The 72,089-nt window shown below is 49.7% G+C and overlaps 1 long non-coding RNA gene across 1 annotated transcript; it reads right to left on the bottom strand.

Moving 5' to 3' along the window:
* Positions 1-30,583: 30,583 nt before the first annotated feature.
* Positions 30,584-32,445, bottom strand: LOC146782992 (uncharacterized). The gene is made up of 6 exons (XR_014972404.1): positions 32,302-32,445; positions 32,123-32,165; positions 31,606-31,673; positions 31,422-31,495; positions 31,098-31,181; positions 30,584-30,973 (listed from the first exon to the last, which is right to left on the bottom strand). It is a non-coding gene; the product is annotated as an uncharacterized LOC146782992 (long non-coding RNA).
* Between the last annotated feature and the right edge of the window lie 39,644 nt (positions 32,446-72,089).

Genomic DNA, 72,089 nt, shown 5'->3' with positions numbered 1-72,089 from the left:
GGACGGGCCTCCCCCGCCTCCCCAGGTGGAGGCTCGCCAACTGAGAAGGCACCCCTGCCATTTCACTCGTCTTCCAGCTGAGTAGGCGCCCCTGCACTCACCGGCCAGCTGTAGCAGGGGAACCATGACCGCCCAGGCGCAGGTTCTCTTCTACACCAAGATTGCCATTAGCGTTCGATGCAAGAAGTGGGCCCCCACAGCCAAATGGTCGGAGGGACCCACCCCGGTGGCTGTAACGAAGAGCTGCTGCTGCTGCTGCCACTGGACTCTCAAAATGGCGGTCGGCTCTTCAGATTCAGGCCTGGTCCACTAAAAGATGGCTCTGGGCTACCTTGGAACTCGGAAGCTTGCCTGCTCGGGCATGGGCCACACCCTTGAAAACGCCCTCTCAGCTTTGCAGATTCTGCGGGAGTCATTGACCTTCGACTCCCGAGGACTTCCGGTGGGGGCAACCTCCGCTATTGCTTGATCATTCCACATTAACTTGTCTTTGCCCCGGGCGGCAGCTATCTTGCGTCCCTTTGGTGCCCTGAGAGAGACTGATTCAAGGCGTCGGCAGCGAGACCCGCCTGCTGTCCCGCCCTGAGAATGGATCATGGCATTGCTGCGAGACCGTGGTGACGCCATGCTGACGCAAGCTTCTGTTTAAATTATCAAGAGACACTGTAGCCTAGCCGCTCGGATCAGTTCCGGTGGAACCTCTACATGACCCGGTAGGAACAAAGACTGTGCTTCCCCACCCCCCGAATCACGATTCATGCTGTCTGTTCTTTCCGTTGGCTCTAACGAAAGTTCTCGAACTGCTGAAAGGGATTCTGGTCTGGCAGCTAGTTAGTGGAAGGACTTAGACTGTACGCTGGACCAGCCCGACCTCGCCCCAAAATGGCGCCGATGTAGGGAGGGCCTACAACTCCTTATGGCGTTTCAGTTATTTGACATTTATGTTAAAAGGATATGAACGCGATGTTTTCACACATGATGGGCGGAGGGACGGGGAGGGTACTGATCGAGCATACGAACAACCTTATTCATGCTGGCCTTCCCATTTTTATTGTCATTTTTATTTTAAGGTAGTGTTGCTTATGATACTCAACGCCTCTCACACCGTGGCCGGCCTGTAACGGTTGTAGGCCCGTATTTGTATACTGACATTGTTTTAAATAAAGGGCTTTTTGAAGGAATTACGGAATCAGCGTCATAACAAATCATCTAGGTTGGTAAAGGTTTTTTTTTAATGACTGTTACTCCCAAGCAATAGAAGGCAGATAATGCAGACCCTTTTTTCTTTTTGCCTAAATTTTGAATTAATGAAATTTGTACCCATCACGCCTGTCTTTTTCAGAGTTATTAGAGAATGGTTGACTATAGCTTAAGGTATCTGCCGAATGCAAGGTACGGTACCTTGCCCCATAATATGCGACCGATTGAGGAACAAATGCACGACAAGGGAACCCGAATTTAGGAGACGAATAAAATGGAGCACCTTGTATAGGCGAAAGGAAGGATATAGTAGGTCTATGGTATTACCCGCCCCTGCAGCTAGCCTGGTACGTGGTAAGTAGGACTTTTTCGTGTCTACGCGCGCTAACGTACTTTGAATGCTGCACCCCCCCCCCCTCTTTTTTCCTGTCTATAGGTCACAACGGAGTTCCGACTGAAGAATGGAGTAGACATGGACTGCACCGTGCTCAATATAGGGAAAAACATAGACAAACGTTGTGGGATAGTGCGCGAAGTGCAGACCACCACTGGGAACGTGAAAAACTGTATGGTATGACTGTGCGTGTGTGCGACGATTATACGGTATGAATGTGTATGCATTTCATATGCTTGGGTCGCTGGAAGAGAACGTCATCGTATGACTGAAGTGCTTATCTATCGATCAAAGGGAGGGGAGTAAAAGGTCCGACACCCCCCCCAATGAGTTACGGAAAATACTGAAAATACGCAGCGTGCATAGGAAAGAGGACAGGAAGGGAGAGGTCCCCATACTCAACGTAGCTCTGTATCTTCGTCTTAAGTTTCTGCGCTTGATGTATGTACTGTCACGCCCTATCAGGTATTTGTGTGTACGTGATCACCGAATTTATGTCTTTCCCCCGCTTGTGTTTTCTTACATAGAACTGAACCGTGCTACTCCATGTTGTGTGTGCACCAAGTAGCCTATTATCGTACACATATGTCTCTCTCTCTCTCTCTCTCTCTCTCTCTCTCTCTCTCTCTCTCTCTCCCTCTCCCTCTCTCTCTCCCTCTCCCTCTCCCTCTCCCTCTCCCTCTCCCTCTCCCTCTCCCTCTCCCTCAAGGCTCTCTTGCCCTCTTTCTTTTTGAATAAATTAACAACACTATACCTCCTCAGTATGTGTATAATTGGCCTCAAACACGACAGTGTTCGAACAAATTGACAGAAGCAAAACAACCGTATTTTACCACATTACTACCTCTCCTTTCTGTAAAATGTTGAACTCCACTGGTTGAGAAAGAAAGGACAGGTACAACGACTGATGTCTCCCAATCTGGCCCTCATCACGGGGACTATATGTCAGTGGTTTTCGTTTTAAAGCTCCTAACGACACCCCTCCACCGCTCAGAATCGCCCCGCCCATTGCACAGAAATAGAGCGTCTAAGCACCCCGTCCTTCCAGAATAGTCCCAGTTCTGTACTAGCCGTCCCTAAGATATTTTAAGCAATACAGCTGATGACATTGTTTTTAAAGATACATCGCCTAAAACTGATAAAGGTTAACTATTGTCTCCAGCATGAAAAATGTTTAGCTTGTGTTCCTCCCCGAAAACAGATATTTGTGAACCCATGACAGTAGCACCTCGCACTTTTTCATAAACTTAGCAGTCGTCGGAGAAAAATGTGAATTAACAGAGCTTGTGTTAGAAGAACGAGTTTCTACCTGAGAAGCCGGTTCGAACTTTGATAGACCAGAAAGTTGACAGATGTCAGGTCTCCTGCAACGATTATAAAGTACAGGAATAGACACCTAGCAGGCCAGACGATAGAAATTTGCAGGAACACGCACAAAAACATGCACCACAGCAGTGATTAATAAGTTAGTAACATACACCGATATAAGAGTTAATAGACATCCATCCTAGAGCAACCGATAAAACATTTCCCCGACTACTCGGTGGTTGGGAGAGAGAATGAAGCGCGTAAATGTCTTTCCTGCCAGCTCTCTAAGATTTTGTTTCTTGTACTCATTCAAAGATAACATGCAGTCATCGGAAGAGAGGGGTCGGACGTGACGCACAGCCCGGCTGCGGATCATGGAACACCTATGGCATCAACCAAGGGGAAGCCACGAAGCAAAAGGGCGTGGGACGAAGCACCATTATCAGCATGAAAAGAAGGGCTATCCCGAGGCCCCCTGCTCGCTGACCAGCGTACCTGAAGTCCCAACCCGTCGGGCCCGATTGATGGGCCCAGTGCTGAAGGATTCCGCTCTCCTTGGTCCGCTTTTTGATCCGATCCCACTCCACCCCCTCTTCCCTCGGCATCCCAAAGCACGCCACACCCCTTCTCTCTCTCTCTCTTTTATATGGATTTTGAATTTGACTTAACTACAGAAGAACAAAATGCGGGTACCCCGTCTCAAGATACCTATGATAAGATGAGTTAGGGAACAGGACTGTGATCCGAGAACAACGAATGGTCACACCCTGCTACGTGAAAACTTGGATTTGAGCTGGACCTTAGCTCCACCGCCGGTGCTCAACAGTGCCAACGAAAGAAGAAGAACAATGAGAGCTTACCAGTGATGGCTCGTTATAATAAGACACTGGAAAGAAGAACTCCCTTCCCTGACTGTAACTCATGTTAAGTTGAATTCTCTCCCAACCGCTTTTATATTGACTATCTTCCAATCCAGTTTTCATGATATTGCATCAGTCACTTCCAACTGTACACTGATAGTTAAGAAACTCTAACTTTGTATAATGACACTTGTATACCAGCCGTGCACATGACTATGCTGACTATTTTTGATCCACACGAAGTCTGGGCCTTAAGTAATGAGCGAAATATTCCTTGTCTTGCCAGAAACATTTTTACTTTACGGTATCATGTTTGTGCTCAAGCAAGCTTCCCTCCTCCTATCTCCGGGTCTGACATGTGACGCAGCTGATGTAATTTTGTATACACTGCCTCCTCGCCTATCCCATCAACTACATGTAATTATGTACAAATGTGTCAGATTATTCCTGTCCGCCCTAAAACTCTGAACTTTGAAGCGGAACATATGAAAGCTTTATACAAGGTAGAAGTTCGTGGTATTATGGGGATAGATCCGAACTAAACAAGCTGGCGAGACATGTTAAAAGGGAGGACTGTGGAAATTTAGTTCGTAACTGAACATTATCTGCGCCATCTTGTCTCTCCCCAAGCGCCACACGGGGAAAACGCGCGACGGCCATTTTAGGCACCCTGACCTCGTTACCGATCGCCAGCGCGTCCCTCTGGCGCTGCGAACATCCCCTGCGCGCCTAACCACCCCCGCTCTCTCATATATAGGCCATGAACCCTCTCCTTCTGCGCGACCCTGCCACGAAACCACATCCTGCACCTGGTCAACACCTCCTTTCATCCCTTACATAGTCATACATCCTTTCGGTAACCCCTTCCCCCACGCCTGATCATCCGAACTGATCCCAGGCCATCACCCAACCCTACGGACACAGTTTTATTGCCCCCACTGTAAAGGAAGCACCTCACATCTAAGGGTTTGCAGTGGATCAAGGCCCCCAACCCCTGTGACCCGACCAGTCGCGCTCACCCCCCCCGGGGATTGGCGGAATGCCCAGCTGTGTGATAGCCATCTCCTGCTGTGGGTGGGGTGGGGACTTCCACTGTATATATGTGTGGGAACGAGCTTGAAGTAGGGATTCTGAGGATGTTCTTTCATGTATCAAAGCGATCTCAAGAATGTGCCATGTATGATAAACCTGCAATAAAGTCATAAACCTGTGTATAAGAGGCCAGGCCTCAGAGATGTGGTAAGAGCACCTCGTGACGATACCTTGCTGTCTGATCTGATGTGTTCTCCTCTGGAGAGAATAAACCTTGGTTTCCTGCCTTCCAGTCTCCGGCGCCTGCCTCTTTGTTGGTTAATTATCGAATGGTATAAGAGGCGATTATCGCCGGGCAATACTCGAAAGGTTATCGACCTCAACTGCCGCTACCATTTTCCACACATTCGGAACTGAAAACTGCGATATCGTCTAGATAGGCAGCGCTGAATTTTTCCAGCCCGGCCTGGACTCTATTTACCAGTCGCTGGAAGGTGGCCGGGGCATTTTTCATCCCGAAGGGCATCACGCGAAAGCGATAGTGCCCATCCGGGGTGGAGAAGGCAGACCGCTCCTTGGCTCCTTCTGTGAGCGCAATTTGCCAGTAGCCACAGGTGAGATCGAAGGTGCTGAGGAACCGAGCAGCCCCGAGTCGGTCAATGAGCTCGTCGGCTCGGGGAATGGGGTGGGCATCGGCTCGGGTGACTTCATTGAGTCCCCGGTAGTCCACGCAGAAGCGGAGTTCTGGGGCGACACCGGGGGCAGCTGCTTTCGGGACCAGGACCACGGGGCTGGCCCAGGGACTGTCTGAGGGTTCGATCACTCCTAAGGTCAACATCTTCGAGACCTCAGCTTGAATGCAGGACTGGACCCGATCAGGGACTCGGTAGGCTCGGTGTTTCACCGGCGGGCTGTCTCCGGTGTCCACGTCATGGACACACCAGTCGGTGACTTGGGGGACCAGGGAGAAGAGGTCGGAAAACTGCCCTAGGAGCTGGCGGCAATCCTCACGTTGCTGGGAAGTGAGGGATGGGGAGAGGTTCACTCCCTCTACGGAGCCGTCCTTCTCTTTGGTGCACAGGAGATCAGGGAGGGGGTCCGACTCTTCCTCGGCCCCGTCATCGGTGGCCAGCAGGAGGCTCAGCTCCGTCCGCACAAAGTGGGGCTTGAGGCGGTTCACGTGGAGGACCCGGAGGGGGTCCCGTGGTGACTGGACGTCCACCAAGTACGTGACCTGGCTCTTCCGCTCAATCACTTTGAAGGGCCCGGTCCATTTATCCTGGAGGGCGCAGGGTTTCACGGGGGCCATGACCCATACCTGCTGGCCCGGCTGGAACTCGACCAGAGTGGCGTTCTGGTCGTACCAGCGCTTCATCTCTTCCTGGCTCGCCTCCAGGTTGGCCTCGGCCAGCTCTCGGAACTTCCTAGTCTGGTTTCGGAGGGTCAGGATGTATTGGAACACATCTCGGGGGTGGCCTCGGTGCGCCGCCTCCCACCCTTCCTTGACCAGGCTTAGGGGCCCTCGGACGGGGTGCCCGTAGAGTAACTCAAAGGGGCTGAACCCCAAGAATTTCTGGGGAACTTCTCGGTAGGCGAACAGGAGGCAGGGGAGCAGGACGTCCCACTTACGCCGGAGGGGCTCTTCCAGGCCCGCGATCATCCCTTTCAGAGGCCTGTTAAAGCGCTCTACCAGGCCGTTTCCTTGGGGGTGGTATGGGGTGGTGAACTTATAGGACACTCCGCATTGTTGCCACAAGGACGTCATGTATCTGGAGATGAAGTTCGTACCGCGATCGCTCACGACCTCGCGGGGAAAACCCATACGGGAAAAGATTCCCATCAACGCCCGGCCCACCACGGGGGCTGTGACGGTGCGCAGGGGTATGGCTTCAGGGTATCGGGTGGCATGATCCACCAGGACGAGGATAAAGCGGTGCTCTTGGGAGGTTGGGGGGTCCAGAGGCCCCACGATGTCGATCCCAACCCGTTCAAAAGGGGTACTGACGACAGGGAAGGGTTGGAGGGGAGCCTTGCACTTTCCTCCGCTCTTCCCACTGGCCTGGCACGTGGGACAGGACTTGCAGTGGGCTTCTACATCTGCTTTCATTCTGGGCCAGTAGAAGTGAGTCACGAGGCGACTGTAGATTTTGTCCTGGCCCAAGTGGCCTGCGAGGGGAACGTCGTGGGCCAAGCCCAGGAGGAGGTCTCGGAAGCGTAGGGGTACCACCAGCAGCCGGGCGGATCCTAGCTCCACCGACTTCTGCTCGCTGTACAAAAGGTCATTGTCCCAATACACCCGGTGCGTTCCAGTTTGGTCGCCCGCGGCCTGGGCCTCGGCCTGTTGCCGGGGCCCGACCAGGGAAGGACAGGTAGCCTGCTCTCGGCAGAACTCCTCTCGGGAGGGGCCCCCCTCGTGGCGCCACTGGGCCAACTCGGGCAGATCGCCTAACTCGGTGACCTGTGCGGAGTCGGAAGGTGGGGGTTCGTCACTGGTGACCGACCCTCCTTGTGGGGGGTCGTGGGGAACCTCGGTGGGGACCATTCTGTCTTCAGTGGTCGGGGCGTCGTCGACTTCCCCAAGGGGGGTCAGTCGGGCCGCCATGGATCGGGTGGTGGCGCACACCCACTCAGGGAGACCCATCATCCCTAGGTGGGTCTTGCGCTCGACTTGTTTCCAGGGGGAACTTTCCAGGTCGTTCCCCAGGAGACAGTCGACTGGCTGGGAGGTTCTCACTGCGACTTTCAGTTTACAGACCACCCCTCCCCATTCAAAAGGCACCAGGGCTACCTTACACAGACTTTCCGTATTGTCAGCGGAAATGACCGGGCAAAAGACGTTGGGGAGGACCTGGTCTTCGTTGACCAAATGACTGAGGACACCGGTGATGCTGGCCCCGGTGTCACGAAGGGCTTCTACTTGGTGGCCATTGATTGTTACGAGCTGCCCATATTTCTTCGTGTTGGAGGGCAGGAGGCTTCCAGGGACCATTTCTCTATCTCCTAAGGATACTAGGGCCATGGCTGCGGGTTCCCACTCTACGGTCTCCTCAACCTCCTCCCCCAGTGCTACATTGGCTATCTGTCTAGTGGGGGGTGCTGCCTGGGTGATGTGTGGGGCCATGGGGCACTCAGGGTCATTGGCGTAATGCCCGGGCTTCTGACAACGGAAACAAGTGATGGTCACCCGGTGCCCCCGTCTCAGGGGGGGGCCGGATACAGCTGGTGGGGGTGCCGGGAAAGGCGGAGGTTGGGTTTTCGGGGGACTGGACTGGGACTTTCTCTGCCCTCCCTGGTTCCCCCCCCCTCTCTGGCGGGGTGGTCCCTGACTGACTCGGGGGTACTCTCCTACAGGGCCCCGGGAGACCCGGGTGTTGGTCCAGCGATCCGCCTCAACAGCCAGCTTTCTCGGATCCGTGAGCTTGCTGTCGAGCAGATGCTGGCGCAGTTCCACAAAGCAGTTCGCAGCCAGGTGTTCCCACAACATAAGGTCTGTTAGTTCTTCTAGGGTGGTTACCTTGCTGCCCTTGATCCACCCATCGAATGCGCGGCTGAAGAAATTTACATACTCCACCCAGGTGGTGCCCGGGATCTTCCTGCAGTGCCGGAACCGCTGGCGGTACATCTCCGGGGTGAGGCCGTACCTTGTGAGGAGGGCCTCTTTCATGTGGTCGTAGGAGGTCTGCATGGAGGTTGGTAGGTCGAGCAGGGTGTCTCTCCCCTCGCTCAGGAATCGTCCCCACAACCCGGCCCCCCAATCCTTCTGCGGGACCCGGTGAGAGGTCATGGCGACCTCGTATGCCCTGAACCACTGTTGAATGTCATCGTTTTTGTAATATTCTTTGACCACATCCTTGGGGATGTGGACCTTTTGCTCCACCGGGGAGGCCGCCTCTCGGTTCCCCGGGGGCCGAGCTTCTTCGCTTTTTGCTTTTAGCTCCATTTCCTTCAAGCTGCGTTCGTGCTCCAGTTGAAGTCTCCTTCCTTCGTGTTCCCGTTGGAGTTTCTTCTCTTCTAGTTCTCCTTGCACTCGCATCTGTTCCACTGCTAGCTTTTTCTCGGCTAATTTCAACTCACCCTCGATTTTGAGTTTGGCTAATTCGAGTTCGTGATGGTGACTTCTTTCTCTGTCTGCGAGTTCCTCCGGGGATAGGCCCCCATCTGGTACGAAGCTTCGCACCTGTTTGCTGCTGCGTTCTCCTTGGGAGGGTCCAGCTTCGTCGTGGCGCTCCACCGCTCCTTCTGGGCGGGGGGCTCCAGAATCCACCCAAGCTTTCAGTGCCTTCTGCATATCTTCTTTGGTGTTGAGACCAGTGGTAGCGATTTTGAGTTCTTTGCAGAATTGCTTCAGTTCTCTGTGTGTGTACTCCTCCAGTTGTTCCGCCTGGAACACGGTACTGGTGTCGTTTTCTGTAAGAACCACGGCGTTTCCTTCTGCCATCTTTGTCGGTAGTGCGTCAGCCGTTCACGGTACGATCTCTAGATTATGGGCCCGAATCCCGTCGCTTGCCACCAATGTTAGAAGGCGACCTCAGAGGGGCCCGGAGGGGCACTGACTAGCCTGAGGTCAACCCTCAAGGTATCGTAGTCGGGCACTGGCGGGAGACTCCTCAGGGGAGGAATCTCGTATCTAGGATCGGACACTCGGCACCACACGACAAAGAGACACCACACCGGGAGTTCTTAAGAACAAATCTTTATCAGATCGGAGTTGTAGGATCTTTATGATCAGCAAGGCAAATATATACAAGTGGAGCGCAGGCTCACAGAGTCTCGGAGGGGGTAGGAGGTAGCGGGACAGTCTTTGGGGATATGGATCAAATGCAGGGGCGTACCCGGCGCACAGCTCACAATCCTCGAGCTGGGGGATACGCTTGTCGTCGTCGGGGTCCGGCGGGACCAAGAGAGTCTGTGGGAGCCGCGAGTCACTCAGCAGGGCTCAAGCACAAGTCGGAGGTCTTACGATCTTTTCGGGGAGCCGCGAGTCACTCAGCAGGGCTCAAGCACAGGTTCGGAGGTCTTACGATCTTCAGGGAGCCGCGAGTCACTCAGCAGGGCTCAAGCACAAGTTCGGAGGTCTTACGATCTTCAGGGAGCCGCGAGTCACTCAGCAGGGCTCAGGTGTTTCCAAAGGCGAATCTTTCGGATAGTCCCAGAGCACCCCTTGTTATAGGACGACTCCTCTTTGATGTCCGGAGTCTATGCAGGCAGGGGTCTTGTCACCTGGGGGTCGCTTGTCGGGGTTTCCTGCCATTGTCTTTTGATCCTTTCAGGGCCGGGTCGGGAGGAGTCCCAGACACCCAGCAGACGTGGAGCCAGCCCTCGGGGAGGCCGGCGGGCCGATCGAAACCCACCTTCCCAGGGGAGCTCAGAGGTGCGATGGAAACTGCTCCTCCCTCTCTCATCCCAATGGGAGCGCGATGTCCCCCAGCCGGAGTGGCGCCTCTAGGCCAGGGTCGCGCTGGGGCCGGGCGGCCATCATGGTGCATGAAGTGGGCACGCGGGCCCGGTGTGGCCGAAAGGAGGAAGGCCACGGACGGGGAAGTCCGGGTCGGGTGTGTGTGGGTTCTAGTGGGAAGGATCGGCTAGGCCGTGGGCTCGGGGGCTGCGTGAGGTGCATGGGTCAGGTTATGTGGTGCGGGGACAGGGATGGCTATGCTACGAGGCCGGGTCTAACAATGCATATAGATGTGGCAGCTTAAGTCGAGGTAACTGGCCGGCCCGAGTGAGGACTCTATTAATTTAAATGCAATTGGGGGGCTTATGGATTGACCCAAGTAAGGTGGGGTGTGATACCTTAGAACTGGTGAAGGAACGCTATTTTATGTTCAAGTGGGGAACAAAGGTCGTCACAATAAGACCAGATAGTCTATTGGGCTTTACATTGGACACAGATCAGGCCCAGGCGGGAAGATTGACCTGGAGCAGATCCACCCTGGGCTGAAACGCGCACTAAATATTAAATTTAGATTAGGGATTTCCCCTACTAGGGAATATGTTGTCAGGTGTGGGAGGCGCCAAAGGGGAAGCTAATGATGTGATTGTATGATTGGGGTCTCTTGCATCCAGAGCTCTTTCCATGAAATTTGTTTTTGCACGTAATAGAAGGCTCTTACGCTTACTTTGAAATTCTGGTATTGACTCCACTCTCCAAGCCTTCTGTCTTCGGGCAGATGATGAACTCACTTTTAATTCTGTAGCTTCATATCTGTGGGCAGTCTGGCCACGGGTAAGAGAGATTTTACCCACTGTTAAAGTAATCCTTGGAGTCTTTGAAAATGTCTAGCCGTTCTGGGGTTGCCAGTATTTTCATTAGTTTCAGTTTTTATTAACTGTCTGGTGTCATGCCTAAAAAGGCCATACAAACAGTTCATATACACACATAATTCCCATCATATTAAAAAGAATACTTTTTCAACTAAGACAAAAAATGTTGGTACTAATATACAAACATACTTTACACGCCCACACGCAGGAATTTCAAATTAACAAGTACTCATTTTACCACTGACCTTTCTGTGTATAAAAACATTAAAAAATCATTCAAATCTCACCTAATTCACAGTAAAACACCAGACCGTAATTCCCTATCACGGGAACATTTCTTCCATATTGTTTCCATACAGGGATAAATTTATCTCAGTGTAAAATACAATCGGGTTTGGTGCAAACTAAGCCATATGCCCTTTAATAAAACAGACATTAACATTTTCTATACTGAAAATAATCACTTATGAATGTATAGAAGGTCCTTTTTGTCTTGTGCAAAGTTAGACAACAAAGTGCAAAGGGCTTGTTCTGTTTCTATTAAGAACAATGACCTTTCCTCGCAATACCCATTCTTATATTTGAGAATATGACTGAAACATCACAACCTCTGTAAACCCATTCCATATTCCTAGTACGACAAGCCTTTTTCCTTAATTAACTGACCCAGGACAGCGGGCAAGAAGTTCCCAACTGCATAACGCACGGGTATATTTTTGCATCCTAGAACTGACTGAAGGAGACCCTTTGTACGTCGAATCTGAGTCAATCTAAAGGTCGGTAGCAGCAATGTTCTACTGCTACCTGCAAACTTGGAGCAGATTATAAATAAATGCAAAAAGATCAGTGGTCCACTCAGACAGAAGGGACACATAGCTTTCTCCATCCCGGGTTACTGGACCTGATGTGCACCTTCTATTACAGCTCATACAGGGCCGACTGATGTGCACCTTCTAATACAGCTCATACAGGGCCGAAGAGCGAGACATGGACCCCTGCTGTGTCCTGATGTGCACCTTCTAATACAGCTCATACAGGGCCGAAAGAGCGAGACATGGATCCCGGCTGTGTCCTGATGTGCACCTTCTATTACAGCTCATACGGGGCCGAAGAGCGAGACATGGACCCCTGCTGTGTCCTGATGTGCACCTTCTTTTACAGCTCATACAGGGCTGAAAGAGCGAGACATGGACCCCTGCTGTGTCCTGATGTGCACCTTCTATTACAGCTCACACAGGGCTGAAAGAGCGAGACATGGACCCCTGCTGTGTCCTGATGTGCACCTTCTAATACAGCTCATACAGGGCCGAAGAGCGAGACATGGGCCCCTGCTGTGTCCTGATGTGCACCTTCTATTACAGCTCACACAGGGCCGAAAGAGCGAGACATGGACCCCTGCTGTGTCCTGATGTGCACCTTCTAATACAGCTCAAACAGAGCCGAAGAGCGAGACATGGGCCCCTGCTGTGTCCTGATGTGCACCTTCTATTACAGCTCATACACGGCCGAAGAGCGAGAAATGGACCTCTGCTGTGTCCTGATGTGCACCTTCTAATACAGCTCATACAGGGCCGAAAGAGCGAGACATGGACCCCTGCTGTGTCCTGGTGTGCACCTTCTTTTACAGCTCATACAGGGCCGAAGAGCGAGACATGGACCCCTGCTGTGTCCTGATGTGCACCTTCTTTTACAGCTCATACAGGGCCGAAGAGCGAGACATGGACCCCTGCTGTGTCCTGATGTGCACCTCCTTTTACAGCTCATACAGGGCCGAAAGAGCGGGACATGGACCCCTGCTGGGTCCTGATGTGCACCTTCTTTTACAGCTCATACGGGGCCGAAAGAGCGAGACATGGACCCCTGCTGTGTCCTGATGTGCACATTGTTTTACAGCTCATACGGGGCTGAAAGAGCGAGACATGGACCCCTGCTGTGTCCTGATGTGCACCTTCGATTTCAGCTCATACGGGGCCGAAGAGCGAGGCATGGACCCCTGCTGTGTCCTAATGTGCACCTTCTATTTCAGCTCATACGGGGCTGAAAAGCGAGACATGGACCCCTTCTGTGTCCTGATGTGCACTTTCTATTACAGCTCATACGGGGCCTGTTAGACCTGGCACCTTGGCGTGTGGTCTCCCTTCCACTTTTTGTTGCTGTGCCTCATGTGTTTTTGCTGGTGTTAGCTGCTCAGAGCACTGTGCCACTGCCAACCAGTGCCACAGTGCAAGTGCTCCGTGTATAAAATGTATATGTTGGTTGGATTCCATGATTGACTTATTTGGTTTTCTGTCAGACTCCAGTAAAGTGCACCAGGAGTGCCCAGGGCTTGTAAATACAAATGCTGCTGGTGGGCTTGCAGCACTGGTTGTGCCACCCACAGAAGCGGGCTAGTAAAATGTGTCTAAGGTCTGCCATTGCAGAACCTGCGTGCAGTCTGGTACTGTCATGCTGACTGCGCAAGTGCACCTACTTGCCAGTCCCTAAACCTTCCCTTAACTGCATATTAGTCACCCCTATGGTAGGCCCAAGTGCAGGGTGCATTGTAAGCATAAGGTAGGACAAGCCCTGATGTGTGTGGCATGTCCTAATAGTGAAATACAGCCATTTTCGTTTGTCACTATTGTAAGGCTACCTGTTCTCCATAGACCAGAATGGGCTGTTAGAATTGTTACATTCTATGATCCTTACAGACCCAGGGAACATGGTAGAGATTCAAGTTTAGTATGCCTGAACTCAGAATAATAAAATACATCTGTGAGTAAAGTTTATTTTATTATTCTGTGTTTGCAAATGCCACTTTTAGAAGGTTGGCATTTGCTTGCCTAACCATTTCAGCCCGCCTCTGCGCTGATGTGTATCTGCTGTCTGGTTTGTGTGAGTGACAGGGTTGGGGAATTCCAGGAGACAGTCTGGGCAGCCAGGTGGTGAATAGGAAGATTACACCAGGATGGGTGGGAGGAGTACACCTGGACTCTGAATAGGGCTGTGCTCTGCCACCACAATGCTGGCTCCACCTCCTGTGGAGCGTCTGATGTCTCTGCCCTGCACCCTGAAAGCAGGAGCCTGCATCATGTCAACAAAGTGCTCACAAACCGGACTGAACTAGGCAAAGGCCCCCTGACCGCAAAGAACAAAAGAAATGTAGTATAAATATAGGAGCCCTGCTCCTAAGAAATTGGATCCTGCTGACAAGACGAACCTCTGCCTGAGGAGAAGGAACTGGGAAAGCTGTAGGAGGAGTACTGTCCCTGACCTGGGGGATTGGCCTGCAGTGGTTGCCTTGCTGCTGAAGGAGAGGAGAAAGATTGCTAAGAAACTTTATTTCAACTTGTGCTTTTAAGATCTCCAAGGGCTTGTGACTGAGCTTGCCCCCTGAACGAAGTCCCAGGACCAGGACCAGTGGACTTCACCGCCTTTAGAAACGCCGCTGAGAACCGCCGTTCTCCCCGTATCACCGAAGCCCAGAGAAGTGTGCGTCTCGTAGATCGGCGCGTACACTGGAAAGCTTGTGCCAAGCTGTCCGGCCTGAACAACGCGACTAAGGCCCCCCTACGAGCCGTAGCTCGCACCGTGAAGGAAGGAATTTGTGCCGCACTTTGATTTCCCCACTTCGCATCGTACTGCTCAAGCGTGAAGCGTGCCCCCTACCCCTGTTGTGGGCAGGCTGCGGTGCGTAGAGTGGCTGGGTACGTCGCTCACTATCGGAGCGTACTGCCTGCTTCGCACCGCGCTTAAGGAAAAGGCGCCGCTCTCAAGGTACGGCTCGTATGCCGCAACGAACATCAAGAGCACCGTACCTACGCACCGTCCCCTCAAACAACGTGACTGAAGCCCCCAACGAGCCATAGTTCGCACCGTAACAGGAGGACATCGCACCGTACAACGTGTTTGGTTTCACCGCATCGTCGGTGACGAACTCTCCAAGACAAGGTACTGTGTACGTCTTAAGCACCGCAGGGTGTACGCTCCGCACCGGAGCATCTGCAGTGTTGTGAGACCCGTTCTTAAGCACCGCAGGGTGTATGCTTCGCACCAGACGTCTGCAGCATTGTGAGACCCGTTCTTAAGCACCGCAGGGTGTATGCTTCGCACCAGACGTCTGCAGCATTGTGAGACCCGTTCTTAAGCACCGCAGGGTGCACGCTTCGCACCGGAGCGTCTGCAGCGTTGTGAGACCCGTTCTTAAGCATCTCTTATCCCCGTACGAACCGTACGAAGAGGAACGAACCACACAGAACTTTGAAATTACGCTTGAAACAAGAACTGCTTTTTGCCAATAGTATTGTGGGCCTTTTTATCGTTATTTGGTCTTGTGCTAAGTCTTTCTATATAAAAATACTTATTTTTGATCATCCGAGTGTGGAGTCCATTTGTGGTGTTGTCACTGAGTTACTGTATGTGGTCACAAATGCTTAACCTGTAACGCCCTAGGATAAGCCTTTTCTGCTCGTGCCAAGCTACCTAGAGGGTGAGCAGGGGTTGTGTTAGGAGTCTAACCCCTTACCCTGACTAGAGGAGAGGGTCCCTGCTTGTCACAAGTACCTACCTGTGCCAACCAGAGATCCCCAATTCTAACAGGGCCGAAGAGCGAGACATGGACCCCTGCTGTGTCCTGATGTGCACCTTCTATTACAGCTCATACGGGGCCGAAGAGCGAGACATGGACCCCTGCTGTGTCCTGAGAGTCACCTTCTATTACAGCTTAGGATGTACAGCTGAAAGAGTAAGAGAGGGACACCCTGCTAGGCCCCGCCCTGTGTTCTGAGCGTCACTTTCTATTACAGCTCATACAGGGCCGAAAGAGCGAGACAGAGATCACTACTGTGTCCTGATGTGCACCTTCTATTACAGCTTAGGATGTACAGCTGGAAGAGTAAGGGAGGGACCCCCTGCTGGGCCCCTCCCTGTGTCCCGAGGGTCACCTCCTATACAGCTCATCAGGGCTGAGAGAGTGAGAGTAGCCCACCTTGCCAGGCTGCTGCATGGGTCCACCCTGGCAGCCCCAGCCCTCCTCTCTTGCTTGTCCTGTGAGTGCAGACAAGCAGGGCATTTAGCATCCTGCAGCAGATTACTGTGGGCGGTGGCACAAAGCCGCAGAAAACAGCCCTATAAGCCACCTTACTGTCAATGAGTTCAGGGCGTTACACCATGCCCTCCCTGGAAACTAATCTAAAGGGGGTGGAGGCGGGCATGTTTACTTTCAGAGGCAAGGGCCCAGTTAGGAAAGATCCCAGAAGACTGCTTGACTCTCGCGCCACGGCAAACAGTAGTGGAGAGCAAGCTTTGGACACGCCTGCTACTCACCGCCTTTCCTTACCGCTAGATGGTGCTGTTGTACAACCCAGCCCTGACAATGCCCTTACAGCACGGCGTCTGCAGTTGTCGCTGCTGTTTCACCTCATGTAGGTGACAATCTCGGTATTCCAGAGTAGCTCCGGTGTTCAGCCCTGCCCTACAGGTGGCGGACTCCATTCCAGTGCCTTCCCCTCAGGCCCAGCCAGTTCCAGGGGTGATAGGCTCTCTAGACTTCCTGTGACAGTTCTCTAAACCTTTAAGCCCTGTAGGTGACAGGCTCAGTACCCTTTTACCATTCCCCTGAACAGACCCAATGCTTGATACGACAGGCTCTGTACCCTTGCGCCTTTCCCCTGAGAACACCCAGTGCTTGATATGACAGGCTGTGCACCCTTGTGTCTTTCCCCGAAGCACACCCAATGCTTGATTGTATGGGCTCAGTACCCTTGTGCCTTTCTCTTGAACACACCCAATGCTTGATACAACAGGCTCTGTACCCTTGTGCCATCCCCCTGAGCACACCCAATGCTTGATATCACAGGTTCCATACACTTGTACCATTCTCCTGAGCACAGTGAATGTCTGATAGGACAGGCTGTGCACCCTTGTGCCCGTCCCCTGAGCACACCCAGTGCTGGACATTACAGGCCCCATCAATCTCTGCCAATTCCATGAGCCCATTGTTGGAAATGAAGCTATTTACACTGGGATTCCATAAATTAGGGTCAAGGTGTGGCACAGAAAGATGATGGAGCGACTAGGGGAGGAGGCATGAGACGTGGAATTTGACAGCCAGCATACACATATATATATATTTTAGAACTTTACTTGGGAAAAAAAGTGTCAACAATGAGAAATGGGGCAGTTAATCTGTTTTGGTTACTTAAGTTACGACAAACACACTGCATTTTAAAATATCCCATGAAGTCAAGGCACCTTCTGTAGAGATCTTTGTGCATTCAGCAATTTTCAGGGGACAATATTAATGGTAAGATAACTCTGGTGGCTAATGCACGTGCTGCAGATATCTGTGTTTTGTCTGGGCGCAGTTTGGCTCATCATAAAGTAGCATTGCGGGTTAATCTTCCTGCTGCAAAGCACAGTGTGTATTCTGCAGATCACTGACTTGAATTTCATGTATATAGCTCATAAGTAGCAATCCATCCTTCTAGTATATCACAGTGAGCTATGAACCGACATCGAGGAGCTGCATGCAAGCTTTAAAGGTTTACGTCTATAACCATAATGCTTTTTTCTCAATCTGTCGTTTTTCAAAGGTTGCTGAAAAGAGTTCCTTTTAATAGTAATAAAGGTCCTGATTCAGAGATTGGAGGACGGGTACTCCATCACAAATATGAAGCATATTCTGTCCGTCTTATTGCAAGAGCATTAGGATATAATGGACTCTCAATAAGGCGTACGGTAAATACGTCATGTTTGTGACAGACTGCCTGTCCACCAGTCTCTCAGCTAGGCTCAAAGTCTTATTAGTAAAGGCAAGCTCAACCCCTGTGCTATGTATTTAGGTCGAGCCTGGGCAGTCCATACGCTGGTCTGCGAGGTATTCTGTATTCGAATATAGACTTGAAGCCCCGCCCACTCTCCGCCCGTATTTGTCATTGGCCTTGTCAATGTCTTTGTCAATGCTGGCTTCTAACTCGTTAATAGGCTTCTTAGTCCCTCCCTAGTACCGCCTTGTCTTCATTTGTAACCTCCTACCAGGATTGGCCCTTTAACCTTTGTTATTACACAGTATGTTGCATTTAGTCTGTAAGCACTATTTTCTTTAATGAATTTCTCCTACTGCAGGTATGACATGCGCGCTTTCTCTTTCCAAGCAGCCTGAGACAGTGGCGACCGCTTATGGCGGTACAAAAGGGGGTGGTGATGGACGGAGCATCAGAACCAATCAAACACTCACACCCAGTCAACAGATCTGGGTTTAAGCCCTCACGGTTCTTTAGCCCACTCTGCCACCCCAGTTCAGTTCAGTTCAGTCTGACCCTGTGCCTCAGGGGAACAGTCCAGCCCGAGCTGCCAAGCCATGCCTTCCCTGGACCGGAAACAAGCTTCCTAGGACCGGTTTCTGGCATTTCAGCCGTCTTCAGCCAGGCTTGCTTGAATCCAGTGGCAAAGTGAGCAAGGGACTCACGTCTGAGCATACCCTGCCAACTTATGGCGAACAAAGCGGTACAAAAGGGGATGGTGATGGCCGGAGCATCAGAACCAATCAAACACTCACACCCAGTCAACAGATCTGGGTTTGATCCATCACCGTTCTTTAGCCCATTCTGCCACCCCAGTTCAGACATGGCATATGCAAATCAGTCTGACCCTGTGTCTCATGGGAACAGTCCAGCCCGAACTGCCAAGCCATGCCTTCCCTGGACCGGAAACAAGCTTCCTAGGACCGGTTTCTGGCATTTCAGCCGTCTTCAGCCAGGCTTGCTTGAATCCAGTGGCAAAGTGAGCAAGGGACTCACGTCTGAGCATGCCCTGCCAACTTATGGCGAACAAAGCGGTGCAAAAGAGGGTGGTGATGGACGGAGCATCAGAACCAATCAAACACTCACACCCAGTCAACAGATCCGGGTTTGATCCATCACCGTTCTTTAGCCCATTCTGCCACCCCAGTTCAGACATGGCCATATGCAAATCAGTCTGACCCTGTGCCTCATGGGAACAGTCCTGCCTGAACTGCCAAGCTATGCTATTTTGAAATATGTCTCGCATTTACAAAAGTTTGAGGTGATGGCATTGTAAATGACAATGCCTTTTATTTATGTGTTAATTATCAAAGCTGATAAATAAAAGGCATTGTCATTTGCAATGTCAACAGCTCAAACTGTTTGTTTTGAAGCAAATTGGTTGTGACCAGTGTACAGAGTCCCAGACTTGGGACTTTATGAACGGATAGAGTCCAATGCAGAAAATGGGGAGGATTGGAATGTTGGGGAGGAATCTGCGGTTAGACAGAGTCCCTACAAGACAGAACGCTAGCAAAGATAAGTAACTTGTTTTTCTGATAGACACTTCTAACCACAGACTACTCACTTTTGGATAGATACCAAAGCAGTACGTATTCAGAGTTGGGTCTGTGAATGGACTCAAATCAAAAAGTCCGGTAGGACCGAGCAGGCGAAATGCCCCTCTCAGTGAACCTGGCTGTCTAGACAGTAGTGCTTTGTGACATATGGATTGATGCCCATGGAGCTGCCTGGCAGATGCCCAGGAGGGGAACTCCGCATGTCAACACAGTGATAGCAGCTTTAGCTCTGATGGAATGAGCTCAAAGTCCTTTTAGTGGCTGTTTCACAGCCAATGTGTAGCAGATCTTAATGCTCAGCACGATCCAGCGAGAGATAGTCTGCGTCTGCATGACCTTGACTTTTTTCGCTCCAGCGAACCCCACAAAGAGCTGATCATCCATGTTTTCTGGTACAATCGATGTCAAAGCTCAGTGCTAATTTCAGTCCAAGCCATGGAGTCCCTCCTCCTCCTAAGAGGGGTGAGATGGAGCACAAAATGGCGGCAGAGTGATGGTTTGACAAATTGGGAACAGCAACACAACTTTCGGCAAGACGGAGGCTCGTGGCCACATAACCAGTTTGTCTGAGTAAAAGGTGTTGTAAAGAGGGTTGACACACAGAGCTTGAAGCTCACTTACACAGCGCACGGTTGTAATATTGACGAGGAACACCGTCTTGACAGTGAGAAGCTGCAAGGGAAAGCCGTGGAGCGCCCATCGAATAGGCTGAGATCCCACTGACTGATGACAAAAGGAGAGGGAGGAAACAGATGTTGTAGGCCTTTCAAAAAACACATCACAACCGGTGATTTAAACAATGAAGGATGATCCGACAACCCAAAAAATGCCGTACGAGCCAAAAGATATCCTTTAACTGTGCCCGGAGCAAAGTCTTGCTGGGTGAGGGACAAAACAAACAAAAAAACATCGGGTAACTCTGCCTGGAAAGGGACTATTTGCTGCGAGCCACACCAAGCCACACGTGTGTCCCTACAACGGGAGTATACATTTTCCATCGAGGGACGCCTGGCTGCCAAGAAACCATCAACTAGCTTGGGAGGAGGGGGGAAGGTGTTCAGCTGTCGCCGCTCAATCTCCAAGCATGAAGGTGGAAATTGAGAAGTCTGCCGCGTGGTTGCAACAGCAGATCCTCCTGGAACGGCAGCCTGATCTGAGGACAGATGCTCATGCCCAGGAGCTCGGGATACTATGCACAACCCAGAACCACTAGGATGACTTGGGTCCGGTCGGTCCAGATCTTCTTTAGAACTTGGGGCAGAAGCGGTATCGGAGGCTAAGCCTACAGGAGTTCCGAGTTCCAACCGAGGTGGAATGAGCCTCTAAGCGAGAGACGCCTTGGAAGCTCCAATGTGTAGAACTGGTGAAATGGATTGAACGTGGGTTCAAAATGGAACAAAGGATCAAGCTTGTACACAGGCAGTGCAACTCATAAGAGTAATACTGACCTAGAGCACTCATTCTCTCTTTTGAGAACTGACTAATGTTTCCCCAACATCCACAGCTCAGTACTTGGTAGGTGAAATGACTGATGCCTTAAAAAGGCTTGGATACAAAGATCATTCTGCAACTGGAAGTGAGACTTCTTTGTTGAGTTCTCAGGGTGGGACACAATCCTTCACCTTCAAGAGCCCCAAGCACCTCACCACCCGGCTTTACCCCTTAGGCTCTGCCACAGCGACGCCTACTTGTCCCCACACTGTGCGACAGTGTACCCAGGGCTCTGCCTCAGTGACACCTGCCTCTGCCTTCACTGCGTGACAGTGTACCCAAGGCTCTCTCTTGGTGACAGCGACCTGTGCCCACCCTGTGTGACAGTGTACCGAGGGCTCTGTCGTGGTGACACCTGCCTGTGCCCACACTGCGTGACAGTGTACCCAGGGCTGCGCCATGGCAACACCCGCCTGTGCCCACACTGCGTGACAGTGTACCCAGGGCTGTGCCAGGGCAACACCTGCCTGTGCCCACACTGTGTGACAGTGTACCCAGGGCTCTGCCACAGCGACGCCTGCCTCTGCCCTCACTGCGTCACAGTGTGCCCAGGGCTCTATCGGGGCGACACCTGCATGTGCCCACACTGTGTGACAGTGTACCCAGGGCTCAGCTGCAGCGACACCTACCTGTGTCCACTCTACGTGACAGTGTACCTATGGCTCAGTTGCGGTAACATGTGACAGTGTACCCAGGGCTTAACCACGGCAACAGCTACATGTGCCCACACTGCGTGACAGTTATACCAGGGTTCTGATAACCTCAGCACTATGCTGATATCTTATTCCCATCTTTACCTCACTTATGTCTGTTCACCAGCAAGCATATCTATTCCGTGGAGAAAGCAGCGCAGTGGCTGGCGAGAGTGGCATGCATTAAAGATATCGGACACTCTTCAAACGTTGTTTTCTAGGGTCTTCCTGCTCTGGCAGGCGGCTGCCTCCTCCTAGCAGGGTCTTCCTGCTCTGGCAGGCGGCTGCCTCCTCCTAGCAGGGTCTTCCTGCTCTGGCAGGCGGCTGCCTCCTCCTAGCAGGGTCTTCCTGCTCTGGCAGGCGGCTGCCTCCTCCTAGCAGGGTCTTCCTGCTCTGGCAGGCGGCTGCCTCCTCCTAGCAGGGTCTTCCTGCTCTGGCAGGCGGCTGCCTCCTCCTAGCAGGGTCTTCCTGCTCTGGCAGGCGGCTGCCTCCTCCTAGCAGGGTCTTCCTGCTCTGGCAGGCGGCTGCCTCCTCCTAGGAGGGTCTTCCTGCTCTGGCAGGTGGCTGCCTCCTCCTAGCAGGGTCTTCCTGCTCTGGCAGGAGGCTGCCTCCTCCTAGCAGGGTCTTCCTGCTCTGGCAGGCGGCTGCCTCCTCCTAGCAGGGTCTTCCTGCTCTGGCAGGTGGCTGCCTCCTCCTAGCAGGGTCTTTCTGCTCTGGCAGGTGGCTGCCTCCTCCTAGCAGGGTCTTTCTGCTCTGGCAGGTGGCTGCCTCCTCCTAGCAGGGTCTTCCTGCTCTGGCAGGCGGCTGCCTCCTCCTAGCAGGGTCTTTCTGCTCTGGCAGGCGGCTGCCACCTCCTAGCAGGGTCTTCCTGCTCTGGCAGGTGGCTGCCTCCTCCTAGGAGGGTCTTCCTGCTCTGGCAGGTGGCTGCCTCCTCCTAGCAGGGTCTTCCTGCTCTGGCAGGAGGCTGCCTCCTCCTAGCAGGGTCTTCCTGCTCTGGCAGGCGGCTGCCTCCTCCTAGCAGGGTCTTCCTGCTCTGGCAGGCGGCTGCCTCCTCCTAGCAGGGTCTTCCTGCTATGGCAGGCGGCTGCCTCCTCCTAGGAGGGTCTTCCTGCTCTGGCAGGAGGCTGCCTCCTCCTAGCAGGGTCTTCCTGCTCTGGCAGGCGGCTGCCTCCTCCTAGCAGGGTCTTCCTGCTCTGGCAGGCGGCTGCCTCCTCCTAGGAGGGTCTTCCTGCTCTGGCAGGCGGCTGCCTCCTCCCTGCAGTTTCATTCACAGCCTTCTCAAGACAGCAGGAGGCCTCCAACAGGTCAGTCTTCCGGCAAAACGGCTGTAGCCAACTCTCTATATCAGTAGGCTCAACAAATATGTATGAGAGAAGTAACAATCTCCGAAGTAAGAGAGTAAGAGTAAGACTGTATGAGCAGGTTCACAGACTGACCACTGGCCTTTGAGAGACTCCAGCTGTATGGCTTGATGACCCTCTCAGAGCCGCCTCCCTTCCTGGAAGCTTGCTGACTCCGCTCCTGCTGTGAGAGGGGTGAGGAGTGGTACTTCTGAGGACCACATGCCTGGGTCTGCCTGTCCTGTGGGTTGGTTCCGCCTCTCCGGATCCCTTGCCAAGAATGCACCGCCATCAAAAGGACAACGAATGTCCGGTTCTTTATTTAGCCCATGCTTGCTTATGTCTTAACCCCTAGCCAAAAGACCTGTGTGGTGTCTATGCATCTGTGCATCGGTTCCTATCTTTATGCTTTTCCTCCATAGGACAGCCCCATGTCCAGCAGATCAGAAGGGTTAGAGCTTCGCCCCACCAGCAGCACACTGGAGACCCTGCCCCTGGCACTTGTGGCTAAAACCACAGATATTCCACACAAAGAAAACTTGCAACAAAGCCTTCTCTGGTGTTGCGCCGAAAATGTGGAACTCCATGCCTCTGGAAATTAGACTGATTCCCCCCACTGCATCTTCCAAAGAAGAAGTTAAAACGCCACTAGTGAACACATTTCTGCTGCAGGTCACACGTTTTGACTCTTGATCTCCTTTCATGGTCATCACTCGTTAGTTGGATCAGGTCGATTGTCCTCTTGTCTTGTCCAATGGAGGTTACTTTCCTCAATTTGTGAACTTACACAGTGTATCCTTTCTTGATTAGGTTGTGGCTGTTCTCTTGTTTATTTTATTATTTCATTTCATCTGTAAAGCACCATGACACCTTGATGGGTCATGTTCGCGCTATATAAAAAAAATTATTAAAATGAAATCTTTAAAAAAAAATCGATGCCAAGGCAACCTCTGGGTGTTTGCCAACTCAACAGCACATCCAGATCAAGCCATACTTGCATATTGCATACAACAACCCATTAGACACAGCTCCGGCACCATCATGTGATTTACATGCTACACGCCATATGCTTGGCTAAGCATCTGCCACTTCAATTGTACATACATTCAAGTGACATTGGCACATCTGAAGCCTATCACACATCCATGTATAAGCCATCGTAAAGAAGTTAACTTAAACCCACACATTGTTACAATGTCATCAATGCCCTATCTATGACAGTATCTTGCTGGCCTCCAACCAGTGTAACCCATCATGACTATACATAAGTCTACTGCACATGGCACACACACTGAATGTGTACAGACAGTGCCACAAGAGTCCTCATGTCAGCACCTGGACAAAGTGGGGACAGTAAGAGGGTGCCTCAAGAATTTGGCTGCCCAGATTTAGGGGTGGGTGAAAGAATTCCGCTCCACCAGCAGAGTTCGTGGAGCCCACTCTGCATTCCGCTTTGAGTGAGGAGTACTGGCAAAACTCTGCCAACTACCACGTGGCAAAGTTTTTTCTTGTGCGCAGCTGGCCACCTTAAGTTGGCGAGTGCAAATGAGAATTTGCGTCGCCTAGCGTGATTTTCGGTGAGATTTCTCAGCGGGGGCGGTTGCGGCAGGTCACGACCACTCGCGTTGAGAAAGCTGCAGATTTAGTAGACAATCTACTCGAGCATCAGAAAGAAACAGAGCACTCTGGTGTGCCGCATGGTGCTCTTCGCGCTGATTTTACAGCATGGAACAAGCTCTTGTTGCTACAAATCTGAGCGTACAGTGCAGTGTGCTGAATTCTGTCCTCTCATGGAACTCCGCGACATCTCACAGAGCTTAAATGTAACTCTGCAGAATTCTACGTAGTGAAACTCCGGGAGTTACGCCCACCCCTAACCTGAATTTGCCTTCTTCCATCTCACTACCAGCGCTGACTGTTATCACACCACGCCAGTTACTCAGACGCAGGATAGTAGTCAAGCATCCTATCCTTAGCATATAGCTGCTGGTGGTCTTTCCCTGTAAAAGCATTCGGACTAATTTCCTCCAGCCCTGGCTTCTTAGCTCACATCCTTTTATTTTTCATTGTTACAGACTTTGTTCCTATTGTCTCTAAATATGGTTGAAAAATCTGTAACTTCAGGTCCCAGAATGCAAAGTGGTGGTGGCCTAAAAGTAAGCCTTGGTGGAGTTCGAAGTGCGAAAAAAACTCTGCCGTGCTACGCAGAGCTACGCGAGCAGCGGAGTGCGTTAGATAATTGCCGTTCACGGTGGTTTTCAGTGCGAAGTGCTTGTCCACACCGTGCAATCATCGCGAACGGCACCATGCACAACGCAAGCAGACGCTGCTTCTGGCTCAGACTAAAGAATGGAAGCAAATGAGCTGCACATCTGGGACAGGATCTCATCCAGTGCTTAACTTGTAAAATAAATTAGTGCCGAGGCCCTTCTCAGGAGGCCACTGCAGCCTGCGCTACCAATTCCCCCTGCCAGGGCTGCCAATGACAGTACCAACACAACTACTAACCATCACACTCCCACCACTGTGACAGTTCTGACTATTCCAGGCGCCCAACACTCGAAGAATGGCATGAGCAGCAGGCATTTTTCTTTTTGAATGGATATTGACTTCTTAAACACTGTTGTGGTGCTCATCTCATAATTGGACAGATAGCTCCACCATGTGGTAGACAATCTCTAGAGCCAGTACTGACAATTAAGTGCTTGCTCGAATTAAGTGCTTATCTCATCGCTTTCTTTCACCATGTCTGCCCCTCCCACAACTCTCTGGCACAATCCTCTCAGCTTTGCAGCTCAGATCTTGTTATCTCCTTCCTCTGAGCTCACCTCTTCCTCTGTCACACCCCTCTCTGTCTCTTTCTTATTTCACTTCTCTCTCCTGTCTTTCAGTCTCCTTTTAACCACACAGCTATCACCTGCTTCATCCAACTTATTCAGCTTTTAATTCATTTGAAAATGTCCCTCTCTTCTTCTCACATCTCTACTACATGTTCCCTTCCTCCGCCAACTCTCATTTCCTCAGTCCCTTCGCTCACATCTCTGCTAACACTTTTACCTGTCATTCTCACAACTCTGTGTCGGGCAGTCTTATTCGTGCCTCTGTTTCTCCTGGTTACTTTATGACTCAGCCTCTCTCATGTGTTCTCTCTTTCTTCCCTATTCAGCCTTTTCTCTCCAAGTCCATCACTATCATTCTCTCATCTTCATCTGTGTGTCTGCTCCAGCGGAAAGGGGCAAATTTACATAACCTCCTTGCGCCACAGACCCGTCATCACGCTAACTCATTCACACACGCATTTATTGGTGGGGCCCATAACACCAACACTCACACGTCTACACGCAGGAGGAATGAGGAATCCGCTGGACATGTGGGGGTACCTTATTACCTATAAGGAAGAAAATGTGTTACAAAATATACATATTTACATCAATACCTATAGGATCCTAACCTTAACATCAAGGTACTCCACCACTTGGTCGATGGACCAATTAGTAGGACTGGTTGATGGTGATCTAGAACCAGCTAAAACACATTAAAGCTTCGGAATCCTTATTTAGTGTTCTACTCAAAGAATCACAAACTCTTTTTTTTTTTAATCAATGTTTAGTTTATCTAATTTCTTGCTTGCAGTTGTATAATTAACATTTTGGTCAACCAAGTTTGAATTTAATCAATCAACACAATTTAGCATGACATTTATATTTACCTATTCCTGCTATCGGGGACTTTTCCCTAATTCAGTTTGCTCTGCTTAACCCAAATCCTTTTGGAAAATCGTCCCAATCGAATGCAGGCAAAAACTCAATGAGTCCGAAAAGTTCTTTCGCTCAGCACGGCACAGTCCCAAAGCTATCCAAAGGACCAAGCAATCGTGCAAGCAAATCGATCACGCAAATTCAGGACACCCCTCTGGAACGCACTCTCTCCTCCAGGGCGCACTAGCTCCTCCCTTTTTCTACTATCCTTTTATAATAAATTCTGGGGAACATGTAACTTTTATTGAATTAAGAACGCTTTTGGATTGGCTGGACCCCTTAAAGGTGCAATCTAACTCTTCCTTTCACATAACCCGGGGTTCTCATAAGATTTGCTATGTCATCCACTGAGCTCATACAGTTCTCATGCGAAAATGTCCAATGTATCAACAATGTTGATTCTTTCGTTATAGGTGACTATTGTTTCTTAAGGTAATTTTCACTGACTGAAATCTGGCAGTCCTCCATGTTCCTATCCTTGACCAGGAACACTGTGCTCTGAATTGAGGATGCCTGGAGATCTTCGGAGCCATCCGAGTATGTGCAGTAGACATCACGCTCCCGAGACGGTGGCCACTTCCGAACTCCATTTTGAATGTCATGGCTTGGTAGGCCCGAATGCCAACTTAAGCAAAACAAACATAAAACATAAATAATATATGGAAATGAAGATTCTAATGTTTAAACCCACACTAATCCCATTACTTATTGTTGGACCCGGCCTCGTAGCATGGCTCTACTGGTCCCCGCACCACCTCACCTGGTACCTGCAGCCCCGAGCTCACGGCCTAACCGATCCTTTCCACCAGAACACACGCACCCGACCCGGACATCCTCGTCCATGGCCTCTCCCCCTTCGGCCACCCTGGGCCCGCGTGCCCACTTCATGCACCAAGATGGCCGCCCGGCCCCAGCGCGACCCGGGCCTAGAGGCGCCACTCCGGCTGGAGTACATCACGCTTCCAGGGGATGAGAGGGAGAGGAGCAGTTTCTATCGCACCTCTGAACTCCCTTGGGACGATGGGTTTCGATCGGCCCTCCGGCCTCCCTGAGAGCTGGCTCCACGCCTGCTGGGTGTCTGGGACTCCTCCCGACCCGGCCCTGAAAAGATCACAAGACAATGGCAGGAAACCCCGACAAGCGACCCCCAGGTGACAAGACCCCTGCCTGCACAGACTCCGGACATCAAAGAGGGGTCGACCTATAACAAGGGGTGCTCTGGGACTGTCCGGCAGATTCGACGCTGGAACAACGAGAGCCTGCTGACGCGGTCGCGGCTCCTGGAACTTAGAACCACCTGAGCCCTGCTGAGTGACTCGCGGCTCCCTGAAGATCGTAAGACCTCCGAACTGTACCTGAGCCCTGCTGAGTGACTCGCGGCTCCCTGAAGATCGTAAGACCTCCGAACTCGTACCTGAGCCCTGCTGAGTGACTCGCGGCTCCCCGAAGATCGTAAGACCTCCGAACTTGTACCTGCGCCCTGCTGAGTGACTTGCGGCTCCCCGAAGATCGTAAGACCTCCGAACTTGTGCTTGAGCCCTGCTGAGTGACTCGCGGCTCCCTGAAGATCGTAAGACCTCCGAACTAGTACCTGAGCCCGCTGAGTGACTCGCGGCTTCCACTGACTCCACCGGTCCCGCCGGACCCCACGACAACCAGCCTACCCCCCAGCTCGAGGATTGTGAGCTGTGCGCCGGGTACGTCCTTGCCTTGAACCTTTTACCAGAGACTGTCCCGCTACCCCCTATCCCTTCCGAGACTCATTGAGCCCGTGCTCTCCTTGTACATATTTGCAGTGCTAACCTGTTTGATAAAGATTGATTCCTAAGGACACACGGTGTGGTGTTTCTGTGTCGTGTGGTGCCAGAAGTACAATCCTCGATACGAGATTTCTCCTCCTGAGGAGTCTCCCGCCAGTGCCCGGCTACGATACTTTGAGGGTGGGTCTCAGGGTAGTCAGGACCCCCTTTCCGGGCTCCTCTGAGGTCGCCGTCTAACACTTATTAATATTTTCCTAGCTTATAGCGACATTTAAAGCAATAATACTCACCATTTGGTCCCAACAGGAATGCAAACGTCACCAAAGCAACATAAATCATGCAATTTTCTATTACCACACCTTCTATTGTTAATAGGCGTACCACAGTTAGTCATTAAAGTTATTCTGCCATGCAAATAGCAATTAGTCCCGCGTGAAATTCGTGTTTCACAAAGGTGCATTTTGTTGATTAGTAAATCACAGCACACAGTTAATACAGGTTAATATATAAACTGATTACGTCATTAGTATTTTCATGCAAAATAGAGAAGGTATACAAAATTTAGTTTTACCTGCTCCATCATGTCTGTTATTCAGCTATAGTTCACCAAGTGTCTATCCACTACCATCTCTCTCTTCTCTACTCACCACTCCACCTTCTTCTGCAGAGGCTGAATTTTCTCAGCTCCGTTTGATCCAATCACAGGTCATCTTCACCCATCTCTTTGAAAACTATCTCATCAGTTCCTATCAGCTCCATTTTTAGCCCCAGCAAGCAAGTACCAGTGCAAGCCTCGTCCAAGCATGATTTAGAGCATAGTCTGCAGCTGCAAGACCTAACTCCCAAATCAAATACACTGCAGGTGACAATGTAGGGCTTAGTGTGCACAGGGCTGTGAAGTCCTGACCCCTTGATATATTCCTGTGAAATATTGCTGTCCAGAGATTTTCATTTTTGATTTGTGTTTTTATATCATTAGAAATATGGCAAGATGAAGGTCACAAAAGATTGAAACTGATGGGTGAAGAGGATCAAATATTTTATCATTGCAGCAACAAGTGCTTCAAATCGTACACAATGAAAAAAATATGGAAAAAATGTGTCAAAAAATAGCAGCAACCAGTGAATCACAACAAGGATCCGAGTCCTCTGAGAAAGCGACAACAACCAAACCCAATGCCCATCCACTTAGAAGATCGATGGCTGCCCTCGTCCACCTCCAACAACTGATCACAAAGCAGAGGATCGTCAATGTGTTAGCTGCGGTTTAACCAGAACAAGGGCCAAAGGGATTGATGAAAGAACAAAGTAACCAGAGGCATTAGAACCCTCGCGGAAGCCGGACCGTTTTTATCTGTTTGCTGCTATTGGGTTTTAAAAATATCTGCTGCCATTGATTTTTTAAAATTGTTTTATTCTGTTGGGTACTGGGTGAGCTCTGTTAAATGTAATATATTACAGAGAAAGGTAGCGGAGGAAAGCAGGGCAGCTCATCAGTTAAGCAATAGTCTAACAGAGACTGATCTCTTTCTCTCAAAAGCACAAACTAGTATTGGTGCCACTCGAGGTAAAATGATACATCCCGCTATCATAAATGTAAATACATAGAGGTCCCATTGACTCCTATATGAGTTGCCACAATACAATATTTACCTCGGCACTCTAAAAGTGTATAGCATTTACATTCAATAATACAGCTGGTCCGTTTGACTTCCTATTTAGCAGTCCACAGGCAAAATAACCCAATTTAGTCAGTATAGACTGAAAAAAACTTTTGCTTTAATATATCAATGTTATTTCAATATCATATTGTGGTGATTTTATATTTTACAATAACATCTAAATATACAGTGTGAGACAATAAAAGTGTCAGTCCCAATTTCACGGAGATTCTGTTCTTTTAATCTCTACGTTGTCTTTGATCGAATACAGCCGACACGTGTTTTATTACCCAAAGTAACTTCTTCAAGGCTGTGAACAGTGTGAACAATAACAATAGAAAATGACATTTACATATGGAAAAGGTAAAAGAATATTCTAATTAATATTCATACATTTACTTCCTACTACATGATTTGTCTGTTGTCTCATCCAGTTTTAGGAAGAGTGAAACAGCAAGTTTAAGTTATTCTAGTGCCACCCATCACCACGATCAAACCAATCACTTAGTTTGTTCAGAAAGACCAATTAAAGAGACCCATGTGCAAAAGTACACCTTATCCTAAGAGGGGTGAGGTGTGTGAATCATAATTAGTGCCAAGCAGAAACAGTTAAATTCTTCATCAAAGGAATACATTCTAGACTCAGATGATAGCCTAATTTTAGATAAGAATCTCCAAAGTACTAGGGGCAAATTAAGCACATCCTGTCAACATGCAAGATTTTAATTTACTGAATGAGCAGATCTACCTTAAGGAAAGTCCAAAAAAAGGTATGAAGGTATGAGAGTATGAATCTCTAATAGATGTTTCCAAATATAGAAAAGGCACTCGTAACTTGTATGTCGTTCAAAGCCAAGGCAAAAGTCAAGGACCTTATAATAAAAGAAAGAAGAAAGAAAGAAGAAAACGAAAAATGAACATATAAATTAGGATTTATATGAGTTTAGGATCACAATACACTCTTGGTGGCTTATATTTTCTACTTGTGCCACTTACATGTTTTTTATGTCAATATCAAAGGAATGGTGACGGTATCTAGAGTAGAAAATCTTCTTGTCTGGTATTTCCCCAATTTTGGTCCTTAAGTAAAGATAAGTTGGAGGTCAATATCTTTAAGGGACAAACAGTAATTTGTGCAGTTTTCATGTATGAAATATATGTCCAATATAATATATGATTGGACAAGAGAAGCTGAAAAGTCTTATGAACCATTAGTCTCTTCAATAATTTTAACCTATTCTATTCTTGTTTACAAATCATTTATAGCACCTCATATAACCAGGCTTTTTTTTTTTAGATAAATTGAAAGTATTGACTCACAAGTACATAGCATCACTTCATGTACATCGCATTAATTTTCGGTGCAATTGACATTTACCAGGAGTCCTGTATATCTGATAAAAGAGATAGAAGATCAATAACGCTGTATCCCTAATTCCTTTTTAATATATATGTAATCCTCAGTGCGTCATACCAGACATAAATTAAGAGCAATTAAACTTACATTTCTCTATCAGTCCCACTTTATATGTTAGGCGTAAGTATTAGGGGTGTATGGTTCCAGACAAGATCCTAAATATCAAACATAAGAAGAAAGAAACAAGTCGACTGATATTTAACTATCAGTGATAACAACACAGTTATATATGCTTCATTGCCATTTCTATTCAAAAGGTCCCTCACCAAGTAAACTTGTTGAAAAAGTCCTTGACTAGGGGCTATTACGGAAAGGAGAGACTTTCATATGTTAGATAAGTAATATAGGTTTATTATCTGAAGATGCCAGAAGCAAAGTAGTTCAAAAGATAAAAATATGAAAAGTCGAAGATAAGAAGAATCTATTAATATTATACAGGGAAATTCAAAATACACTTATATTTGGCGACTTGTTAGTACAAAATCCATTTGTCATTGTCTAAAGTCACAGCCGAAAGGTTTTATCAGTTCGTTTTGCGAGCAGTCAATCATACCCCAAAAGCCGAAAGTTTACGCCCGGTACGATATATATGATTAAAACTTACTTGGCTGTTGTCAGACAAGTATCCGGGGCTATGATAAGCCCTCCTAAAAATAAATAGAGAACCAATGTAAATCTAGATACGGCATTAAAACGACCTAATGCTCAAACTGCAAATGTGTAATCTCCCTGTTTTTTTTTTAACAATTCAAAATCAGTGAAAAAGCTGTCCCTTTAATTTACCTATTTCTTGGCGCAGCCCGCCATATGTCTGTCGAGGTGTCCTTTGTTTAGTATAAAGGAATTTTTGTCTTTGATTTCTGCTTTTTAAAAGCCACCCTTCCGCTTTATTGGTTCAAGGTGGAAAAAATACATAGTTTTCGGGTATCACGTTGCCGCCAATTTCGGAAGTGTTGGTAATTGAAGGTCCCAGCAAAATAGAGAAAGGACCAAGACGGGTTGAAGCTGTACTAGTATGGCAGCCATCTTTAAACAGAATAAGAATGCGTGAGTTTCTTTTATGTTGTTCAAGGCTGAAAGTCTAATATGCCTCAGCAAACTCAGATATCATTATAAATCAAAAAAAGAAACTCACAGGGGTTAGTTTAAATTCAAGTCATACTCGCGTACTATCCATCTTTAAGAGTGAATATAAATATCTGAGTTATATTAATGAAGCAAAAATTAAAGTGTGCCACTTGACTATAGGTCGTTTTCCGCAATTTTGCTTAATAGAAATAGTGGACCTTTGAAGTTTAAATAATTTCTTCTTTGTCAGATGCACAGTAAAATACTAAGGACAGATATTACAAAATTTGGCGACCATGTTGTTACAACATAGTTTGACATGCCGGGGGCATAGTGAACTTTCTAATTACAGATTTTTAAAAAGCCAAAGTTGGAAAAAGAGTCAGAGAGAGAGATATGTTTATGCACCATCACCCCTCTTATATAAAGTACACATGCATATCAAGGATAGATTGCTTTGTCGTTCATTTGGGTAAACCACTAATTATTTAAAAAGCCATAAGAACATATGATATACAGAGCTGCAGTTTACTTAATTAGAAACCAGTCTATCATATCAATATTTTGCTTAATACAACAGTACATGAGGAATTTCAGAAAGTACATGATGTATCATAAAACAGTCACATGCAGTCAAGTAAGATATGCTATTATTAATTTGTTTTCATTACAGCATGTGAAATACATTATTAGTCTGTAAGGAAAACATGCAGTTCCCTGTCAATGTTAAGACCTAGCTCCACTGCTCGAAGACGGAGAATCCATTGTGATTCAGCTTTTCTAAGTATCTTTGTTCTATCTCCGCCCCTTGGATTGTTTTGGATCAGGGCAATGCCATGAAAGCTGATATTTGCTAAGTTTGCATTTGGGTGGCATGTATTGAAATGGGTCGCAAGCGGATAACTCGTATCATTGTTGTGTATTGCTCTCATGTGTTCCTGAATTCTTTCCTTAAGAGGACGTATTGTGCTCCCAAGGCAGATTAGTCCACATTGACATCGAATACAGTAAACTGTATATTTGGAATTGCAGTTTATAAACTATCGAATGTGATACACAGTGGTGGTGTTGCATTTGAATTCTTTGATTTTATTGCATGCAAAGGGGCACATGTTGCCCCGAGTGCAGCTGTAAAATCCTTTTGGTTTTTCTGGTAGCCATGTGTGTCCCTGAGGCTTTGGTGGAAGATAGCTGGAACACAAGATGTCTCTGAGGGTTCTACCCCTTCTATGGACTACTGTAGGTTTTTCTGTAATATATTTTGCCAAGGATTTGTCTAAGGTGAGTAGATGCCAATGTTAAATGCTCAGGAGTAGTGGGGCATCCTTTCTCTCTTCCGTACACGCACTTGCAGGCGCAGGGTCAGCGCTCTAGTAGCTGGAACCCTACGCACGGCTGACACCATACAGGCGCCAGCAGACGCGTAAAGTGGGCGCGCGACAAGCAAGTCTGCACCCGTCCGTGCCCGAATGGGCCCAGAGGCCAGAACCCTTGTTTCTCCTCCCCCAGAGTGTTACCGCTACAGTAGTTCACAGCTTAAACAGCCAAATAGAATCCCAGGGCCAAAATGTGCCCACTCGATCTCGAGCGAGGGGCTTCATGACAGGTGTTTAGACTGTCGGTTTGAATTTTCCTCACTCACTGTTTCCCCCTCACCCCCTGGGAAACTATATAACTTATTTTTACTTAACTACAGATTTCTGCCCAAACATACGGCAGAGATCTCGATGTTCTTAAAAGACTCAGACCCAGAAGTTCTGTTTATCACAGAAACCTGGCTAAATTCCAGCTTAGAGCCGGATATCATCCAAGCACTTCCCCCGGGATATTTAATTCAGAGGGTGGACAGAACGACAGGCAAAGGTGGTGGTATCGCTATGATTTATAAAGACCATATGACTTGTCGCCTGCTAGGCAGCCCGTTATTAGACTGCGAGAATACCCACTTTTCAATAGAATTCACCCCCACCCTCTCACTCACAGGTATTCTCATCTATCGCCCACCTGGAATGATGGGCTAATTCTGTAAATCCATGTTAGAAACAGTTGTCAATCTCGTTAGTGCTGCTGTTGATTTGACTCTCCTAAGAGATTTCAATTTGCATTTTGATGATCCCTCAGCACTGACTGCAACCGAACTAGCTTGAGACCTCATGGTCTTTCAACTGCTACAGAAGGTCCTGCAAGCAACCCATTTTAAAGGCCACCTCCTTGACCCCTTTTTTTCTAATTTGGGGGACCTAAAGGGGAAAGATCCTATCCCCCTCCCATGGTCAGAGCATTTTCTGATCTCCTTTCTATGGTCCCCACTAATCACTGCATCACATACCCAGTCGACACGAACCCGAATTCGTCCTTGACCCAAACTCCCCCTGGAGAGGTGGACTGAAGAACTTGAAAAGACCAAGCCGAACCCTGAGTCTAATCCAGTTGCAGCTAATGAAAGCTTTGTCAACTGGATTGAGGGATCACTCAATGTGGTGCTCCCAAAAAATCAATCAAGAAGAAAGCTGGACCTCACAAGTCCGCCTGGTTTTCCCCCAAAATTACGTATCCTAAAACAGCATTGTTAAAAATTGGAAAGGATTTGGAGGAAAGATTTCTCACCTAACAATAAATTGGAATACAGGGCGCCTATTGGAACTTACAAGGCAGAAATAAAAAAAATCCCAGGCCTCCTATTACGAGGAAAAGATCTCACTAGCTGCTAATTCCCCTAGAGAAACCTTCCTCATTGCTAAAAAGTTACTCAAAGTCCCTTCCCTTCTGGTGGTTCCAGACTTCTCGGGCCACCGTTGCAATGAACAAGTAGAATATTTCTCTACCAAAGCACAAAATATCCTTAAGCATCTTCCTCAAAAAGACAGTGATATTATAATCGAGCATAATATTATAATCGAGCATACGGACTTGGGTCGACATAAAACTGAACATTATTTGGAGACCTAGCTTCCGCTGACTCAGGAATCACTTCTAGCCATCCTGTCTTCGGTCAAAAGTGGGTCGACACTAGACCCTTCACCACCTAACATCCTGAAACTGGTAGCATCAACAGGTGCCCCCACTATCACTGGCCTGATTAATGCCTCATTTACCACGGGTATGGCCCCCCCCGAGTTGAAAAGTGCAATGGTAAAAGTGCTGCTATAAAAAACCAATCTGGACCCTGCCGACTTGGGCTACTATCGCCCTATATCGCTCCTTCCGGGAATCAGTAAGATCGCGGAAAAATATGTTAACCACTCACTCTCCGCGTTCCTCGAGTGCCAAGATCTGCTCCACACCTCTCAAACGGGCTTTCACCCCCAACAAGGCACTGAAAATGCCTTGTTAGCGCTCGTGAAAGTATCGAGAAAGATTCTTGATTCAGAAGGATCATCAGCCATAATCCTCCTTGACTTGAGTGCGGCCTTCGACACAGTGAACCATTGAATTTTGGTTCACCATCTCAGGAATGTAGGAGTGACCGGCACAGCCTTACTATGGCTGCAATCTTTTCTAGAAGAAATATTTTTCCAGTTTTTTGAAGGTGAAACCATATCAAAACCTATCCCCTTACAGTGTGGAGTTCCTCAGGGTTCATCCTTGAGCCCCACTCTTTTTAATGTCTATATGGCCCCGTTGGTGGATATTGTATACCCCTTCGGGATCCATATAGTAATATACGCCGACGACACACAGCTGGTTGTAGCATTGAACCATGCGGACCAGACGTCCAATGACCTCCACTCCTGTCTAGAGGAAGTTGCCAAGTGGATGAGTCTGTCTCATCTAAAACTTAATGGCGAACCGAGCTTATGATTCTTGGCAAACCTCTAGGGTGGCCAGCTTGTATGGACCCGGTACCAGCCCCAAAAACCGAGATAAAAAGTCTGGGCATTTGGCTAGACCAAGACATCACCTTTAAAGCCCAGGCTAGGAAGACTGCTGCCTTGTGTTATGGCCTGCTTAGAATGATTCGCAAAGTGTTCCCCCTTCTTCCCTTTCAAACAAAAAACTGCTGATCCAGGCACTAATCCTTTCAAGGATAGACTATGGCAACGCCCTATATCTAGGTGCCCTGAACTCAGTGGTCATGAAACTGCAGATTGTACAAAATTGTGCAGCAAGACTGCTTACGGGGACCCCCAATCGTTGTTCAGCAAGGCCTGCGCTATGCCCCCTCCACTGGCTCCTAGTGCAGGAGAGAATCAACTTTAAGGCCCTCTGCGTTGCCCATAAGTCCCTCGAAGGGAGTGGACCACCTATTAATAAAGCCATGATGCGCCCCTATAGGGCGAACAGAAGACTCTGCTCTTTTTCATATAACGCCGCCAGACTCTTGAACACCCTACCGCTGTAGCTTCGTAGGGAATGCAACCATCTTACCTTCTGGAAACAGCTAAAAACCAGGCTCTTTCCTTAGGGTGTCTGTCTGCTCTAGTTTCTGTTTCGGTACAAAAGGGGATGGTGATGGCCGGAGCATCAGAACCAATCAAACACTCACACCCAGTCAACAGATCTGGGTTTGATCCATCACCGTTCTTTAGCCCACTCTGCCACCCCAGTTCAGACATGGCCATATGCAAATCAGTCTGACCCTGTGCCTCATGGGAACAGTCCAGCCCGAACTGCCAAGCCATGCCTTCCCTGGACCGGAAACAAGCTTCCTAGGACCGGTTTCTGGCATTTCAGCCGTCTTCAGCCAGGCTTGCTTGAATCCAGTGGCAAAGTGAGCAAGGGACTCACGTCTGAGCATACCCTGCCAACTTATGGCGAACAAAGCGGTACAAAAGGGGATGGTGATGGCCGGAGCATCAGAACCAATCAAACACTCACACCCAGTCAACAGATCTGGGTTTGATCCATCACCGTTCTTTAGCCCACTCTGCCACCCCAGTTCAGACATGGCCATATGCAAATCAGTCTGACCCTGTGCCTCATGGGAACAGTCCAGCCCGAACTGCCAAGCCATGCCTTCCCTGGACCGGAAACAAGCTTCCTAGGACCGGTTTCTGGCATTTCAGCCGTCTTCAGCCAGGCTTGCTTGAATCCAGTGGCAAAGTGAGCAAGGGACTCACGTCTGAGCATACCCTGCCAACTTATGGCGAACAAAGCGGTACAAAAGGGGATGGTGATGGCCGGAGCATCAGAACCAATCAAACACTCACACCCAGTCAACAGATCTGGGTTTGATCCATCACCGTTCTTTAGCCCACTCTGCCACCCCAGTTCAGACATGGCCATATGCAAATCAGTCTGACCCTGTGCCTCATGGGAACAGTCCAGCCCGAACTGCCAAGCCATGCCTTCCCTGGACCGGAAACAAGCTTCCTAGGACCGGTTTCTGGCATTTCAGCCGTCTTCAGCCAGGCTTGCTTGAATCCAGTGGCAAAGTGAGCAAGGGACTCACGTCTGAGCATACCCTGCCAACTTATGGCGAACAAAGCGGTACAAAAGGGGATGGTGATGGCCGGAGCATCAGAACCAATCAAACACTCACACCCAGTCAACAGATCTGGGTTTGATCCATCACCGTTCTTTAGCCCACTCTGCCACCCCAGTTCAGACATGGCCATATGCAAATCAGTCTGACCCTGTGCCTCATGGGAACAGTCCAGCCCGAACTGCCAAGCCATGCCTTCCCTGGACCGGAAACAAGCTTCCTAGGACCGGTTTCTGGCATTTCAGCCGTCTTCAGCCAGGCTTGCTTGAATCCAGTGGCAAAGTGAGCAAGGGACTCACGTCTGAGCATACCCTGCCAACTTATGGCGAACAAAGCGGTACAAAAGGGGATGGTGATGGCCGGAGCATCAGAACCAATCAAACACTCACACCCAGTCAACAGATCTGGGTTTGATCCATCACCGTTCTTTAGCCCACTCTGCCACCCCAGTTCAGACATGGCCATATGCAAATCAGTCTGACCCTGTGCCTCATGGGAACAGTCCAGCCCGAACTGCCAAGCCATGCCTTCCCTGGACCGGAAACAAGCTTCCTAGGACCGGTTTCTGGCATTTCAGCCGTCTTCAGCCAGGCTTGCTTGAATCCAGTGGCAAAGTGAGCAAGGGACTCACGTCTGAGCATACCCTGCCAACTTATGGCGAACAAAGCGGTACAAAAGGGGATGGTGATGGCCGGAGCATCAGAACCAATCAAACACTCACACCCAGTCAACAGATCTGGGTTTGATCCATCACCGTTCTTTAGCCCACTCTGCCACCCCAGTTCAGACATGGCCATATGCAAATCAGTCTGACCCTGTGCCTCATGGGAACAGTCCAGCCCGAACTGCCAAGCCATGCCTTCCCTGGACCGGAAACAAGCTTCCTAGGACCGGTTTCTGGCATTTCAGCCGTCTTCAGCCAGGCTTGCTTGAATCCAGTGGCAAAGTGAGCAAGGGACTCACGTCTGAGCATACCCTGCCAACTTATGGCGAACAAAGCGGTACAAAAGGGGATGGTGATGGCCGGAGCATCAGAACCAATCAAACACTCACACCCAGTCAACAGATCTGGGTTTGATCCATCACCGTTCTTTAGCCCACTCTGCCACCCCAGTTCAGACATGGCCATATGCAAATCAGTCTGACCCTGTGCCTCATGGGAACAGTCCAGCCCGAACTGCCAAGCCATGCCTTCCCTGGACCGGAAACAAGCTTCCTAGGACCGGTTTCTGGCATTTCAGCCGTCTTCAGCCAGGCTTGCTTGAATCCAGTGGCAAAGTGAGCAAGGGACTCACGTCTGAGCATACCCTGCCAACTTATGGCGAACAAAGCGGTACAAAAGGGGATGGTGATGGCCGGAGCATCAGAACCAATCAAACACTCACACCCAGTCAACAGATCTGGGTTTGATCCATCACCGTTCTTTAGCCCACTCTGCCACCCCAGTTCAGACATGGCCATATGCAAATCAGTCTGACCCTGTGCCTCATGGGAACAGTCCAGCCCGAACTGCCAAGCCATGCCTTCCCTGGACCGGAAACAAGCTTCCTAGGACCGGTTTCTGGCATTTCAGCCGTCTTCAGCCAGGCTTGCTTGAATCCAGTGGCAAAGTGAGCAAGGGACTCACGTCTGAGCATACCCTGCCAACTTATGGCGAACAAAGCGGTACAAAAGGGGATGGTGATGGCCGGAGCATCAGAACCAATCAAACACTCACACCCAGTCAACAGATCTGGGTTTGATCCATCACCGTTCTTTAGCCCACTCTGCCACCCCAGTTCAGACATGGCCATATGCAAATCAGTCTGACCCTGTGCCTCATGGGAACAGTCCAGCCCGAACTGCCAAGCCATGCCTTCCCTGGACCGGAAACAAGCTTCCTAGGACCGGTTTCTGGCATTTCAGCCGTCTTCAGCCAGGCTTGCTTGAATCCAGTGGCAAAGTGAGCAAGGGACTCACGTCTGAGCATACCCTGCCAACTTATGGCGAACAAAGCGGTACAAAAGGGGATGGTGATGGCCGGAGCATCAGAACCAATCAAACACTCACACCCAGTCAACAGATCTGGGTTTGATCCATCACCGTTCTTTAGCCCACTCTGCCACCCCAGTTCAGACATGGCCATATGCAAATCAGTCTGACCCTGTGCCTCATGGGAACAGTCCAGCCCGAACTGCCAAGCCATGCCTTCCCTGGACCGGAAACAAGCTTCCTAGGACCGGTTTCTGGCATTTCAGCCGTCTTCAGCCAGGCTTGCTTGAATCCAGTGGCAAAGTGAGCAAGGGACTCACGTCTGAGCATACCCTGCCAACTTATGGCGAACAAAGCGGTACAAAAGGGGATGGTGATGGCCGGAGCATCAGAACCAATCAAACACTCACACCCAGTCAACAGATCTGGGTTTGATCCATCACCGTTCTTTAGCCCACTCTGCCACCCCAGTTCAGACATGGCCATATGCAAATCAGTCTGACCCTGTGCCTCATGGGAACAGTCCAGCCCGAACTGCCAAGCCATGCCTTCCCTGGACCGGAAACAAGCTTCCTAGGACCGGTTTCTGGCATTTCAGCCGTCTTCAGCCAGGCTTGCTTGAATCCAGTGGCAAAGTGAGCAAGGGACTCACGTCTGAGCATACCCTGCCAACTTATGGCGAACAAAGCGGTACAAAAGGGGATGGTGATGGCCGGAGCATCAGAACCAATCAAACACTCACACCCAGTCAACAGATCTGGGTTTGATCCATCACCGTTCTTTAGCCCACTCTGCCACCCCAGTTCAGACATGGCCATATGCAAATCAGTCTGACCCTGTGCCTCATGGGAACAGTCCAGCCCGAACTGCCAAGCCATGCCTTCCCTGGACCGGAAACAAGCTTCCTAGGACCGGTTTCTGGCATTTCAGCCGTCTTCAGCCAGGCTTGCTTGAATCCAGTGGCAAAGTGAGCAAGGGACTCACGTCTGAGCATACCCTGCCAACTTATGGCGAACAAAGCGGTACAAAAGGGGATGGTGATGGCCGGAGCATCAGAACCAATCAAACACTCACACCCAGTCAACAGATCTGGGTTTGATCCATCACCGTTCTTTAGCCCACTCTGCCACCCCAGTTCAGACATGGCCATATGCAAATCAGTCTGACCCTGTGCCTCATGGGAACAGTCCAGCCCGAACTGCCAAGCCATGCCTTCCCTGGACCGAAAACAAGCTTCCTAGGACCGGTTTCTGGCATTTCAGCCGTCTTCAGCCAGGCTTGCTTGAATCCAGTGGCAAAGTGAGCAAGGGACTCACGTCTGAGCATACCCTGCCAACTTATGGCGAACAAAGCGGTACAAAAGGGGATGGTGATGGCCGGAGCATCAGAACCAATCAAACACTCACACCCAGTCAACAGATCTGGGTTTGATCCATCACCGTTCTTTAGCCCACTCTGCCACCCCAGTTCAGACATGGCCATATGCAAATCAGTCTGACCCTGTGCCTCATGGGAACAGTCCAGCCCGAACTGCCAAGCCATGCCTTCCCTGGACCGGAAACAAGCTTCCTAGGACCGGTTTCTGGCATTTCAGCCGTCTTCAGCCAGGCTTGCTTGAATCCAGTGGCAAAGTGAGCAAGGGACTCACGTCTGAGCATACCCTGCCAACTTATGGCGAACAAAGCGGTACAAAAGGGGATGGTGATGGCCGGAGCATCAGAACCAATCAAACACTCACACCCAGTCAACAGATCTGGGTTTGATCCATCACCGTTCTTTAGCCCACTCTGCCACCCCAGTTCAGACATGGCCATATGCAAATCAGTCTGACCCTGTGCCTCATGGGAACAGTCCAGCCCGAACTGCCAAGCCATGCCTTCCCTGGACCGGAAACAAGCTTCCTAGGACCGGTTTCTGGCATTTCAGCCGTCTTCAGCCAGGCTTGCTTGAATCCAGTGGCAAAGTGAGCAAGGGACTCACGTCTGAGCATACCCTGCCAACTTATGGCGAACAAAGCGGTACAAAAGGGGATGGTGATGGCCGGAGCATCAGAACCAATCAAACACTCACACCCAGTCAACAGATCTGGGTTTGATCCATCACCGTTCTTTAGCCCACTCTGCCACCCCAGTTCAGACATGGCCATATGCAAATCAGTCTGACCCTGTGCCTCATGGGAACAGTCCAGCCCGAACTGCCAAGCCATGCCTTCCCTGGACCGGAAACAAGCTTCCTAGGACCGGTTTCTGGCATTTCAGCCGTCTTCAGCCAGGCTTGCTTGAATCCAGTGGCAAAGTGAGCAAGGGACTCACGACTGAGCATACCCTGCCAACTTATGGCGAACAAAGCGGTACAAAAGGGGATGGTGATGGCCGGAGCATCAGAACCAATCAAACACTCACACCCAGTCAACAGATCTGGGTTTGATCCATCACCGTTCTTTAGCCCACTCTGCCACCCCAGTTCAGACATGGCCATATGCAAATCAGTCTGACCCTGTGCCTCATGGGAACAGTCCAGCCCGAACTGCCAAGCCATGCCTTCCCTGGACCGGAAACAAGCTTCCTAGGACCGGTTTCTGGCATTTCAGCCGTCTTCAGCCAGGCTTGCTTGAATCCAGTGGCAAAGTGAGCAAGGGACTCACGTCTGAGCATACCCTGCCAACTTATGGCGAACAAAGCGGTACAAAAGGGGATGGTGATGGCCGGAGCATCAGAACCAATCAAACACTCACACCCAGTCAACAGATCTGGGTTTGATCCATCACCGTTCTTTAGCCCACTCTGCCACCCCAGTTCAGACATGGCCATATGCAAATCAGTCTGACCCTGTGCCTCATGGGAACAGTCCAGCCCGAACTGCCAAGCCATGCCTTCCCTGGACCGGAAACAAGCTTCCTAGGACCGGTTTCTGGCATTTCAGCCGTCTTCAGCCAGGCTTGCTTGAATCCAGTGGCAAAGTGAGCAAGGGACTCACGTCTGAGCATACCCTGCCAACTTATGGCGAACAAAGCGGTACAAAAGGGGATGGTGATGGCCGGAGCATCAGAACCAATCAAACACTCACACCCAGTCAACAGATCTGGGTTTGATCCATCACCGTTCTTTAGCCCACTCTGCCACCCCAGTTCAGACATGGCCATATGCAAATCAGTCTGACCCTGTGCCTCATGGGAACAGTCCAGCCCGAACTGCCAAGCCATGCCTTCCCTGGACCGGAAACAAGCTTCCTAGGACCGGTTTCTGGCATTTCAGCCGTCTTCAGCCAGGCTTGCTTGAATCCAGTGGCAAAGTGAGCAAGGGACTCACGTCTGAGCATACCCTGCCAACTTATGGCGAACAAAGCGGTACAAAAGGGGATGGTGATGGCCGGAGCATCAGAACCAATCAAACACTCACACCCAGTCAACAGATCTGGGTTTGATCCATCACCGTTCTTTAGCCCACTCTGCCACCCCAGTTCAGACATGGCCATATGCAAATCAGTCTGACCCTGTGCCTCATGGGAACAGTCCAGCCCGAACTGCCAAGCCATGCCTTCCCTGGACCGGAAACAAGCTTCCTAGGACCGGTTTCTGGCATTTCAGCCGTCTTCAGCCAGGCTTGCTTGAATCCAGTGGCAAAGTGAGCAAGGGACTCACGTCTGAGCATACCCTGCCAACTTATGGCGAACAAAGCGGTACAAAAGGGGATGGTGATGGCCGGAGCATCAGAACCAATCAAACACTCACACCCAGTCAACAGATCTGGGTTTGATCCATCACCGTTCTTTAGCCCACTCTGCCACCCCAGTTCAGACATGGCCATATGCAAATCAGTCTGACCCTGTGCCTCATGGGAACAGTCCAGCCCGAACTGCCAAGCCATGCCTTCCCTGGACCGGAAACAAGCTTCCTAGGACCGGTTTCTGGCATTTCAGCCGTCTTCAGCCAGGCTTGCTTGAATCCAGTGGCAAAGTGAGCAAGGGACTCACGTCTGAGCATACCCTGCCAACTTATGGCGAACAAAGCGGTACAAAAGGGGATGGTGATGGCCGGAGCATCAGAACCAATCAAACACTCACACCCAGTCAACAGATCTGGGTTTGATCCATCACCGTTCTTTAGCCCACTCTGCCACCCCAGTTCAGACATGGCCATATGCAAATCAGTCTGACCCTGTGCCTCATGGGAACAGTCCAGCCCGAACTGCCAAGCCATGCCTTCCCTGGACCGGAAACAAGCTTCCTAGGACCGGTTTCTGGCATTTCAGCCGTCTTCAGCCAGGCTTGCTTGAATCCAGTGGCAAAGTGAGCAAGGGACTCACGTCTGAGCATACCCTGCCAACTTATGGCGAACAAAGCGGTACAAAAGGGGATGGTGATGGCCGGAGCATCAGAACCAATCAAACACTCACACCCAGTCAACAGATCTGGGTTTGATCCATCACCGTTCTTTAGCCCACTCTGCCACCCCAGTTCAGACATGGCCATATGCAAATCAGTCTGACCCTGTGCCTCATGGGAACAGTCCAGCCCGAACTGCCAAGCCATGCCTTCCCTGGACCGGAAACAAGCTTCCTAGGACCGGTTTCTGGCATTTCAGCCGTCTTCAGCCAGGCTTGCTTGAATCCAGTGGCAAAGTGAGCAAGGGACTCACGTCTGAGCATACCCTGCCAACTTATGGCGAACAAAGCGGTACAAAAGGGGATGGTGATGGCCGGAGCATCAGAACCAATCAAACACTCACACCCAGTCAACAGATCTGGGTTTGATCCATCACCGTTCTTTAGCCCACTCTGCCACCCCAGTTCAGACATGGCCATATGCAAATCAGTCTGACCCTGTGCCTCATGGGAACAGTCCAGCCCGAACTGCCAAGCCATGCCTTCCCTGGACCGGAAACAAGCTTCCTAGGACCGGTTTCTGGCATTTCAGCCGTCTTCAGCCAGGCTTGCTTGAATCCAGTGGCAAAGTGAGCAAGGGACTCACGTCTGAGCATACCCTGCCAACTTATGGCGAACAAAGCGGTACAAAAGGGGATGGTGATGGCCGGAGCATCAGAACCAATCAAACACTCACACCCAGTCAACAGATCTGGGTTTGATCCATCACCGTTCTTTAGCCCACTCTGCCACCCCAGTTCAGACATGGCCATATGCAAATCAGTCTGACCCTGTGCCTCATGGGAACAGTCCAGCCCGAACTGCCAAGCCATGCCTTCCCTGGACCGGAAACAAGCTTCCTAGGACCGGTTTCTGGCATTTCAGCCGTCTTCAGCCAGGCTTGCTTGAATCCAGTGGCAAAGTGAGCAAGGGACTCACGTCTGAGCATACCCTGCCAACTTATGGCGAACAAAGCGGTACAAAAGGGGATGGTGATGGCCGGAGCATCAGAACCAATCAAACACTCACACCCAGTCAACAGATCTGGGTTTGATCCATCACCGTTCTTTAGCCCACTCTGCCACCCCAGTTCAGACATGGCCATATGCAAATCAGTCTGACCCTGTGCCTCATGGGAACAGTCCAGCCCGAACTGCCAAGCCATGCCTTCCCTGGACCGGAAACAAGCTTCCTAGGACCGGTTTCTGGCATTTCAGCCGTCTTCAGCCAGGCTTGCTTGAATCCAGTGGCAAAGTGAGCAAGGGACTCACGTCTGAGCATACCCTGCCAACTTATGGCGAACAAAGCGGTACAAAAGGGGATGGTGATGGCCGGAGCATCAGAACCAATCAAACACTCACACCCAGTCAACAGATCTGGGTTTGATCCATCACCGTTCTTTAGCCCACTCTGCCACCCCAGTTCAGACATGGCCATATGCAAATCAGTCTGACCCTGTGCCTCATGGGAACAGTCCAGCCCGAACTGCCAAGCCATGCCTTCCCTGGACCGGAAACAAGCTTCCTAGGACCGGTTTCTGGCATTTCAGCCGTCTTCAGCCAGGCTTGCTTGAATCCAGTGGCAAAGTGAGCAAGGGACTCACGTCTGAGCATACCCAGCCAACTTATGGCGAACAAAGCGGTACAAAAGGGGATGGTGATGGCCGGAGCATCAGAACCAATCAAACACTCACACCCAGTCAACAGATCTGGGTTTGATCCATCACCGTTCTTTAGCCCACTCTGCCACCCCAGTTCAGACATGGCCATATGCAAATCAGTCTGACCCTGTGCCTCATGGGAACAGTCCAGCCCGAACTGCCAAGCCATGCCTTCCCTGGACCGGAAACAAGCTTCCTAGGACCGGTTTCTGGCATTTCAGCCGTCTTCAGCCAGGCTTGCTTGAATCCAGTGGCAAAGTGAGCAAGGGACTCACGTCTGAGCATACCCTGCCAACTTATGGCGAACAAAGCGGTACAAAAGGGGATGGTGATGGCCGGAGCATCAGAACCAATCAAACACTCACACCCAGTCAACAGATCTGGGTTTGATCCATCACCGTTCTTTAGCCCACTCTGCCACCCCAGTTCAGACATGGCCATATGCAAATCAGTCTGACCCTGTGCCTCATGGGAACAGTCCAGCCCGAACTGCCAAGCCATGCCTTCCCTGGACCGGAAACAAGCTTCCTAGGACCGGTTTCTGGCATTTCAGCCGTCTTCAGCCAGGCTTGCTTGAATCCAGTGGCAAAGTGAGCAAGGGACTCACGTCTGAGCATACCCTGCCAACTTATGGCGAACAAAGCGGTACAAAAGGGGATGGTGATGGCCGGAGCATCAGAACCAATCAAACACTCACACCCAGTCAACAGATCTGGGTTTGATCCATCACCGTTCTTTAGCCCACTCTGCCACCCCAGTTCAGACATGGCCATATGCAAATCAGTCTGACCCTGTGCCTCATGGGAACAGTCCAGCCCGAACTGCCAAGCCATGCCTTCCCTGGACCGGAAACAAGCTTCCTAGGACCGGTTTCTGGCATTTCAGCCGTCTTCAGCCAGGCTTGCTTGAATCCAGTGGCAAAGTGAGCAAGGGACTCACGTCTGAGCATACCCTGCCAACTTATGGCGAACAAAGCGGTACAAAAGGGGATGGTGATGGCCGGAGCATCAGAACCAATCAAACACTCACACCCAGTCAACAGATCTGGGTTTGATCCATCACCGTTCTTTAGCCCACTCTGCCACCCCAGTTCAGACATGGCCATATGCAAATCAGTCTGACCCTGTGCCTCATGGGAACAGTCCAGCCCGAACTGCCAAGCCATGCCTTCCCTGGACCGGAAACAAGCTTCCTAGGACCGGTTTCTGGCATTTCAGCCGTCTTCAGCCAGGCTTGCTTGAATCCAGTGGCAAAGTGAGCAAGGGACTCACGTCTGAGCATACCCTGCCAACTTATGGCGAACAAAGCGGTACAAAAGGGGATGGTGATGGCCGGAGCATCAGAACCAATCAAACACTCACACCCAGTCAACAGATCTGGGTTTGATCCATCACCGTTCTTTAGCCCACTCTGCCACCCCAGTTCAGACATGGCCATATGCAAATCAGTCTGACCCTGTGCCTCATGGGAACAGTCCAGCCCGAACTGCCAAGCCATGCCTTCCCTGGACCGAAAACAAGCTTCCTAGGACCGGTTTCTGGCATTTCAGCCGTCTTCAGCCAGGCTTGCTTGAATCCAGTGGCAAAGTGAGCAAGGGACTCACGTCTGAGCATACCCTGCCAACTTATGGCGAACAAAGCGGTACAAAAGGGGATGGTGATGGCCGGAGCATCAGAACCAATCAAACACTCACACCCAGTCAACAGATCTGGGTTTGATCCATCACCGTTCTTTAGCCCACTCTGCCACCCCAGTTCAGACATGGCCATATGCAAATCAGTCTGACCCTGTGCCTCATGGGAACAGTCCAGCCCGAACTGCCAAGCCATGCCTTCCCTGGACCGGAAACAAGCTTCCTAGGACCGGTTTCTGGCATTTCAGCCGTCTTCAGCCAGGCTTGCTTGAATCCAGTGGCAAAGTGAGCAAGGGACTCACGTCTGAGCATACCCTGCCAACTTATGGCGAACAAAGCGGTACAAAAGGGGATGGTGATGGCCGGAGCATCAGAACCAATCAAACACTCACACCCAGTCAACAGATCTGGGTTTGATCCATCACCGTTCTTTAGCCCACTCTGCCACCCCAGTTCAGACATGGCCATATGCAAATCAGTCTGACCCTGTGCCTCATGGGAACAGTCCAGCCCGAACTGCCAAGCCATGCCTTCCCTGGACCGGAAACAAGCTTCCTAGGACCGGTTTCTGGCATTTCAGCCGTCTTCAGCCAGGCTTGCTTGAATCCAGTGGCAAAGTGAGCAAGGGACTCACGTCTGAGCATACCCTGCCAACTTATGGCGAACAAAGCGGTACAAAAGGGGATGGTGATGGCCGGAGCATCAGAACCAATCAAACACTCACACCCAGTCAACAGATCTGGGTTTGATCCATCACCGTTCTTTAGCCCACTCTGCCACCCCAGTTCAGACATGGCCATATGCAAATCAGTCTGACCCTGTGCCTCATGGGAACAGTCCAGCCCGAACTGCCAAGCCATGCCTTCCCTGGACCGGAAACAAGCTTCCTAGGACCGGTTTCTGGCATTTCAGCCGTCTTCAGCCAGGCTTGCTTGAATCCAGTGGCAAAGTGAGCAAGGGACTCACGTCTGAGCATACCCTGCCAACTTATGGCGAACAAAGCGGTACAAAAGGGGATGGTGATGGCCGGAGCATCAGAACCAATCAAACACTCACACCCAGTCAACAGATCTGGGTTTGATCCATCACCGTTCTTTAGCCCACTCTGCCACCCCAGTTCAGACATGGCCATATGCAAATCAGTCTGACCCTGTGCCTCATGGGAACAGTCCAGCCCGAACTGCCAAGCCATGCCTTCCCTGGACCGGAAACAAGCTTCCTAGGACCGGTTTCTGGCATTTCAGCCGTCTTCAGCCAGGCTTGCTTGAATCCAGTGGCAAAGTGAGCAAGGGACTCACGTCTGAGCATACCCTGCCAACTTATGGCGAACAAAGCGGTACAAAAGGGGATGGTGATGGCCGGAGCATCAGAACCAATCAAACACTCACACCCAGTCAACAGATCTGGGTTTGATCCATCACCGTTCTTTAGCCCACTCTGCCACCCCAGTTCAGACATGGCCATATGCAAATCAGTCTGACACTGTGCCTCATGGGAACAGTCCAGCCCGAACTGCCAAGCCATGCCTTCCCTGGACCAGAAACAAGCTTCCTAGGACCGGTTTCTGGCATTTCAGCCGTCTTCAGCCAGGCTTGCTTGAATCCAGTGGCAAAGTGAGCAAGGGACTCACGTCTGAGCATACCCTGCCAACTTATGGCGAACAAAGCGGTACAAAAGGGGATGGTGATGGCCGGAGCATCAGAACCAATCAAACACTCACACCCAGTCAACAGATCTGGGTTTGATCCATCACCGTTCTTTAGCCCACTCTGCCACCCCAGTTCAGACATGGCCATATGCAAATCAGTCTGACCCTGTGCCTCATGGGAACAGTCCAGCCCGAACTGCCAAGCCATGCCTTCCCTGGACCGGAAACAAGCTTCCTAGGACCGGTTTCTGGCATTTCAGCCGTCTTCAGCCAGGCTTGCTTGAATCCAGTGGCAAAGTGAGCAAGGGACTCACGTCTGAGCATACCCTGCCAACTTATGGCGAACAAAGCGGTACAAAAGGGGATGGTGATGGCCGGAGCATCAGAACCAATCAAACACTCACACCCAGTCAACAGATCTGGGTTTGATCCATCACCGTTCTTTAGCCCACTCTGCCACCCCAGTTCAGACATGGCCATATGCAAATCAGTCTGACCCTGTGCCTCATGGGAACAGTCCAGCCCGAACTGCCAAGCCATGCCTTCCCTGGACCGGAAACAAGCTTCCTAGGACCGGTTTCTGGCATTTCAGCCGTCTTCAGCCAGGCTTGCTTGAATCCAGTGGCAAAGTGAGCAAGGGACTCACGTCTGAGCATACCCTGCCAACTTATGGCGAACAAAGCGGTACAAAAGGGGATGGTGATGGCCGGAGCATCAGAACCAATCAAACACTCACACCCAGTCAACAGATCTGGGTTTGATCCATCACCGTTCTTTAGCCCACTCTGCCACCCCAGTTCAGACATGGCCATATGCAAATCAGTCTGACCCTGTGCCTCATGGGAACAGTCCAGCCCGAACTGCCAAGCCATGCCTTCCCTGGACCGGAAACAAGCTTCCTAGGACCGGTTTCTGGCATTTCAGCCGTCTTCAGCCAGGCTTGCTTGAATCCAGTGGCAAAGTGAGCAAGGGACTCATGTCTGAGCATACCCTGCCAACTTATGGCGAACAAAGCGGTACAAAAGGGGATGGTGATGGCCGGAGCATCAGAACCAATCAAACACTCACACCCAGTCAACAGATCTGGGTTTGATCCATCACCGTTCTTTAGCCCACTCTGCCACCCCAGTTCAGACATGGCCATATGCAAATCAGTCTGACCCTGTGCCTCATGGGAACAGTCCAGCCCGAACTGCCAAGCCATGCCTTCCCTGGACCGGAAACAAGCTTCCTAGGACCGGTTTCTGGCATTTCAGCCGTCTTCAGCCAGGCTTGCTTGAATCCAGTGGCAAAGTGAGCAAGGGACTCACGTCTGAGCATACCCTGCCAACTTTGCCACTGGATTCAAGCAAGCCTGGCTGAAGACGGCTGAAATGCCAGAAACCGGTCCTAGGAAGCTTGTTTCCGGTCCAGGGAAGGCATGGCTTGGCAGTTCGGGCTGGACTGTTCCCATGAGGCACAGGGTCAGACTGATTTGCATATGGCCATGTCTGAACCGGGGTGGCAGAGTGGGCTAAAGAACGGTGATGGATCAAGCCCAGATCTGTTGACTGGGTGTGAGTGTTTGATTGGTTCTGATGCTCCGTACATCACCACCCCCTTTTGTACCGCTTTGTTCGCCATAAGTTGGCAGGGTATGCTCAGACGTGAGTCCCTTGCTCACTTTGCCACTGGATTCAAGCAAGCCTGGCTGAAGACGGCTGAAATGCCAGAAACCGGTCCTAGGAAGCTTGTTTCCGGTCCAGGGAAGGCATGGCTTGGCAGTTCGGGCTGGACTGTTCCCATGAGGCACAGGGTCAGACTGATTTGCATATGGCCATGTCTGAACCGGGGTGGCAGAGTGGGCTAAAGAACGGTGATGGATCAAGCCCAGATCTGTTGACTGGGTGTGAGTGTTTGATTGGTTCTGATGCTCCGTACATCACCACCCCCTTTTGTACCGCTTTGTTCGCCATAAGTTGGCAGGGTATGCTCAGACGTGAGTCCCTTGCTCACTTTGCCACTGGATTCAAGCAAGCCTGGCTGAAGACGGCTGAAATGCCAGAAACCGGTCCTAGGAAGCTTGTTTCCGGTCCAGGGAAGGCATGGCTTGGCAGTTCGGGCTGGACTGTTCCCATGAGGCACAGGGTCAGACTGATTTGCATATGGCCATGTCTGAACCGGGGTGGCAGAGTGGGCTAAAGAACGGTGATGGATCAAGCCCAGATCTGTTGACTGGGTGTGAGTGTTTGATTGGTTCTGATGCTCCGTACATCACCATCCCCTTTTGTACCGTTTCTGTTTCAGCGCTTGGATGCCCCCAGGTAGCCATGCGCTATACAAAAGCCATTTCATTCATTCATTTCATTCAAGTACAGAGTATGTAAGACTCAAAAGGCAAACATGTTTTATCTGCAGCTAGTTTCTTACAAGATGAAGTTTTCAGTTGAGTAGCTGATCTAAACAGCAAGATGAATGTACCTGCAGCCTATTTGCATGCCCACCCGAACTGCATGTGTGCATACATTTGAAAATATGAATGTACGGTCAACTTCCACTAGAAACATAACCACGAGCCTTTATTTAAGTCTGCACTCTTTGAAAAAGCAAATGAAGTTTTAAAGTCACTCTTGAGTGCTGGCTACTGGTTCACGTTCAGTGAGATCAGAGAAATAATGGTCAACATTGATGAAACTGTATTGATCCATAATATTGAAAATACGTTTTTTCTGGTGAGAATGTACATTGACAGAATTAATTTTTGTGTATTATTAGCTGGTTTGACTGCTGCCAAAATAAGATCAAAGGATGCAGTAAAATCAGCAGGTAATATTTTGAGAAATGTCCTGAAAGACTTAGATTTTGGACTTAATGGCACATTTTCTGATGCCCCAGAGCTCTGCAAAGCATGGGAGTCGACAAGAATGCCTGATGTCTCTTCATTTTCACATCATTGTTTAATATCAGCAAAGCAAAACTGACAAAAACTAAAGTTTTTGAGTTCGGAACTGAAGCCAACAACACTGATGATAGCTTTGAAGATATAAACGATGAAGTGGAAGACAAGTGCATGAACCGACAGGCTTAAACTGTGCAAATGCACTCTCTTTTCCAAATCATGTTTTATGAATTACATCATGGCAAACAGAAAACTGAGCTACACATTATGACTGCCCTCGCAATCTATGGCAAGTGCAAAAGTAGAGAGCTAATCACTTCAATAAATGGGATTGGTGTATCAACAAGTTATAATGACATAGTCCGGAACAGGAACTTGTTAGCAGCTCATGCAGTAACATCTTGTGAATCCGACATGCACACCACTTCCAAGTCACTTTACCCGGAAAGTATTTACAATGAGAATTTTGATTTTGAAGACTGCTCTTCTTTGTCTGGAATATCCAGTGCACATGATGCTGCCATGGTGCTTTCTCGAGACTGTACCAACGAAGTAGCTGCCGGAAAACAATCAGTGTCAGCTGTAGGCATAAACAAAAGAGGTTGCAAACTTATAACTCAACTGCCTTGTCAACGTGTGTAAAATCACTACAAGCCGTCAACACATCCCAGTCTACCAGAACATTTCAAAGTGGCTGAGGACATAAATCTTTTAACTGATGCTGCGATCTGCAAAGCTGATTTAACTGAATTAATCATATCACTTATTCGGTGCGGACTGAAGGATGAAGAAAAGCCAGTTTCTCCTAGCACTGGAATTCATGCTCTGATCCCCCAGAATACTTTCCCACTGAAGGAGGTTGGGTTTTTACAAGTAATACCATCTCCAGTCACAAACTATGCAACAGTTACACAGCTCTTAAAAATATCCAAAATGTGCGTGCTTCACTTGAAGACCAGCCTACCCTGCCAATTTTCTGCGATGTAGGTGTTTTCCGTATTGTAGATGACATTTTATGAGCAATCTAGTAGAATTTGATCATCTTTTTCCAATGATGGGTGTTTTCCACATGACAAAAGTTGTGTTGTGAAGTACAGGAAGTTATCTCAGTAGATGTGGCACAGACCAGGCACTTATTGAGGCTGAAATCTTTGGAAGCAAAACCTTCCAGTCCGTATTGAGCAGAACTCATTATGTTTGTTTGCTACAAAGACTGCTCGTCCTATCTGGAACAAGAGTGACAAATTAGGTTTTACATATCTTATCCCAGAAGTGAACAAGGCACAGGGTGCACTTCATTCAAAAGACATAATGCAAAGCCTGGCAATGTTCGATGCACTCTGTTCAAAATCAGAAAACCAAGGGCCTCATTTATGAGGCCCCTTGCGGCACCAGAGCGCCACTTTTTTGATGTTCCGGTGGCGCAATGTGCCCTGTCATATTTACTTGGCCACATCAAACCACTTTACGTGGCTTTTCACAGCCTTGTAAATATGTACCCCTTTCACTCAGAACACTGCGTGAAAGGGGCTTTCCTTGGGTGTTGTGGGTGTTCCCACGCAACACCCGTGGAATCTGAAGCATTCCCAGAATTCGTAAACCTGGGAATGCATCAGAATCTAATCCCACCTCAGGAGTGGCGTTAGGGCGGCTCAGCGAGGCGGAATGTTTTAATTTCTCCTAGGTTTTCCCTTTTCTATGTGTGCTGTACTCTGCAGCACACATAGAAATCACCTGAATTGATTGATTTTGTGCAGGAAGGTGTCCCTTCCTGCACAAAATCAATCAGCCCGCAATGCATCGGTTGGCGCATGGCAGCCCATTGTGCGCCGGCGCTGGGGAAAAGAACAGGAATGCGCCGTATCACATACATATGGCACAGTCCTGCCCTTTTTTTTTTATGTAGGGCCGCGCAGCAAGATTCCTTGCAGCATTGCCCTACGCCAAAACCTCCTAAATGAAGCCCGAGTTGCTAGAGTTTGTCAAATAATGTGAAGAAAAATGTGAACTTTGCAAGTACTGGGTAAATGTTTTCCACATGATAGCTCTAGTGAAAAACTGTGTACATGCTGATCGGGGAGGTGATTGGGAGCTGCACTTGAAGACTGTGGAGTCACTGATTACGGTGCTTCGTGAATTCGATTGCATAAACTATCTGCGATATGGGTCCTGGTATTTGGAAAGAATGAAGAAGCAAGAGGTGGATAAACCATACCTCTACAGAAAATTCATCCAAAGACATTTTTGTGGTGAAAGACAGAGAGGGAAGGTTCAATGCTGTGGCTCCAGGTATGAAACTGGAACAGACGATCCAGAGATCACAGAAAAGCTCCGAGGGAATTGTTGGCCAGACACGTAAAAGTGAATATGTTGCTCAATGGCAGATAATTTACCATGAAGTCCTTTCTATTTGCAATGATTTCGAAGAGATGACAAATTCAAAATTCATGGACCATTGTGAAACTGTTCCTCACCACAAACTTGTGGGAAAGAGAGGGGAACGTTTTAATTAACATATTGATAGCCTTCTTAATTTCATGCAATAGCAAACAAAGCCTTTCGAAATTACTAAGGCTGTGCGACTACACAACTTCGTGACCAAACAATTTGTGGATAACGATATAAAGACACAGCTACTAGATGTCCTGGAACGTGGATAGAAACTATACGCAGAACTGAGGTAGGAGAGGTCGTAGAGGTGGCTGGATCTGTATCGTAGTGTTAATCTGATCCCACCAGGACTGAGGGGTGGCAGGGTCTGTATCCTCGTTCCTACACACATCTCTCTGCCAGGTTTCAAAGTTGCAGTGCTTGAACACATCACATGCCCTGCAGTAATTTGGTGATGGAGGCGTTTAGCATTTCCCACCTCTCACCTGAGTCTGCTACTTTATATTAAATCTCTGTCTACTGCAAACAGCAGGCAGCACATGAGACACTACAGATTAACGGGTGAACTAAGGTGAGATGTGACCTCAGGCTGCGTGAATACAAACATACTTTTCCGGTGAGAGCTTTCCGAGGCTGCCAACAGGATCAGGGTGCCCTAATGCAGTAGGCGGCCATTTTCTGGATCTCGCCCACAGGTGTTTTATAGTCATCTGTTGTCCAAGTCATATTTTGTACAATACTAATACATTGATCTCTGGGTCAACCCATTCATTAGCTTCCTTGTCAATCTCATTTGCTTGCTTCTTTTTCATTGGGTTTCCTTCCTCTTCTTGTGTCTGTTCCTCCCTAGAGCATAGTTTCTTGACCATTCTTACGTTCAGTGACTTGCGCCCATCCACTGCTTACATTCAGGGAAGTATTTTCTGTATTTTGCTTTCAGTACTACAATAGAGAGCATGTGCTTGTTTTCTTGCCCTCTCTCTTGTGTGCTGTCACTCTGTCTACCAAGCTTGTCCATTGCTTTCCCCATACCGCTTAGCTTCTTTTTTTTTGTCTTTTTTTCCTCCCACCTATCTCCTTCATTGTTCTCCCTGACCCTTCCTGTTCTAAATTCCTACCACCCCTCCAGCTCCCCTGTTGTCATAGTGCACATTATGTAAGCGTGGCACACTGATCCTGTTGCATGTTATAGTGAACACTCTGTAAGCGAGGCATACCGATCCTGTCGCATGTCATAGTGCACATTGTGTAAGCGTGGCACACTGCTCTATTGCATGTCATAGTGCACACTGTGTACATGTGGCACACTGATCCTGTCGCATGTCATAGTGCACATTGTGTAAGCATGGCACACTGCTCTATTGCATGTCATAGTGCACACTGTGTAAGCATGGCACACTGATCCTGTCGCATGTCATAGTACACATTGTGTAAGCATGGCACACTGATCCTCTTGCATGTCGTAGTGCACATTGTATAAGCGTGGCACACTGCTCTATCGCATGTCATAGTGCACACTGTGTAAGCGTGGCACACTTGTCCTGTTGCATGTTCTAGTGAACGCTGTGTACGCGAGGCATACCGATCCTGTTGCATGTCATAGTGCACATTGTGTAAGTGAGGCACACTGATCCTCTTGCATGTCATAGTGCACATTGTGTAAGCGTGGCACACTGATCCTGTCGCATGTTGTTCTGCACATTGTGTAAGTGAGGCACACTGATCCTCTTGCATGTCATAGTGCACACTGTTTAAGCGTGGCACACCGATCCTGCCGCATGTCATAGTGCACATTGTGTAAGCGTGGCACACTGCTCTATCGCATGTCATAGTGCACACTGTGTAAGCGTGGCACACTGATCCTGTCGCATGTCATAGTGCACATTGTGTAAGCATGGCACACTGATCCTCTTGCATGTCATAGTACACATTGTTTAGGCATGGCACACTGCTCTATCGCATGTCATAGTGCACACTGTGTAAGTGTGACACACTGATCCTGTCGCATGTCATAGTGCACATTGTGTAAGCGTGGCACACTGATCCTCTTGCATGTCGTAGTGCACATTGTGTAAGCGTGGCACACTGCTCTATCGCATGTCATAGTGCACACTGTGTAAGCATGGCACATGGATCCTGTTGCATGTTATAGTGAACACTCTGTAAGCGAGGCATACCGATCCTGTCGCACGTCACAGTGCACATTGTGTAAGCGTGGCACACTGCTCTATTGCATGTCATAGTGCACACTGTGTACGCGTGGCACACTGATCCTGTCGCATGTCATAGTGCACATTGTGTAAGCGTGGCACACTGCTCTATCGCATGTCATAGTGCACACTGTGTAAGCGTGGCACACTGATCCTGTCGCATGTCATAGTGCACATTGTGTAAGCATGGCACACTGATCCTCTTGAATGTCGTAGTGCACATTGTATACGCGTGGCACACTGCTCTATCGCATGTCATAGTGCACACTGTGTAAGCATGGCACACTTGTCCTGTTGCATGTTCTAGTGAACGCTGTGTAAGCGAGGCATACCGATCCTGTTGCATGTTATAGTGCACATTGTGTAAGTGAGGCACACTGATCCTCTTGCATGTCATAGTGCACATTGTGTAAGCATGGCACACCGATCCTATCGCATGTCATAGTGCACATTGTGTAAGTGAGGCACACTGATCCTCTTGCATGTCATAGTGCACATTGTGTAAGAGTGGCACACTGATCCTGTCGCATGTCGTAGTGCGCATTGTGTAAGTGAGGCACACTGATCCTCTTGCATGTCATAGTGCACACTGTTTAAGCGTGGCATACCGATCCTGTTGCATGTCATAGTGCACATTGTGTAAGTGAGGCACACTGATCCTCTTGTATGTCATAGTGCACATTGTGTAAGCATGGCACACCGATCCTATCGCATGTCATAGTGCACATTGTGTAAGTGAGGCACACTGATCCTCTTGCATGTCATAGTGCACAGTGTGTAAGTGTGGCACACTGATCCTGTCGCATGTCATAGTGCACATTGTGTAAGCGTGGCACACTGATCCTCTTGCATGTCGTAGTGTACATTGTGTAAGCGTGGCACACTGCTCTATCGCATGTCATAGTGCACACTGTGTAAGCATGGCACACTTGTCCTGTCGCATGTTCTAGTGAACGCTGTGTAAGCGAGGCATACCGATCCTGTCGCATGTCATAGTGCACATTGTGTAAGTGAGGCACACTGATCCTCTTGCATGTCATAGTGCACATTGTGTAAGCGTTGCACACCGATCCTATCGCATGTCATAGTGCACATTGTGTAAGTGAGGCACACTGATCCTCTTGCATGTCATAGCGCACATTGTGTAAGTGTGGCACACTGATCCTCTTGCATGTCATAGTGCACATTGTGTAAGCGTGGCACACTACTCTATCGCCGCATGTCATAGTGCACACTGTGTATGCGTGGCACATTTGTCCTGTTGCATGTTCTAGTGCACACTGTAAGCGAGGCACACCGATATTATCGCATGTCATAGTGCACATTGTGTAAGCATGGCACACTGATCCTCTTGCATGTCACAGTGCACATTGTGTAAGCGTGGCACACCGATCCTGTCGCATGTCATAGTGCACATTGTGTAAGTGAGGCACACTGATCCTCTTGCATGTCATAGTGCACACTGTTTAAGCGTGGCACACCAATCCTGTCGCATGTCATAGTGCACATTGTGTAAGCATGGCACACTGCTCTATCGCATGTCATAGTGCACACTGTGTAAGCGTGGCACACTGATCCTGTCGCATGTCATAGTGCACATTGTGTAAGCATGGCACACTGATCCTCTTGCATGTCATAGTGCACATTGTGTAAGCGTGGCACACTGCTCTATCGCATGTCATAGTGCACACTGTGTAAGCGTGGCACAATGATCCTGTTGCATGCTATTGTAAACACTCTGTAACCGAGGCATACCGATCCTGCCGCATGTCATAGTGCACATTGTGTAAGCATGGCACACTGCTCTATCGCATGTCATAGTGCACATTGTGTAAGCGTGGCACACTGCTCTATCGCATGTCATAGTGCACATTGTGTAAGCATGGCACACCAATCCTGTTGCATGTCAGTGCACAGTGTGTAAGTGTGGCACACTGATCCTCTTGCGTGTCGTAGTGCACATTGTGTAAGCGTGGCACACTGATCCTGTCGCATGTCATAGTGCGCATTGTGTAAGTGTGTCACACTGATCCTCTTGCATATCATAGTGCACATTGTGGAAGCGCGGCACACTGATCCTGTCGCATGTCATAGTGTGCATTGTGTAAGTGTGTCACACTGATCCTCTTGCATATCATAGTGCACATTGTGTAAGCATGGCACACTGATCCTGTTGCATGTCATAGTGCACATTGTGTAAGCATGGCACACTGATCCTCTTGCATGTCGTAGTGCACATTGTGTAAGCGTGGCACACTGCTCTATCACATGTCATAGTGCACACTGTGTAAGCATGGCACACTGATCCTGTTGCATGCTATAGTGAACACTCTGTAACCGAGGCATACCGATCCTGGTGCATGTCAGTGCACAGTGTGTAAGTGTGGCACACTGATCCTCTTGCATGTCGTAGTGCACATTGTGTAAGTGTGGCACACTGATCCTGTTGCATGTCATAGTGTGCATTGTGTAAGTGTGTCACACTGATCCTCTTGCATATCATAGTGCACATTGTGTAAGCATGGCACACCGATCCTGTCTCATGTCATAGTGCACATTGTGTAAGTGTGGCATACTGATCCTCTTGCATGTCGTAGTGCACATTGTGTAAGCGTGGCACACTGATCCTGTCGCATGTTCTAGTGTAAGTAGAATTTCTTTTTTTTATTAGTTATTTTTCAGAAAAATCACAGCAAAAGACAGTAATCTGGAAGAAATCATGGTTACGCATCTGTTCATGTGCATAAGTAAACAACAACAAACAGTACATATGGAACAGCAGCTCCCCAGTATCAAGGCAATCATACGGGAGTGTTGTCTCGGGTTCACACAGAGTAAAGTTGAGTGAGGATCCTCTGCTAAATGTAATAGATATGTTCAAGAGCACCCGGAAGTTCCTGAAGACAGGCTCTAAGATGACCATTTGCAGTACAGATTTTTGATTACAATAGCGGGACGACCGCCAGCATCAGCCCGTCGGTGGTAGTACCCCTTCCAATCGTAAGGGCCGATCGGATCGGTGGTGGTCTGAAAATCCGACTGCCGCGGTTCCAACAGTTGGATTGAATCCGACCACCAGTCGTACCGCCCGCATTGCCCGGAATAGCAGCGGTGCCTGCTAGGCACCGCCAGTCGGATCAGGATGTCAATCTATGCCAGCATTTCCATGGCGGTTCAACCGCCATGAAAAGGCTGGCAGGGATGGGCATTTGGGACCCGTAGTGGGCCCCTTTTAACCCCCGAACCTTTTCTTTGGGTTTTGGGGGGCACCTATGGTGCCCCTTATATATCCCTGTACCTATGGTGCCCCCTTATTTATCCCTGTACCAAGTGACAGGCCCCCCATAGTGCCTCTCATGTAGTACAGGGATGTGTACAACATCCCTTTTAAGGTCTCGCCTGAGCCAGCGCATGCGAGAAATTTAGTGAGTGGGCTTTAAAAAGCCTACCACAGCTTTTTGTGTGGCATACTGCGTGCGGTTACGCGCACAGGCACGAGCAGAGGCGCCATCTGGCTTTCCTCTTGCTCTCCCAAGCGAGCGCGCCTCTCACACAATCTTTTCATTTTCCGCCTGTCTCTCCGCCCCTTCACCGTCCCCTAGCGTCCTCTTCGCCACCTACTCATCTGGCTTTCCTCTCACAGCCTGCGAGCGATCGCAATCACTTTCACGGCCGCGTCACTTTCAGGGCTGCGCGGCCAATGCTTGTTCGATCGTGCGTGGCATCAGTAGTGCCTGCCAGTGTGAGACCAACTGTCGCTTCCGGCTAGAGTTTCCATCCGGGCCTAACTTTTAGACCTACTTATCAGCAAACTGGTGAACGTACACCAACCAGCAGAGCACCAATCAAGACGGTTTGGAGACCGATAATGTTTATATACTACAAAGGCACGTGCTGACTTCACAGCCAATCAGCACTTTTTGAATGCTCTGAAGCGTAATAGAGGCTGCTGAGATGCCGACCGCTCTCCAATCCTATGTCATTTTACATGTTACGAGTCCTTCCCACTCTCAGACAGCTCCCGGGATATTTCCATTCATGGGATTGGCTGACATGCGACCCGGAAGCACTGGCGTTACGGACAAATGTCGTCTGTTAAATTATCAATAACGGACAACGATCATAAGACTGAATTCACCTTCGGTGCGTGTAAGTAGTGAACAAGTGCTTCGGACGCCTTGCGTGTTTGTTTAAAGAAACTTTAACAATATAGTTGTCGACATAACCCCTTTAATTAAACTTATCAGCATTATTATATTGAACTATTGTCGGTTGTTCAACTCAGTAAAAGCAAATGCCCTTCCCAATTCATTTCATGGCATTTAATGTGCTGCAGTGAAGATGGGTGGTGAAGGTGATGGCAGGAAATAATTAAGCGAGAAATTGGGATGTTAAAACGTTAATTCGGGATTCCCTGTACTAAGAATGTTTGGATCTTGGGTGGGGAATTGGATTGGGTGGGCGTGAAGCCAGTAGAGTTTCTACACAGGGCTGGGAGAACAGCTTTCGTTGGAGACCCAAGATTATTTACCTTGATAGGAACTTCTGGGTACTGAGAATGGTGTATCCTTGCAAATAGCAGGGTCGGTGTCTGCGGAACATTGTGTGTGGTAATGGTAAACTGGGCTGAGAGGAGTCAAGTCAAGTCAAGTCAGAGAATTTATATAGCGCACTACATACCCAGAGGGTCTCAAGGCGCTTAGGGAGGGGTGGGGGATTACTTGTCAAATATCCACGTTTTAAGTTGCTTTCTGAATGCTAGGTGGTTCTGGGTAAGGCGAAGGTAAGTGGGAAGTGAGTTCCAGGTTTTAGCTGCTAGGTAGGAGAAGGATCTACCTCCCATGGTGGTTTTGTTGATGCGAGGTACAGTGGCGAGGGCTTGGTTGGAAGATCGTAGTTGCCGGGGGGGGGTGTAGAAGGACAGTCGTGTGTTGAGGCATTCTGGTCCGATTTCGTAGAGTGCTTTGTGTGCGTGGGTTAGGAGCCGGAAAGTGATCCTCTTATTGACGGGAAGCCAGTGGAGGTTTTTCAGGTGACCAGAGATGTGTTCTTTACGTGGGATGTCTAATATGATCCTGGCTGAGGCGTTTTGGATTCGTTGGAGTTTTTTCTGGAGTTTAGCGGTAGTACCGGCGTAGAGGGTGTTTCCATAGTCCAGTCGGCTCGTGACCAGAGCGTGGGTGACCGTTTTCCTAGTTTCGATGGGGATCCAACTAAATGTTTTTTTGAGCATGCGCAGAATGTTGAAGCAGGATGAGGAGACGGCGTTGACTTGTCTGTTCATTGAAAGTGAGGAATCCAGGATGACGCCTAGGTTCCGTGCGTGGTCTGTCGGGATGGGTGCTTTTCCAAGGGCTTCTGGCCACCAAGAGTCGTCCCATGCGGAGGGGGATGTACCTAAAATGAGGACTTCTGTTTTATCTGAGTTCAGTTTCAGACGGCTGTGCTTCATCCATTCGGCAACTTCTTTCATTCCTTCGTGAAGGTTAGTTTTGGCGGTGCTAGGGTCATTGGTGAGTGATAGGATCAGTTGAGTGTCATCCGCGTAGGAGATGATGTTGAGGTTGTGTTGGCGGGCGATGGCCGCGAGGGGGCTCATGTATACGTTGAAGAGGGTGGGGCTGAGTGAGGATCCTTGTGGTACACCGCAGATGACTTCAGTGGCCTTTGATTTGAAAGGTGGAAGGCGGACTCTCTGGGTTCTTCCGGTGAGGAACGAGATGATCCATTCTAGTGCTTTGCCTTGGATTCCGATATTTCTGAGGCGCTGTAGAAGGGTGCTATGGCAGACTGTGTCAAAGGCTGTGGAGAGGTCGAGGAGGATGAGGGCGACTGTGTCTCCATTGTCCAGTAGAGTTCTAATGTCGTCTGTTGCTGCGATGAGGGAGGTCTCAGTGCTGTGTTTTGCTCGGAAGCCGGACTGTGAGGAGTCGAGGGATTTGTTGGCTTCGAGGAAGGCGGCGAGCTGGTTGTTGACAGCTTTCTCGATGACTTTGGCCGGGAATGGAAGGAGCGAGATGGGGCGGTAATTTTTGAGTTCGGTGGGGTCCGCTGTGGGTTTTTTCAGAAGGGCGCTGAGTTCAGCGTGTTTCCAGCTTTCCGGGAAGGTGGCGGAGTTGAAGGAGCAGTTGATGACGTCTCGGAGGTGCGGTGCTATGATGGAGTCTGCTTTGTTGAAGATGTGGTGAGGGCATGGGTCTGTGGGGGATCCTGAGTGGATGGAGTTCATCAGGCGGATGGTGTCCTCAGTGGAGATTGGGTTCCAGTCATTAAGGATGTTCATGTTTAAGGGGGGTGAAGGTTCAGCAGATGGTTGGGTGGGTTGGTCTCCGGGTTGGTTGTCGAAGCTGTTGTGGATGTCTGCAATTTTGTTGTGGAAGAATGAAGCTAGGGAGTCGCAGAGGGCTTGAGAGGGGGTGATGTCGTTGGAGTTGGCCGAGGGATTGGTAAATTCCTTGACGATGTTGAATAGTTCCTTGCTGTTGTGGGCGTTGTTATCTAGTCGATCCTTGAAGGCGGTTTTCTTGGCCTTTCGGATTAGTTGGTGGTGACTGCGGGTGGCGTTTTTGAAGGCGTCCTTGGTGCTGGTGGTTGGGACTTTTTTCCAGGCCTTCTCAAGGGAGCGGCAGAGTTTCTTGGACTTCTTGAGATCATCGTTGAACCATGAGGCCTTCTTGCTGCCAAGTTTGCTTTGTCGTTTTTTCAGTGGTGCTAGGATGTCGGCGCTGTTGGATAACCATAGGGTGAGGTTGGTGGCGGCTTGGTCGGGGTTTGAAGAGTGGGCTGGGGTGTTTAGAAGGAGCGATGAGGAGATCTGGTCGATGGTGATTTTGTTCCAGTTTCTTTGCAGAGTTGGTTGGGGGTGGTTGATGGGTTTGGGCTTGTTGTAGGTAAAGTGAACGCAGCTGTGGTCAGTCCAGAGGAGAGCCGTAGTGTGGCTGAAGGAGACATGATTGCTGGAGGTGAAGATAGGGTCGAGTGTGTGACCTGCGATGTGGGTGGGGGAGGTGACCAGTTGTTTAAGTCCGAGGTTGGCGAGGTTGTCCAAGAGGGTGGTGGAGTTGCGGTCGTTGTTCTTTTCAAGGTGAAAATTGAGGTCTCCCAGAAGGATGTAATCTTTGGAGGGGAGCGCGTGTGGGGTGATGAAGTCCGTGATGTCTTCACTGAATTGTGCGCGGGGTCCTGGTGGCCTGTAAAGGAGGGTGCCTCTGAGTGTGGTCTTGGGGTCGATGTGGATCTGGAAGTGAAGGTGTTCAGAGTTGGCGAGATTGACGTCAGAGCTGGTTGAGATGTGGATGGATTTTTTATGGACGATAGCGATTCCTCCTCCTGTGTGGCCGGTACGGTCCTTGCGTATGATCTTATAATTTTCTGGGATGGCGATGGTGATGTCTGGGGCGGAGGAAGCGTTCATCCATGTTTCTGTTAGGAAGGCGACGTCCGGAGAGATGGTGTCTAGTAGATTCCATAGGTCGATGGCGTGTCTGTGGACCGATCGGGTGTTGAGCAGGATGCATTGTAGGTGGTTGGGGTCGGGAATCTGGGGTGTGATCGTAGCGGAGTTGGTGACGGTACCGATGAATTTGCAGGAGTAGCATGAGAAAGGTCCATGGGTGTGTCCAGGAGCGGCTTGGACGCAGTTGGTGGAGCGGCCGGGGTTAAGGGCTAGGAGGGTGGTGGCATCGTAGGTAATGCGGGAGGGGTGGACTTTACGAGGACCAGGGGCTATGGCGCTGGGCGCGGTCCAGGCGCGGACGGGCGTAGACGGGCTTACCTTTGGCGCACCTTCGGCGCGAATGGGGTGCAATCGCTGCGCGTGAACGCTGCGCGCGGGAGCAACTGTCATATATGGATAGTGGAGGGGAGGGGCGAGGGCGGCTCAGCTGGGAGGCGGGGCGGGCTCACGAGGACGACAACAACAAACAAAATGGAGACGGAGGGGGGAGCACAGCGGAGCGCTAGGGGCAAACGCGCAAACAGAGTAAAAACACAGTATTAAATGATAAAAGTGCAAATGAAGCAAAGCGGCAACCAGGCAGATAGCAGGCAATACTAATTGGCAATTTTAGGTAGCAATGCAGCACAACGATACCAAATGTCTCCAAGGGACACTGGGAGCGACCACTCAGCCCGAGAGAGAGGAGCGAGTCACGGCGCTTTCAGGTAGGGGAGCGCTGTTTCTAGTCAGTGGGAGGGCGGCTCAGCTGGGAGGCGGGGCGGGCTCACGAGGACGACAACAACAAACAAAATGGAGACGGAGGGGGGAGCACAGCGGAGCGCTAGGGGCAAACGCGCAAACAGAGTAAAAACACAGTATTAAATGATAAAAGTGCAAATGAAGCAAAGCGGCAACCAGGCAGATAGCAGGCAATACTAATTGGCAATTTTAGGTAGCAATGCAGCACAACGATACCAAATGTCTCCAAGGGACACTGGGAGCGACCACTCAGCCCGAGAGAGAGGAGCGAGTCAACCGTCCATTTGTGTTAGGTCTCGTCTCTTAGGCTACACATTCATTTCATTTTATATGGCATTAGGGATTTCATAAGTCGTCTTCTTTGTTGGTTTATTTATAAAGGGAAGCAAGTAAACTTGTATCTCATTCCTTGTGAATTTATTGCATATGGCTATTCTTGTTTGTTCGTCTCCTAGACACCACCAGCAGAGGTCATTAATTTACCTGCGAGGCTTCTTGTTTATTTTTATATCCGGGGGCGGGGGGGGGGGTTTCACGCAAGCATGCTCAGCGTCTGCACTTGTGGCACAAATTCTGCTGCTTGGCCGGCTTCACAGATGAATTTACGTGCTCTTTCTGCCATCTTGTGGCTATATGCGGAACAGTACCTGTAACCTTTAAAGAAATAGCTCCTCATAGTAACAGTCGTATTGCGGGACCAGGTAGTAAGGAATACTTTTCTTCTGCAGAATGGACATTTAGAATGCCTCTGTTCGTGCTGGCTGCGGGAGGGTGTTGTTTTGTACTTACATTGGTTTCACTAGTTGTAGCCTGGACTCGGGACTATTTATTTTGCTCAAAACGCAAACATTACTGGTTGGGAAACATAAATAATGATGTAATGTAGTCTTTAAAGTCATTCTTATCCAGCTTCCTAGTGTCCTCACTATCTGTGACGACGCAAAGCTGGTATGTCTGGCTGTTAGCTGGCTCTCTGTTCTGCTGCTCTGGTGCATGTATTGAGTTTCAAACGAATTTGTGTAATAGTCAGAAACACAGTTCCTATAAATTCTCTCCGGGTGGTGAATAGCATTAAATGATCCTAGGGTAGACTAAAGAATTCGTCCACTTCCTCCTCTAGAGCAAGTGCTAACACATTATTTTCTAGTTTAGAGGTTGTTTCTGATGTTGAGAGCTTAAGCTTATACTTTTCATTGCACTTAAATATTAGTTTTGTAGGTTTTAAAAACATAAAATGAATTTGGGCCCACGGCTAGTGAAGCATGCGGTGGGCACTGGGTAACTATGAATATTTGTTCACCACTCCCCCACCCAAGGCACTCCAGCCTACCATCACCGAACCCCCAACCAAGGCTCAAGTGCCCCTTCAACCCCACAACCACCTGGCTCAAAGCACAAGAGGAGTGTGTCAGGCCTGCACCTTCTGTGGTGATGGACTTCAGTCTGCAAAGGGGAAACAGGATAAGGGCTCTGCATGTGCCAGTCCCCTCCAGACCCGAGTGTTGCAGATGGGACCCTCCGCGAAGTGCAGCTCGGAGAGGCCTGATGTAGCCTTTCAGAAGAACCACTTCTTGTCAAATCTGGTTCACAAATGTGCTTCCCCTGAAAGAGCCTGCAGCAGACTCTCCTCTGCTCTGTCTCCCAATCACCTGGTCGAGGCTGCTTTCCTCTCCCCAGCGCAACCTGGAAACCACCCCCTGTGCAAGGGTCCCGGACGCCAACTGATGCGCCCTATGTGATACGACGGTCCGCGGAGGTATGGGAGCGATTGGTCCCCAGAGTCTTTAAGAGGCCGCCCTTCGCGAAGGACCTCACTAGGTGGACTCCGCTGCCCTTTAGCCTTATTGGTGAGGACAGGTCTGTGGTGAGCTGGAGGGAGAGGGGGTGAAATACTGGGTGACCGCTACTCAGGAGAGAGTATCGCAAACACTCTCAGACTCTTTAACATGCCTATCTCAAAGTGCAATACTCTGCTAAAACAGTTTTCATTGATTTAAGGCTGAAAAGGAATGATTAAGAGTAAAAGAAATTGCTGCAATAATGCTGCATAACTTCCGTTTTCGTGCCGCAAAATGTGTAAATCTATGCCGCAGGGGGGGGGGGGGGCGGGGGGCTGCTTCGTGTGAGAAGCTGCTCAGCCTTCCAATTCCTTGCTAGCCTAGGCTCCCACCCATTGTGTCCTAGTCCCCCTACAAATAATAACAAGCATTGGCATAGCCAATAGGTCTCTGGGACCTTATAAGTGTTTAGCTATGCAATAGTCGATGTTGTTGCACTAAGGATATTGTGCTGCATAACTAAATACTTATAAGGCCCCAAAAGCGAGACCTATTGGCTATGCCAATGCTTGTCAACATTGCAGTGGGTGCCGCAGCCAGCAGCACCCGCCGCAATGTTAAAGGTGGGTGATGCGACCGCCACGGTGGAGGTCGCATCCTAATTCCTATTGTGGGACTGCCGCGCGGTCGGCGGGCGGTGCCAGATAGGAGACGATGGTGGACAGACTGAAGTCCAACCGTCATCGTAATGAGGCTCATAGTTTTTAATTTTAAATGTATCTACTATTGATGAAATTGGAGCAGAAATATTAAATCTAACCCCTCTGAAGTCCAATGCTTTACCTACTGTTGTTTAGACAGGAGTGGGAATAGTATACATAGCCATATTTATCAAAGGGTTGCGTCACTTTTGCACCACGCAATGGGACGCAAAAGCGACGCAACCCTTAAGATGTGATTTATTAAGCCACACAATGCACATTTAAGTGGCTTGATGAATCCAGAATAATGCAATAATGCGCAAATCAATACGTTGTGCTCCTCTGCCCCAGGGAGGCGTTCCATGGGTGGCGCCTGCAGATTTACCATAAGTGGTGGACCCGGGAATGCACCAAAATGGCCACGCCTCCCCAGGTGAGGCATAACAAGGAGAAATCCTTTTATTTCTCTTCGTTTCTTCCTCTTGCTACGTGTGCTGCATTCTGAAGCACACAAAGAAAGGGGAAAATGCCTCAGGGGGTTGTTTTTGTGCAGTAACGTGCCCCTTCCTGCACAAAAGCAATCCTGCTAACAACACATGCACCCTCTGCCCATTGTGCGCCAGCCCTGGGAAGAAGCAGGAAGGCACCGTACAATGTTAAGCATGGCGCATTCCTGAACCCACCCATCACACAGCGTAAAACAGCGCAGAGCAGCAATGTGACTTGCTGCACTGCACTGCGCTGCGTGATATAATGATAAATACGCCCCCAATCTGTTTCTCAGATGGGGCCTTTCCCTACAAGTGCTCTAAAAGCCAATGTAGGGACTTTGAATTTAATGCGTTTCACCTCTGTAAGCCAGTGTAGCAGCTTCAGATGGGGGTACATGTGCTGTCGAAAAGGTGCTCGACGGATAAGTCTTGCTGCAGCATTTTGAATTATCTGAAGTCTATGAGTCAAAAAAGCAGGAAGACCCAGATAGAGGCTGTTCGCATAGTTCAGGCGCGGCTACCATTGTGTGAACAACTATTTTTCGGGCATCCTCCAGAACCGGGTGTGGCAGAGTCCTTAAAGATATTAATCTGAGGAAGCAAGCAGATGAAATCTGCCTGATTTGGGCAGAAAAGGAAAGGGTAGAGTCAAAAACAAAACCCAAATTCCTGGCAGGAGGGGTAGGAGTTGGAGCAGGAATTAAGTCTTTGGGCCTCTAGAGGCTCATGGGGGGAGGACCACTGGGGCCAAAAAAAAGGATTGTTGTATTGCCGGAATTCAATTTAAGGGCGTTTGCCTCCATCCAGACAACCACTCCTTTAAGACACTCTGAATTTATTGAGGGCAGCCCCTGAATAATCCTGATTGGAAATTAGTAGCTGGGTTTTTCCTGCATAGGGAGCAAGTTACAAATTAAACAGCAGAAGGCTCAAGGTCGACCCCGGGGGCACTCCGTATAGGAGGGGTTTGGGGGGGGATAAAAAGGATAGAGATGCACTTGTTGGGATTAAATAATATTAAATCTAGACAGACCAGTAGAGAGATTCGTCATTCAAGATTCATTCAACGGAAAAGGATCACACCCGTAGTAGAGGTATAACACCTGTAGCGGTGGGAGTCAATAGTTTCCACTCCCGCTACCTCTGTGTTACGGGCAAGGCCGTGATAAGCCTGTGGCGATGACCAGTCAACTCATAGACAATCCCAATACCCTTAATATTGTTTGCAGCCTTGAGAAAGTCCTTTCGGGCGTAACATGTGTCGGCTGCCTGTTTCGGATGTTATGAAAATGTTATTTGATATGAAATAAAGTATCTACGCATTATGAACTTCCTTTCTCACTTTTTGGTGGCCGAAGCCTATTGTACAGATCTGGACTACTTTCTAGGTGCCTCAGCATTTGTGCAGTGGGTATGAGTTACCAGGTAGATGCAAGAGGCCATGAGTCCCTACAGCCTCAGGGTCTGTGCATCAAAATCTAGGATAGAGGCTGAAATATCTGTATGGTAGTCTCAATATCCTTGACTCACCCCTTGGGAGGATAAGCCTGAAACTGCACTGTGTCCAGAACAGCTGCAATGAAAGGGATCGTCTGAGAGGGAGTCAGGTGTGACTTAGGCATGTTAATAGTGAACTCCAATGAGTGCAGGAGGTTAGCCATAGTCTGGAAGTGGGAGACGACAGCCTGGGGTGAGCCCTCCTTCACTAGCCAGTGGTCGATATAGGGGAAGACTGGTACCCCTGATCTCTGCAGATGAGCTGCAACCACCGCCATCACCTTGGTGAACACCCGAAATGCGCTGGTAAGGCTAAAAGGGAGAACGATGAAAAGAAAGGGCTCATGGCCCACCGTGAATCACAGGTCACGCTGATGGGAAGGCAGGACTGGAATGTGGAAATAGGCATACTGCAAGTCCAAAACTACCATCCAGTGTCCCGGGTCCAGTGCAGACAAGACCTGAGCCAACATGAGCATCTTGAATTTCTCCTTCTTGAGGAAGTAGTTGAGGGCCCGCAGGTTTCGAATAGGACGAAGGCCTCCATCCTTTTTAGGGACCAGAAAGTAGCTGGAATAGCAACTATAGCTCACTTCTGCCACCGGCAACCTCTCTATGGCTCCCTTGCCCTAGAGCGCCATGACTTTCTTCTGGAGAAGGGATAGATGATCCTCCGTAAGCCGGTCATGAGATGGTGGTACGTAGTGAGGGGCTGTCATGAAGGGGAGGGAGTAGCCCCTTTGGACGAGTTGCAAAACCCACCTGTCTGATGTTAGGGACTGCCAGTGGGGCAGGTGATGGCAAATCCTGCCACCAACTGGATGTTCATGCTGGCAATGGGCAGATTAGGAGAGTTTGGTGGCTGCAGCTGACGGGGGTCGTGGTGGATTGACCAGACCGCTGGGGGCCTGACCCGCAAGGTCTATGGGTAATGTGCCCTTCGGCCATGCAGAGGCTGGGGAGCATGCTCGACTTGGTGGCTGGGAGGGAACTGGCATGGCTGGAAAACACTTCTTTAGCCAGGAAAGAGCGAAATGCGGATTGAGGGTGACATGGGGCCTTAGAAAGGCCCAGGGACCTAACCATAGCCCTTGAAGCACTCCAGCGCCAAAGAGACGGGTGCCATTGAAGGGCATGTCCATAAGAGAGGATTTGACATCCATCTGAAAAGCATTTTCAAGGATTTGAAAAGCCAGTTGTCCTCAACCAGGCGTGGCTCGTCAAGGCCACCGTCAACAAAACTGCTCTGCCCAGAGAGCCGATCGTTTCAAGTCCACAGCGGATAGTGAACTTTGCTGCATCTCTCCCACCAGCAACAGCCTGAGGGAGTATGGCCCCAGCTTCCTCTGGGACCGTGGAAGCTCCTGAGCAACCGTGTCCCACAGAGCATGGGAATAACAGCCCACAGGGCATGCAGTGTAAACGGACCGCAATGTCAGGCTGGCGTAATAAAACATCTTCTTCCCCAAAGAGTCCAGCTTCTTGGATTCCCGGAGGTGCGGTAGGGAATGTGTCTTGGGATGCCAAAGCATGGACCACCAAGCTCTCAGGAGTAGGATGTTGGGTGAGGAGGAAGTTTGGGTCTTCTGGGGTGGGGCTGTGGTGGCACGTTATCATCCTTTTTACAGAAGCTACTGTGTGAGCTTTAGACCAAGTCCCCAAAAGGACGTCAGTGAGGGGGTCATTGGGTGTGAGTAGTTGTTCTGAGTGGCAAACTCCCAGTTGCAGCACCTCTGTCAAGATGTTACTTTTGACTGTCACTAAGGTCAACTGAAGGTCGAGGACCTCAACTGCCCTTGGCACCACCAATGCTTAAGAAGTTCCCTCCTCCATAGCCATATTACTTTTAGGACAACATTAGGGTAAGTGTTGGATAGTGTACGGGTAAAAATAACTATTCCCACTCCAGTGAGTGCAACAGTAGGGTAAGTGTTGGATAGTGTAGGGGTAAAAATTACTATTCCCTCTCCAGTGAGTGCAATAGTAGGGTAAGTGTTGGATAGTGTAGGGGTAAAAATTACTATATTCTGATATTGCGTTGTAATGGCATGCGTTATAGTGACATGCATTGTAATGACATGCGTTGTAATGACATGCAATGTAATGGCTGCGTTGTAATGGCATGCGATGTAAAGGATGTTGCGTTGTAATGACTGCGTTGTAAAGGTAGTGCGATGTAATGACTGCGTTGTAAAGGTTGTTTCCCCTGCAAAACATAACATAACATATGTATTGGTAAATCGCACTTATCACTCAAGGGTCTCAAGGCGCTGAATAACAGATGTTTATTGTTAACAACTCAATGGTACTCATTTTCTCGCCCTCATATGGATGAAAAGCTGAGTGGACATGCCAGGATATGAACCTGTGACCATGAGGTCAAACACAAGCTCCTGCAGTGGATGCATTAGTCCACTAAGCCACCAGACCTGGCTCAAGACAGTGTGGTAAATAATTTTCCTTTACCTGGACTTAATTTGATACAGAAACATAATTAAATAGCTCAGTAAAATGAGAGGCAGAATCCGTGGTATTAGAGGTTCGGAATGGGCTTTATTCCAATGATCGATTATAATCGGTTGCTCCAAGTTCCATCACCACGGAGGTTCAGGAAGTGAAGTACATACTTTATTGACAAGAAGTAACCTTTATAGTACATACA

Source organism: Triturus cristatus, chromosome 12 (genome assembly GCF_964204655.1).
Source record: "Triturus cristatus chromosome 12, aTriCri1.1, whole genome shotgun sequence".
NCBI classification, from domain to species: domain Eukaryota; kingdom Metazoa; phylum Chordata; class Amphibia; order Caudata; family Salamandridae; genus Triturus; species Triturus cristatus.
This window is presented reverse-complemented; position numbering and strand designations above follow the sequence as displayed.